At 32.9% G+C, this 72,089-nt stretch overlaps 3 protein-coding genes, 1 long non-coding RNA gene and 1 pseudogene across 12 annotated transcripts; 1 reads left to right on the plus strand and 4 right to left on the minus strand.

Moving 5' to 3' along the window:
* Positions 1-15,472: 15,472 nt before the first annotated feature.
* Positions 15,473-16,990, minus strand: LOC125583860 (annotated as a pseudogene).
* A 3,365-nt stretch (positions 16,991-20,355) lies between these two features.
* On the minus strand, positions 20,356-20,835 carry LOC125583256 (curved DNA-binding protein-like). Its single transcript, XM_048749891.1, has one exon. It carries the CDS (start codon positions 20,833-20,835, stop codon positions 20,356-20,358), a length of 480 nt encoding a protein of 159 aa, XP_048605848.1.
* Positions 20,836-22,433: 1,598 nt separating this feature from the next.
* LOC125583257 (mucin-2-like) lies at positions 22,434-23,117 on the minus strand. Its single transcript, XM_048749892.1, has 2 exons — positions 22,684-23,117; positions 22,434-22,611 (listed from the first exon to the last, which is right to left on the minus strand). Exons 1-2 carry the CDS (start codon positions 23,115-23,117, stop codon positions 22,434-22,436), a joined length of 612 nt encoding a protein of 203 aa, XP_048605849.1.
* Positions 23,118-28,187: 5,070 nt separating this feature from the next.
* LOC125583258 lies at positions 28,188-30,155 on the plus strand. The gene is made up of 9 exons (XM_048749893.1): positions 28,188-28,244; positions 28,348-28,621; positions 28,701-28,791; positions 28,876-29,000; positions 29,094-29,175; positions 29,250-29,358; positions 29,431-29,486; positions 29,682-29,799; positions 29,871-30,155. The coding sequence occupies exons 1-9, from the start codon at positions 28,188-28,190 to the stop codon at positions 30,153-30,155; spliced, it is 1,197 nt and encodes a 398-aa protein (XP_048605850.1).
* Positions 30,156-32,641: 2,486 nt separating this feature from the next.
* On the minus strand, positions 32,642-37,485 carry LOC125583861. Of its 9 annotated transcripts, none has more exons than XR_007320895.1 (7): positions 37,117-37,481; positions 36,967-37,032; positions 35,516-35,818; positions 35,293-35,380; positions 33,711-34,378; positions 33,147-33,320; positions 32,642-32,870 (listed from the first exon to the last, which is right to left on the minus strand). It is a non-coding gene; the product is annotated as an uncharacterized LOC125583861 (long non-coding RNA). The 9 variants fall into 9 exon arrangements; XR_007320902.1 differs by lacking the exons at positions 32,642-32,870; positions 33,147-33,320 and adding exons at positions 36,476-36,593; positions 36,728-36,775 and having other exon boundaries at positions 33,640-34,378; positions 36,967-37,051; positions 37,129-37,485; XR_007320901.1 differs by lacking the exons at positions 32,642-32,870; positions 33,147-33,320 and adding exons at positions 36,476-36,593; positions 36,728-36,775 and having other exon boundaries at positions 33,640-34,378; positions 37,129-37,484.
* Between the last annotated feature and the right edge of the window lie 34,604 nt (positions 37,486-72,089).

Below are 72,089 nucleotides of genomic sequence, written 5' to 3' on the forward strand. Positions count from 1 at the left end.
AGAGACACTCCTCCTCCATATCTAACTGGAGAACAAATTGAAGCGCAAATCGACTACTACGGAGCTAACGAAACAGTTCGTTGGGGTGGTAATTGGCATGTCCCTCGTAATATGCCAGATTCTTACGGTGTTCATCACAACTGGCACAAGAAGAGTATATTTTGGGAGTTGCCATATTGGAAGGATCTTCTTCTGCGCCACAACCTCGATGTGATGCATATAGAGAAGAATTTCTTTGAGAACATCATGAATACAATATTGAATGTCCCAGGGAAGACAAAAGACAACATAAAATCGAGGTTGGACTTGCCGGATATTTGCTCAAGAAGCGAGTTACATATTAAAAGCAATGGACAAGTTCCCGTTCCGATATTCAGATTATCTTCAGAAAAAAAGTCGGTGTTGTTCAACTGGGTGGCATCAGAAGTGAAGTTCCCCGATGGGTATGTTTCGAATCTCTCTAGATGTGTTGAAAAGGGTCAAAAGTTCTCCGGGATGAAGAGTCATGATTGTCATGTATTTATGCAACGACTACTGCCCTTTGCATTTGCGGAGCTACTTCCAACAAACGTACATGAAGCACTTGCAGGTACGTAGTGTATTATATCACAATAATTTACAAAATAATATATGACTAACAATGTGTTTAATTTTTTTTTGAATATAAAAGGCATTGGAGCATTTTTCAGGGATCTGAGCACACGCACTCTTAAAGAAGAAGTTGTGGAACAGCTTCAGGAGAACATTCCCATCTTATTGTGCAACTTGGAGAAGATATTTCCTCCCGGATTTTTTGACGTCATGGAGCATCTAGCTGTCCACCTCCCATATGAGGCATTGCTTCGTGGACCTGTACATTACGGATGGATGTATCAGTATGAGCGAGCCATGAAATATTTGAAGGGAAAAGCAAAGAACCTCGCCAAAGTTGAAGGTTCTATAATTGCTGGAAGTTTGACGGAAGAAGTTTCTCTCACTTCACATCGTACTACTTTGCGTCAAAAGTACGTACACGGAGAAGAGCTCCAAGAAGATATGATGATGGTGGTGTTGCGCCAACATATGCAGTTGCTGGTGTTCCAGACATCTTTAGCCAGATTGGGCGACTCGGTGGGAAGTGTAAAGAGGTTTGGTGGTCGAGTGAAGAAGACGCTCATAGTGCACACACCTATATTCTACTCAATTGCGAAGATCCATTGATGCGTTATTTTGAAAGGTAACATATATTGACACTTCGAAACACATATAAGTATAATTAATTGTATAATTGCGAGAGATTCATTCCTATAAAATGTGATTTTACAGCCTATTTGTTTCTCAAGTCGAAGAAACATTTCCTGGTATATCCACAAGTGACGTAGACAAAAGGAAAGATCAACACTTCATTAAGTGGTTGCGGAATCAGGTATTAACTAAAACTTTTTTTCATACATTATCTGTATTTCATTAACATTCTCTTTATTTTTGCAGGTTGATTATGACGACGACGATGCAGATTATCCTAAGTGGTTACACGAAGTAATTCAATCTCCACTTGTAAAGGTCACCACATCACAGATGTATTTCACACGAGGCTATACTTTTCATACATATGACTATGGTAGACAGCGGGCGACCAGTAACTATGGAATATGTGTGAAAGGGGAAACAGATTTCTACGGGATCTTGACGGAGATTATTGAAGTCGAATTTCCAGGGATACTGAAGCTGAAATGCGTCCTCTTCAAATGTGAATGGTTCGACCCCGTCGTCAACAGAGGTGTTCGGTCTAACAAATTCGGTGTAGTTGATGTCAACGGTGGACGAAGGTACAACAAATTCGAGCCTTTCATCTTAGCTTCACAAGCAGACCAAGTTAGCTTCCTTCCATACCCTCGGATGAGAGATTCAGGTATAAATTGGTTAGCAGTGATCAAAGTTACACCTCGAGGACGAATCATCAGTGGAGAAGACCACCATTGCAAGAAGAACAGATAATGAAGTCGAGGAACCTGAACAAGAAATTATGACATCCTTCTCATTGATCCGCATAATCACGAGTACGAAGATCTTACCGATGATGCCACAGAAGCTGTTGAAGACGAGTTTAATGAAAATGATGATGTTTCTAGTGATGACGAGAATGTCGATGTATCCGATTGATGTATTTGTTTTATGAATAAGATGAGGGAGTTTGTTTTATGAATAAGATAATGTGGGGTTTGTTTTATGAATAAGGTAATGCTGGAGTTTGTTTTATGAATAAGCAAATGTGGGATATTGTGGTTTGGAATGGAAATAAAGATGGAGTTTGGAATATATGAAGTAGAAAATAAGGAATATGGGGTTTCGGGTTTTGGTTTCGGGTTTCGGTTTTTGGGTTTGGTTCGGTTTGGGCTTTCGGGTTTCGGGGTTTGGGGTTCTAGGGTATATGAAGTAGAAAATTAAAGATGGGGTTTGAATATATGAAGTAGAAAATTAAAGATGGGGTTTGGGTTTCGGGTTTCGTTTTAGGGTTTCGGGTTTGGGGTTTCGGGTTTGGGGTTTGGGGGGGTTTGGGGTTTCGGGTTTCGGGTTCTGATTCTAGGGATTTAAACATAACACTCGTTAATTCCACGTAAGCACAAATCGTCGTAAAGTCCACGCAGGATGAAATCGTCGTAAAGTCCACGCAGGATGAAATCGTCGTAAAGTCCACGTAGGATGAAATCGTCGTAAAGTCCACGCAGGATTAAAATCGTCGTAAAGTCCACGTAAGACAACGAGGAAATAACGACGAAACCTAAAATTAAATATGGGGTTTGGAATATATGAAGTAGAAAATTAAAGATGGGGGTTTGGAATATATGAAGTAGAAAATAAGGAATATGGGTTTGGGGTTTCGGGTTTCGGGTTTCGGTTTCGGGTTTGGGGTTTCGGGTTTCGGTTTCTGGTTTCGGGTTTGGGGTTCTAGGGATATACGAAGTAAAAATTAAAGATGGGGGTTTGGAATATATGAAGTAGAAAATTAAAGATGGGGGTTTGGGTTTGGTTTCGGGTTTGGGGTTTCGGGTTTGGGGTTTCGGGTTTGGGGTTTCGGGTTTTGGGGTTTCGGTTGTCGGGTTTCGGGTTTGGGTTTGGGGGTTGGGGTTGGGGTTTTGGGTTCGGGTTTCGGATTTGGGTTTCGGTTTCGTTGTTCCACGTTCGGGTGTGGGGATTCGTCGTAAAGTGGGTTTCGTCGTAAAGTCCACGTAGGGAATCGTCGTGTTCGGGTTTCGGGTAAGACAACGGTTTCGGTTTGGGGTTTGGAATATATGAAGTAGAAAATTAAAGATGGGGGTTTGGAATATATGAAGTAGAAATAAGGATATGGGGTTTGGGGTTTCGGGTTTCGGGTTTAGGTTTCGGGTTTGGGGTTTCGGGTTCGGTTTCAGGTTTGGGTTTGGGGTTTAGGTATCGGTAGAAAATTAAGATGGGGTTTGGAATATATGAAGTAGAAATTAAAGTGGGGTTTGCGGGTTTCGGTTTGGGGTTTCGGGTTCGGTTTCGGGTTTTGGGTTTGGGGTTTAGGGTTTCGTATGGGGTTTGGGGTGGGGTTTCGGGTTTCGGGTTCTGATTCTAGGATTTAAACATAACACTCGTAATTCCACGTAAGCACAAATCGTCGTAAAGTCCACGCAGGATGAAATCGTCGTAAAGTCCACGCAGGATGAATCGTCGTAAAGTCCACGTTGAAATCATCGTAAAGTCCACGTAGGATTAAATCGTCGTAAAACCACGTAAGACAACGAGGAAATAACGACAAACCTAAATTAATATGGGGTTTGGAATATATGAAGTAAAAATAAAGATGGGGTTTGGAATATATGAAGTGAAAATAGGAATAGGGGTTTGGGGTTTCGGGTTTCGGGTTCGGGTTTGGTTTCAGTTTCGGGTTTGGATTTCGGGTTTCGGGTTTAGGTTTCGGGTTTGGGTTCTAATATACGAAGTAGAAATTAAAGATGGGGGTTTGGAATATATGAAGTAGAAAATTAAAGATGGGGGTTTGGGTTTGGGGTTTCGGGTTTGGGGTTTCGGGTTTGGGGTTTCGGTTTGGGGTTCGGGTTTAGGGGTTTCGGGTTGGGGTTTGGGGTTGGGGTTTGGCGGTTTCTGATTGATTTATATGTCGTCGTAAAGTCCAGGATGAAATCGTCGTAAAGTCTACGGGATGAAATTCGTAAAGACGTAGTGAAATCGGTAAGTTTAGAAAATCGTCGTAAAAATGGGGAATTGTTTCGGGGTTTGGAAATATGAAGTAGAAATTAAAGATGGGGGTTTGGAATATATGAAGTTAAGGAATATGGGGTTTCGGGTTTCGGGTTTGGGTTCGGGTTTGGGTTTCGGGTTCGGGGTTTGGTTTAGGGTTTCGGGTTTCGGGTTTCGGGTTCGGGTTTCGGGGTTGGGTTTCGGTTTGGGGTTTCGAGTTTTGGGGTTTCGGGGTTTGGGGTTTCGGGTTTCGGGTTTCGGGGTTGGGGTGTGGGTTTCGGGTTTGGGGTTTCGGGTTTCGGGTTTGGGGTTTGGAATATATGAAGTAGAAAATTAAAGATGGGGGTTTGGAATATATGAAGTAGAAAAAAAGGAATATGGGGTTTGGGTTTCAGGTTTCGGGTTTCGGTTTGGGTTTTTGGGTTTCGGTTTGGGTTATAGAAGTAGAAAATTAAGATGGGGGTTTGGAATATATGAAGTAGAAAATAAGGATATGGGTTTGGGGTTTCGGGTTTTGGGGTTTCGGGTTTCGGGTTTGGGTTTTCGTTTTGGGGTTTCGGGTTTCGGGGTTGTGGTTTCGGGTTTGGGGTTTGGGGTTGGGGTTTGGGGTTTCGGGTTTCGGGTTTGGGGTTCTAGGGATTTAAACATACCACTCGTTAATTCCACGTAGGATGAAATCGTCGTAAAGACCACGTAAAAAGATTTAAACATAAATCACGTTAATTCCACGTAAGCAAAATCGTCGTAAAGTCCACGTAAAGAAAAACACGGGCCTTTGTGATTCCTCGCCATTTCCTCGTAAAAAAAAACACGGGCCTTTGTAACTGCTCGCTATTTCGTCGTAAATTTACGACGAATTTGCGACGATATGTAATCTTATATATACACCCGACCGCTCACTCTTTCTTTCCTCTCTACTTCCTCTCTACTTCCTCTCCATTTCGTAGCAATGGTAAGCCTCTCTGATTCCTCTCTAATTTGGTTAGTTTAGGATAGATTAGGTGGTTAGTATAGGGAATTTAGATAGGTTTGCGGATTTTATGTTATTTAGTGTTGATTAGGTGGATAATGTTGGGAAATATATTGTTGATGTTAATTTTAAAAATTTCAATTTTTTTTCCAGGTTCGAAAAGGAAGACTTACTGCCCATTACAGAGAGATCTTCGGTGAGCCGGGTAGTCGTTTAGACCCGGCCTCTTCTTCCGCTCCCAGTTCTTCGGGCCAGGAGACTGTCCCCGAGACTCAGTACACTCAGAGAGTCTCTGGGTCTACTTCTTCTAGTGCACCATCGGCTCCTCATGTGCCTCCTCCGATGCCTCCTCCTGTGCCTCCTCCGATGGCACCTCCGATGGTCGCTGATATTCATCCTGATCTGATGGTGCCTCCGAGTGCTCCTTACTCGCAGTACACGGTAGAGGACATTCTCAGTCTGCCAGGCAGAGAAGGTTTACCAGTCATCGACCCAGACCGACCGGACGGAACGTTGTGGTATGTTGCATTAATTTTTTTAATTCGTTTAAATATCTTTTATAACATTAAAAAATAATTTATATTTTAAATTTGTATTTTCCAGGTGGGGGGTTGACGGATGTCTTGCATCGGACGTAACCGACACGATCAAGGGTTACTTCTCCATGGCACATCCAAACTGGAGTAAGACGCCTCACTACGTCAGAAAGACGTGGTTCAAAATTTACGCTGTAAGTTTCTATTAATTAATTATATATATTTTAATTTTTTCATGATTATATATATACTTTCTAAAAAACTAATTGTTAATTTTTTTTTCCAACAAAAAATATAATTGGGCTTTGGGATCACTGAGAGGGTGAGGAAGAAGTTTAACGCGAAAGCGAAAGTTCGCTTGTTGGACACGGTCTCCAACTGGAAGGGTGACTGGATCGTGAAGGGGTATGAGCGTGGCAAACCCGCTGAGCTCACCACGGACGTGTGGGATGGCCTCATCCGTTATTGGCGCCTTCCTGATTCGATTAGAATCGCCCAGGCTTGCTCTAACTCCCGTAACACGGTCGATGAGCACGGGAACGGGCGATGCTTCACACTACGGGCCAAAAACCCCACGCCGGTGTCCGTTTGGAAATGGTAATTAATAAATATTATTAAATAATTTTTTTAATAATTATATTAATTTATTCTAACTTTCTTAACTGTTTTTTAGGCCAAAGAGACGGGACATCTCCCGTCTCTTATGGAACTTTACGAGAGGACCCACAAGAACAAGGCGGGCGTATTTGTAGATGGCAAGTCCGAGCAAATCTACAACGACGTAGTTGCTCGGGTTGAAGACCGCCAGACTCAGCTGACCCAGCAGTCTACCGACGGATTACCCGTCACCTTATCCACACTTGAAGTGGATAAGATTTACGAGGAGGTAAATTTTCAAAAAAATTAATTTTAATTATTCATTTAATTTAACTTTAAATATTTACTTACAATATTTTTTTTTTTTTTTTTTGTCCCTAAAAAAAAGGGACGGACGTTGGGTATTGGTTCCGTCAACGATGTTCCGAGAGCGACATCGTCTTATGGTCAGCGACGGGATGATGAAGTCACGGAGCTGCGTAGAGAGTCCGCTCAGCTGCGTAACGAGTTGACCGCGACAAAATCTCGTATGGGTGGAGTCGAGGGCTTCTTGGACGTTATTGCGGCCACAAATCCGGAATGGGAGTCCATGTTGAGGAACATGCGACAACAACATCCCATTCATGGCGAGTCATCCGACGACGTACATAACGAGGCGGATGTTACGAGGAGGAGTGATGAATTCTACCGGGCGATGAACGACCCTTAGTTTTTTTTGTTGTTGTATTATATAAATTCAAAACTTATTTATTTATAAAATATTTTCATATGAATTTATTTTTATTTTGAATTTTAATTTATTATTAAATTATAATTTTTAATTATTTTTTAATTATATTTTAAAATTCTGTAAAATAATAAAAACGAAGTAAATTCGTAGCTAATGTACGACCTCTTTACGTGGAAATCTTACGAGGAAATGACGAGAAACAGTTTACGAGTATTTTACGAGGATTATTTACGAGGAAATAACGAGGAAATGTTTACGACCATTTTACGAGGAAATCATTTCGTGGTTGTTACGTGTATTTTGCGAGGAAAATCTTTCAAGGTATTTACGTGTAGATTACGAGGAACTGTTTTCGAGTTATTTACGAGGAATTGTAGCGACGTCCTTACGAGGAATTGTAGCGACGTCTTTACGACGAATCGTTCTACTTCGTCTTTACGACGAAATATATTCCTCGCTAAGTTACGACGAATTAGCGAGGAAATATGTGTTACGACGGACGTGTAACGAGCAAACGCGTTTCCTCGCTAATTCGTCGTAAAGCCTCTTTTACGACGAAAAACGAGGAAACCGCCCTCGTTAAGATTATGTTTTCTTGTAGTGTTAATCATAATGATTTTGGACATTAATATAAATATATGGTCCCATTAATATAATAAATTAATAAATGATATATATGCATCCATTTTTAATAAGAAATACTCGTGAGAACATTGTTTTAACTATATATATTTCCATTAAAAAATCATTTTTGTTGTTTTGATCATTTTGGAGATAATATATTGGCTCCTGAATTTGTATTTTTTTAATTATTTCCAGTTAAAAAAGTAGGTTTATGCAATCTGGGTCGGTCCGATGAAGTTTCCCCGGTTACACCAACACATAGGGGTGGGCACGAATCGGATATCCGGATTCTTGGGGGTATTCGTGATCCGATCCGTTTAGTCCGAATAAACAATTATCCGATTTGATTTGATTTGCAGACATCCGGATATTCGGTGTTCCAGATATCCGGAAAATTTTAGATTTTTGACTGGATATCCGATTCGATCCGTTAAAAATTAAAAAAAATTCCAAGATAATATAAAAAAAATAATATTTCATTACAAAAAAAATTATTTATTTTTAAAATTCTAACAACTTATATAATAAATTCAGTGAGTAAAAAATTCTAAGACTTATATAAATATAATAACATATATATATATATATATATAACTTTATATATTCTTTAAATATACGTATATATATGTGTATAACGGATCGGATCGGATATTCGTTCATAAAAATATTAGTATTTGTGATTTGTTTCGATTCTAACGGATATTGCATTTTAGTACTTGCTTTGATTCGTAAAGTTACGGATCTCTAGATCTTTCGGTTCGAATCGAAACAGATAACAAATCGAATCAAAATTTACGGATACTTTTTTCCGGTTACATCAACAGAATGGCAAAGTATTCTCCCCGAATAAGAAGCTTTGTTTGTGTTAATGTTTCTTTTTTTATTTTGAGCATTCCGATCTATTAAAGTCTTTCTCATTAAGCTTAAAGTGTATATGTACAATCACCACATATATAATATCTCGTATTATGTACACGTATACAAGACTATATACAGTATAACGACTACTCTAATATGCCCCCCCTCAAGCCGAAGATCCAAGCGAGGAGTGGATGTTGTGGGAGAAGAGGCTTGATATCGACATTCGGTTGGGGAGAGAGTAGAAAGGACCAGGGTGAAGCGGCTTCGTTAGAATATCAGCATGCTGATTCTTGGTAGGAACATGAAAACCTTGAGGAAGGCATACTTAACCTGATCATGTGTAGTGTGACAGTCAACCTCCGCATGCTTGGTGCGCTCATGGAAAACTGGGTTAGTCGCAATGTGGAGTGCTGATTTACTATCACAAAGAGCTTAGCAGGAGATAAGACAGTAATCCACAAGGCCGTAAGCAATTGTTGAAGCAAAAGGAGTTCATAAGTTGCTAACGCCATACCTCTATACTCTGCCTCTGTTCTGCTTCTACTCACTGTATCCTGCTTCTTATACTTCCAACTGACCAAAGATTGCCAATATAAGCACACATGCCTGTAACTGATCGTCTTGTATCCGGGCATGTCGCCCAATCAGCATCAGAAAAAGCATTCAAGCAAATTTCTTTATCAGCAGCAGCATAGAACAGTCCTTGGCCAGGGTTAGTCTTGAGTTACCTGAGGATTTTGTGAGCAGCCTATCAATGGTTCACAGAAAAGGTAACTAGTCGAGTTATGGTAAGATACAACAACCGACCAATCAAAGCAGGATAAGAAATTGGATTCTCCAGCAAAGTACCCATCGTCTGACTAAGATGAACATAAGGATCCATAGGGATATTACTTGGCTTTGAAGCCAACATTCTCGTGTCAGCTAGTATATCAAGTGTATACTTTTGTTGACAGAGAGCAATACTAGAAGAGTTTCGCGCAATCTCAATGCCAAGAAAGAACTTTGGAGTTCCAAATCTTTGACTTTAAATTCCCGACTCAAAAAACCCTTCAACTATGTAATAGCTTCATTACTGCTGCTAGCGATCAAGATGTCGTCGACGTAAACTAGAAGAGCAATGAAGCACTGACCCGTGTGTTTGATAAACAAAGTAGTATCATAAGGAGCCTGAGTAAATCCATTGCAAGGAGAACCGCAGAGAGCACTTATCCATTGTCTACTGGCTTGCTTAAAACCATAAATTGATTTCCTCAAACGGCAAACAGGATTTGGTGGTAAGACGATGCCAGGAGCTGGTGTGTAACCCAAAGGGAGACATATATATCGCCTCATCAAGTTCACTGTGGAAAAAGGCGTTAGAAACGTCCATTTGAGCAAGATTCCAACCAAAAACCGCTGCTAAAGCAAGAAGAAGCTTCACAGTTGTGAGTTTAGCAACAAGGGAAAAGGTGTTGGAGAAATCAATGCCTTCCTGCTGTGTAAATCCCTGAGAAATCAGACGTGCTTTATAGCGAGAAATAGTGCCATCAGCATTAATTATACTTAATAGTATAAATCCATTTGAAGCCTGCAACATTTTTACCAGGCGGCAAAGATTCCACAGTCCAAGTATGGTTTGCTTCCATTGCAGCCAACTCTTCATTCATAGCTAATCTCCATACAATTGATGTTATAGCTTGCTTAAAAAATTTCGGTTATGTCTCATTGGTGATGGAAAGGATATAGTTTTTGTAAGGAATATTAAGGTTGGAATAGGAAACAGAGGAGGAAATAGGATAAAGAGGACTAATAGGTTTCTTAGGGAGGGGGTTTTTTGGAATGATTTTTGGTAAAAGTGTAGAAATTTGAGCAAGGGAACAATGATAGTCAGAAAAGTAGTTCGGTTCTTTAGAATGGCATCGCGGTCTATTATTTGAAGTTGAAGCTGCTATAGGGACAGAAGAAACAGTTGTCCTAGTATCCAAAGTGGCACTAGGAATGGTCGAATAATGAGATGCAGATGCAGGAACAAGAGCAGGGGCATGTATAGATGTAGATGAAGATGATGATGTGATGCAGATGCAGAAGATGACAATGAAGGTATGGCGAATAACAGTATCTAATGCATCCGGAGTCGGAGAAGGCAAAAAAAACACCAGAGAAAACAAAAGCTAAGTATTTGTAGATTTGAATGGAAAAATTGTTTCATGAAAAAAAATATCTCGAGAAGTAGTAACCTTATATGTATCTAAATGCAACACTTTGTAACCCTTAAAACCGGATGGATAACGAAGAAAAACACAGGCATCAGCTCGTGGAGTGAATTTCTATGATCTTTCTTCAAAGTAGACACATAACACAAACAACCAAAATTGCGAAGAAAAGAGTATGAAGGAACTTTTTTGGTTAAAACCTCATAGGGAGAACGTTTCTGAAGCAGTAAAGATGGAGTTCTATTGATTAAGAAAACAACAGTTAAGATGCAATCACTCCAATAGACTAATGAGACATTAGATTGAAACATTAAAGAACGAGCAACATTCAAAATATGCTGTGTTTACGTTCAACTACCGAATTTGTTCTGGAGTGTATGCACATGAGAAATAATGAACAATGCCATGATCCTTTATAAAGCCAATTCAGGTGCATTGTCACTTCGTATTGATTTTATAAGAATGCCATATTGATTATGAACATGAGTAACAAAATCAGGAAATATACGAGTAACATCACTCTTTTTCTTTAACATGTAAACCCAAGTTACACGAGAACAATCATCTACAATGGTAAGGAAATATCTGTGACCTTCAACAGACTCAACAGAGAAGGGACCCAAAAAGTCTAAATATATAAGATCAAACGGTGAAGACGAAAAATGATTATTTGACACAAACGGTAAACGTTTTGCTTAGCTAAGGGACAAATATCACAAGGACATTCAGACTTCAACTTTGACATAGAAAGATTACCCGATAAAAGCTGTAACTTGGCAGTAGATGGATGACCAAACCGTTGATGCCATAGGACTCCATAAACTAGAAAGGATCCACATACATGAGATGATGTAGCAGCATAAGATGGTTGTAAAATGTAAAGATTGTGCATGAGATGTCCTCTACCAATCGTTAAGCCCTGAGTATGATCCTGAATGATACATGAATCATATGTAAAATGAGCAGATGATCTATCACATTTAAGCAAACTACTGACACTGAGCAAATTAAACTTGAAAGAAGGAACATGAAGCACATTATGCAATATGAGAGTATCAGATAAACGAATGATGCCAGTATGAGTGATGGGAAGACTAGTGCCATTTGGTAAGGAAATTGTAACTCCTGTAACTATAGAACCTCACTAACAAAGATAGATCAAAACACACATGTCCTGTAGCACCACCTATCTATGATCCAACTACCAGGGGAAGAATGTTATAAAGTGATGTAAGGCGTTGATGTTGAAAAGTGAGTAAATGATTATCATATGAAAGGCTAGTGGAAAGAGGAGAGACAGTACCCTGAACAGACGATTGGGCAGCCATAACACCTTGTTCTGTAATGGAAGGTTGATTAGCTGATGAAATAGGAGAAGTCTGTTCCTGAAGATTAACCTGAACAGCTAGTTGTTGCAACAGGGAGTGCACTTGATCAGTATTAAGATTGCTCAAATCCAGACTGAGAGGACGCATAGCGCCAGATGTATCAACATTCATCATCTGAGCAGCAAAAGGAGGCCTCATAGTTTTTTGCAAAGGAGCTGACTGAGAATGTGAGAAGTGAGGACCAGAGTAGACGATCCCCGTGGAGCAAATGACTGAGAAGCTTGTTGTTGTGGTCTAGAAGTTTGATTATTCGCATTGTAAAAGCGATGTCCAGGAGGATAACCATACAGCTTAAAGCATCGCTGAATTATGTGACCAGTATGACCACAATGCGTACATACAGGTCGTTGACGAGGACGATAACCTGTATGTGCTGCAACATATACTTTATTCTCAGGAAGAGCTGTGAGAGAGAAACCATCAGAAGACACATTGCTCTGAAAGACAGGTGCATCCACTTTAACATGTTTGATTGTCTTTTGTCTTTCATCTTGAACCACCATGCTAAAGACTTCTTCAATGGTTTGATCATGAGAATGTATCTTCTTGTGGACTCAAAAGCTTCATTCAATCCCATCAATAATTTCGTGACGCGGCTACATTGTTGAAGTTTCTCCCATAGTAAGGCAGCATTGCACTCACAACGGCCACAAGTACATACTGGAATCTCTACATAGTTCTTGTACTCCTCGCATAAAATGACCAGTTCTGTGTAATACGAACTAACATGGAGAGGACCTTGTTGAATACTAATTTCTGCTCTATCTCATAGATTCAAGGCGCATCATCCTGCTTGAAGTGAGAGAGTAAATTTTTCCAAATAGCCTCAGCAGTTGACATAAAAAGAAGACTCTGACCTATCGTCTTAGACACAGAGTTCATAAACCAAGTCGAGACCATATCATTGCACCTAGATCATGATCCACAATCAAGATGATTATGCAGAGGTTTAGAGATAGTACCATCAATAAACCCGAGCTTGTTACGAACATTGAGTGCAATTCAAATCGAGCGACGCCAAGTCAGCACTAGATTGTAGACAATCTGAGACCAGAACAAGCCCAGCGTGAACATAATTGTGAAGATAATACGGACTCTCATAGTGATCGGTAGAAGGACGAAGCGATTCAGTTGGATGATGAAGCGGAGGCCAAATTTGAGGAATAGAAGGCATCGCAATGGAGATGATGAAGAGAAATCACGAGGTGGATGAGAAACCGAGATGATGATGACGATGAAGATGATGTAAAAAATCTTGAAGAAATCCAACCAATAGGATTTCATTATTTCAAATTTGATATCTTTTAAAATAGGAAACAAAATATTGTCAAGTTATATTACTTTTTAAAATTAAAAAAGTAAAACAAAATAGTATTTACAGAAAAAAAAATTAATTTTTTTTTCAGCAAACACTAAACCCTAAATCCTAATCACTAAACCCTAAATCCTAATCCTAATCCCTAAACCCTAAACCCTTGGGTAAATCCTAAACCCTTGGGTAAGCCCTAAACCTTTGGATAAATCCTAAATTCTAAATAAAAAAACACTAAACACTAAACTCTAAACCTTAAATCCTAAACCTTAACCCTTTTGTGTTTTATTGTTTAGTGATATTGATTTAGAGTTTAGGATTTATTCAAGAGTTTAGGGTTTACCCAAGGGTTTAGGGTTTAGGGTTTAGTATTTAGGGTTTATGATTATGATTTAGGGTTTATGATTATGATTTAGAGTTTAGTGTTTTGCCGACGACGTTAAAATATATTTTTTGTAATTAGTATTATTTTTTTTTCTTTTTACCTTTTAATTTAAAAAACATAATATAATTTGATAATATTTTGTTTCTTTTTTAAAAGATATCGAATATGAAATAACACAATCCTATTGGTTGGTGAACCTCTAGGTTCACCCCTTGGTGAACCTCTAGGTTCACTAGGTTCACCCTAGGTTCACCCCCTAGGTTCACCCAAGAATAAGTCTATATATAGTATCCCGTATTATGTACACGTATACAAGACTATCCCCTATATATTATTTGTGAAACATTACAACTTCTTTTTGTAGTCACGTGTCATCATTAGGATGATTATTAGAATTATTAGAGAAATAGGTTGGTCCATCTAATTATATAATAAGTTTTTTATTAAACTAACCATAAATTCATTATAAATGTCATTTATTATTTCCTTAAATAAAGATTACGGAATTGCCTAATGTGGCTAAAGTATATATGACAATTAATGATTTTGAATAATAAAGATCTGATAAAAAAAATAATGTATCTTATCAAATTTGTTTAATTTTAAACTATTAAAATTAAAAAATCACAATAACCATATTATAAAAATTTAGATTTAGATTTTTCTGTATATGTTATATTTTGAATTTAAAAAAACGACTATAAATTACTAAAACTGTTAAAAGTCTCACATTCAAATTTTACGATCCATGGTTTAAAATTTTTGTTATGACAAAATACTAATGATTACAAAATTATATAAGTAAAAGTCTAATTTAATTAATCATTAAGATTTAAAATATATATGTATATATATCATTCTAAATTAAACTATAAACCATATTGAATAAATAAATATTTTAGTTTCAAAATTTACTTTGAATAATTGTTTTTGATAAAAGTTTTGAACTAACATTGATAATTTTTTTAAAATTATAAATTACTAAAATTATTAATCCCACAATGAAAATTTTGTTAACAATAATTTAAAGTTTTTGCTATTAAAGATACACATGATAAAAATAACATATGAGTAGAAAGTATCATTTAATAGACATTAATATTAAAAATATACTATGTATGTTAATATCATTTAAATTTAATTACATATCCTATCAAATTTTAAAAAAAAATTGTTTGGATTAATAAAATTGATTTATAAGTTCGCACCAATTTAACTATATATGTAATAGTTATTGACTTTTAATTATTCAATATATATTTATTATTTCATAATATGTAAGAACATAAAATACATACAATAATTTATATATATAATATTTATTCCGCGCAAGGCGCGGATCTTAATTTAGTATACAGTATAACGACTACTCTAATACGATCCATTGCCATTCGTACAATTTTTCAAAGAACACGAAGTATGCGAATGAAGTATATCGGGTTTTGATCTGATAATTTTGAAAATAGGAAAAATATGCATATTCAAAACATTACAAATAGTTTCAAACCTCAAAAAAAAAAAAAATCGATACTAAACATTTTCTGCTAAAATACTATCAAAAACATATATTAGGTCAAGGACCAAATCTTTCTAGTTCTGTTCAGATATGAAACAAAGCTTGTTGCATTTGGGAATGCACACTTCTTTGGCAGTCACCATTCCAAACTACAAAAGAAGTTTGCGAAGGAAGTCTGCTGACGAAGTTTGTTGTATTAGATTCATATATGAAAATTTTGAAGATAGGAAAATTGTGTTTGTAGCTAGAACTTTATAGATAAAATAATAACAAAAACAAAATTCACCTTTCAGTTTGAATTATATTAAACACAAAAGCACATCTAAATACACATTTTACCTTTTTGGGAGAAGACTTAAAATATGAAAAACATAAACAATATAAAATATCATAAATACATGAGAACAAATTGAAGAATTGATCTTAAGTTTGATATCTTCAAGTTGAGTCTGGAGAGTTTAACAAAAAAAAAAAAAAACAACTTTAAATTCTGTTAACTTGTTTTAAAAAGGAAATATGCAAATTTTAATTTATATAACGAGAAAAAAATCAAATTAGGTTAAAATATTCGACATCTTAGACTTCTTAAAAAAAGTCAAACAGTTAAGATTCATCATCTACAATATCCAAACAATACATTGTAGGTCTTGCCGGTTTTCTTAACTGCCCGTGGAATTTGCTCGGTTGCAATGAAAGTCTTACCACACATTGGACATAGTACGGTCTTGTTAAGATAAGAATCCCTCCAATATTCGCATCGTGTCTTACACTCACTGCACATTGTCCAAAACTGATTTGAAGGCGCATCCTTAGCCTTTGCACTTGGTGGTGGTTTCTTCTGCATCCTCCTTTCATCATAGAGGAATCTCTCAGCCCTGTCAGATAACAGAGACCAAGCATGTAAAACCAGCTTAAACGCGCCTTCCGCTCCATTAAATCTGTTCTTGTCCGGATGAAGCAAAAGGGCTAAGTTCTTGTACTGCCTCTTCACTATTTCATCATCAGCCTTATAATCAACACCAAGAACTCCGTACCAGTCAGTTTCTATTCCTCCACTAATCTTGATTTCTGCAGAGGTATAAACATCGATCATCATCAACACTTGGTTCAAGCCATCAAGATCCGGGTATAAACTCTGAGCCTTGTAAACAAATTCTTGGCTCCAACGTAATCATTCTCTGAAAGTTTCTTCTCAGCAATATCCAATGCCCTTTTCGCTTCATCCTTATCCATGTTGTTGAGAGTTTATACTTAGTTCCCTGGAAACGTTTCCGAACCAAAAAAAAATAGCATCAGGGAATGTTTACATATATTAAACAAAATCACTAGCAAATTAAACAGATTTTCTACGGACGAATTTGATTAGGGTTTTGTTTTGTGATATCTAAGAATGAATTTAAAACACCAAAGCTTTACCTTGTAACAAAGAATAGCTAGATAACAAAAATAAGAACTAAAGCAACAAACACTCTATTCTTATTTGCTTGATCTCTATCTCTTGTTCGGATGATTCAATCAATAGATGGATTGCTTCTCCTTTATATAATAAAAGCTACGCGCTCCTGATATTATAAGGTTTGTGATTTTATTCTCCTAATCCCGTCAGTCTTCGTACACTCTTTTGCCGACTTGATAAAAGGAAATATCAAGAAAAAAAAAGTAATAAGGAAATATCAAGGCATAGCTTCTTCGGTAACGTAGGACACACATTTTGGGCCAAGACTTTTAATTGAGGCCCACAAGCCACTTCATACATTTGAGTTACTCACCGCTAGACCTGCTAATTCCCGGTATTCGGATCGGTTCCGTTTCGAGTATATCAATTATAAACGATATACCCAAAAAGTACTTGGTAAATTTCCGGTTCAGATTTCGGATCAGTTCCACTTGATTTCAGATACAATATTTCATATTGTCACAGCTCGTGGTTTTGAATTTTTGTTTAGAGTAAAGAGGGTGGAGATTATTGACAAATAAATTTTCATCGACTTTAGAAAATTTAAGATTCCATTGTTATTATTTTATTGATTTTAATAATCTACTAAAATCTTTTTGTTTGAGAATTTTCAAAATCCATTAAAATTTTTATTATTGGCTTAAGAATTTTTAAAATCCAACAAAAAGATACAATAGAAATATCTTATTATTAAAAAAGCTAATGTGTGCACTGCACACCGTACTTCGAAGAGCTTATAACCACACAAACTAGAAAACATGACAAATCAAATTCAAAATTCAATATATATATATATATAGAAAAGGAATTAAAACCACATTCTCCGATGTCTGTCTCGTACATCATAAACACTTTTCACCGAGGTTTCTGATTTATAAACCCTAATTCTCTCCGCCGATCCAATCTTGCCACATTGGTTCCGTGGAGAATGGTAAGTCACTCCCCTCCTACTCCAGTGTTTGATCTGATTCTAGATCCAATTCTCGCGATCTTGATCGCTTAGACAAACGAGATTGATTCAAAAAAACAAAACTTTTTATTTACCAGACTACTTCCTAAATCACCGGGTTTTTTGGATCGACTGCGGGCAACCGTGGATTAATAAATTAATTAATTTTGTTATATAATAAAATATTAGCTATTGAAAAAAACAAATATTTATGTTTTAAAAAACATTTAGAAAATTACTTAACTTTAGTGTTCTTTATTTTTATTTTCGTTTCACATTTAAAATATCAAAAATAAAATTTAGACTATTTTAAAATATTTATAACAAGTTAAGAGTTATGACATATAGTAATAATAATAAAAATAATAATTTATCAAGACATAAAATATTTAAATTTCTAATGTAAATAATAAAATTAAACCTTAAAACCAAAATAAGCCGAAGGTAAAAAATAAAATAATAATAGATTATCAATAACAAAAATAAACTAATATTAATTCACATCAGCTTGTTTTGTTAATAAATATTTTTATTTGTGAAAAAATAAAAGCCTAACTTCTTAATTAGAATACAAAACAAATTCTAATAACGTAACTAAAATAATTTAAGAAAAAAATAAATAAGAGTTATGTATGGGTTCAGTCAGTAACTGGGTTCTGGGTTTCAACAGTTTTTTGTGTGGATTTTATCTGGTTTTTAAATAGTGGCTTTTTTCTAAACCGGATTATATACGGGTCAACAGATTTACCGGTTAGACCGAGGGTCCTAATCGGGTTTCAAAACGTTGATAGGGACACAACAATAAAGAACGACCCTCGTATCTCTTTATACAATTGATTTTCTGTTTTTTTTCTTTCTTTTACACAAAGGAATAAAAAAACTTATTTTGTTCGTGTCTTGCACCCACCAATACACATTGTCCAAAAGGTACAATATTTCCCTGTTTAGGTTTATTCAGAGGAGCCGGAGCAGGCAGGCACATGCTTATTATTTCTAGTTTCAGCACTTGGAACCACACCATCTCTAGCATTTTGATTCGAATTAGAAGAAGCTGGCTTGTGTGCATACGGTGGTTTCTGCGCCCCACTAGCAGACTTCTTACTTCCAATCCAAGCACTCAGATCCACTCTGTCTTTAGCATTTGATTCCCGTTAGAAGAATCTGGCTTGTGTTGGTATGGTGGTGGTTTCTGCATCCGGCGTTTAACTTCCTCCTTTGATCACAAGCGGTTCTACTAACCTTGTCAGATAACAGACGCCTAGCTTCTAAAACCAAATTAAATGCACCTTCCGCGCCTTTATACTTGTTCCTGTCCCGATGAACCAAAAGAGCTAACTTCCTGTACTGCTTCTTCAGAGTTTCATCATTAGCCAAAGGATCAACACCAAGAACTCGATACCAATCAGCTTCTCTTCCTCCAGTGATCATCACCGACACTTGTTTCAGTCCATCAAGATTCGGATACAAATTCTGTCAAGAAACCTAGAATAGGGTAATGGTTTTGTTGTATTGATCAAGGTCGAAAGACCAAAGTATATATACATACAACGTTTCCTAATATCCGAAGATATGCATATCTAGATTACATGAATATTGACATATTTGAATATAAACCCTAATTCTCTCCGCCGATCCAATCTTGCCACATTGGTTCCGTGGAGAATGGTAAGTCACTCCCCTCCTACTCCAGTGTTTGATCTGATTCTAGATCCAATTCTCGCGATCTTGATCGCTTAGACAAACGAGATTGATTCAAAAAAACAAAACTTTTTATTTACCAGACTACTTCCTAAATCACCGGGTTTTTGGATCGACTGCGGGCAACCGTGGATTAATAAATTAATTAATTTTGTTATATAATAAAATATTAGCTATTGAAAAAACAAATATTTTATGTTTTAAAAAACATTTAGAAAATTACTTAACTTTAGTGTTCTTTATTTTTATTTTCGTTTCACATTTAAAATATCAAAAATAAAATTTAGACTATTTTAAAATATTTATAACAAGTTAAGAGTTATGACATATAGTAATAATAATAACAATAATAATTTATCAAGACATAAAATATTTAAATTTCTAATGTAAATAATAAAATTAAACCTTAAAACCAAAATAAGCCGAAGGTAAAAAATAAAATAATAATAGATTATCAATAACAAAAATAAACTAATATTAATTCACATCAGCTTGTTTTGTTAATAAATATTTTTATTTGTGAAAAAATAAAAGCCTAACTTCTTAATTAGAATACAAAACAAATTCTAATAACGTAACTAAAATAATTTAAGAAAAAAATAAATAAGAGTTATGTATGGGTTCAGTCAGTAACTGGGTTCTGGGTTTCAACAGTTTTTTTGTGTGGATTTTATCTGGTTTTTAAATAGTGGCTTTTTTCTAAACCGGATTATATACGGGTCAACAGATTTACCGGTTAGACCGAGGGTCCTAATCGGGTTTCAAAACGTTGATAGGGACACAACAATAAAGAACGACCCTCGTATCTCTTTATACAATTGATTTTCTGTTTTTTTTCTTTCTTTTACACAAAGGAATAAAAAAACTTATTTTGTTCGTGTCTTGCACCCACCAATACACATTGTCCAAAAGGTACAATATTTCCCTGTTTAGGTTTATTCAGAGGAGCCGGAGCAGGCAGGCACATGCTTATTATTTCTAGTTTCAGCACTTGGAACCACACCATCTCTAGCATTTTGATTCGAATTAGAAGAAGCTGGCTTGTGTGCATACGGTGGTTTCTGCGCCCCACTAGCAGACTTCTTACTTCCAATCCAAGCACTCAGATCCACTCTGTCTTTAGCATTTTGATTCCCGTTAGAAGAATCTGGCTTGTGTTGGTATGGTGGTGGTTTCTGCATCCCGGCGTTTAACTTCCTCCTTTGATCACAAGCGGTTCTACTAACCTTGTCAGATAACAGACGCCTAGCTTCTAAAACCAAATTAAATGCACCTTCCGCGCCTTTATACTTGTTCCTGTCCCGATGAACCAAAAGAGCTAACTTCCTGTACTGCTTCTTCAGAGTTTCATCATTAGCCAAAGGATCAACACCAAGAACTCGATACCAATCAGCTTCTCTTCCTCCAGTGATCATCACCGACACTTGTTTCAGTCCATCAAGATTCGGATACAAATTCTGTCAAGAAACCTAGAATAGGGTAATGGTTTTGTTGTATTGATCTAGGTCGAAAGACCAAAGTATATATACATACAACGTTTCCTAATATCCGAAGATATGCATATCTAGATTACATGAATATTGACATATTTGAATATATCCCCCCCCCCCCCCCCCCCTCAAGTTGGAGAGTGAAGATCAAGAACTCCCAACTTGGGAAGAAACTCATCAAATCCTGTCCTTCCAAGTGGCTTAGTAAAGATGTCCGCAAGTTGAGAATGATTAGAAACGTGTTTGGTGGCAATAACACCTTTGACAATCTCATCTCGGATAAAGTGACAGTCGTTCTCAACGTGCTTCGTACGCTCATGAAAGACCGGGTTAGCAGTCAAGTAAATCGCCGACTTGCTATCACAATGCAGAGGAATCGGAGAAGTAAAAGTAATGCCAAATGTTCGGAGAAGATTGCGTATCCAGAGAACCTCCGGAACAGTGGACGACATAGCTCGATATTCTGCTTCACAAATCGAGCGAGACACACAGTCTTGTTTCTGTGTTTTCCAAGAGATGGGTGAGCCGCCAAGAGTGATGAACCATCCGGTAAGAGAGCGACATGTAGTTCGACAGCCTGACCAATCGGAATCACACCAAACAGATAACTTGAGATCGGTGTTAGCTCGAAGAAGAATGCCCTGGCCTGGATTTCCTTTTAAATACCTCACAACTCGTAAAGCAGCATTCCAATGAGCAAGTTTAGGCTTCTGCATGAACTGAGCAAGAAGGTGAACTGAGTAAGCAAGATCTGGACGTGTAACAGCAAGATAAATAAGACGTCCAACAAGTCTTCTATAGGCAGCGACATCTGCAAGGTCCGGGCCTTTATCGAGAGCGAGAGTCTGATTCTGTTCAACCGGAAATCCAACTGGTTTAGAAACTAGAAGACCAGTTTCTTCGATAATGCCAAGAGCATACTTTCTTTGGCAAAGATAAATTCCAAGAGGACTGCGCGCAAGTTCCAGACCGAGAAAGTATTTGGAAACACCCAGATCCTTCATATGAAAGCATTGATTCATATATGCTTTAAATGATGCCAAGAGAGACAGTGAACTCGCCGATACAACAAGGTCGTCTACGTAAATAAGGACCTGAGTATACTCTGCACCTCTTTCCATGATGAACAGAGAGTAATCTGATAGCGACTTTGTAAAACCATATAACACTAACGAAGATGAAAGTTTCTCGAACCAGCATCGAGGGGCCTGTTTTAAACCATAAAGGGACTTTTTCAAGAGACAGACCTTGTTTTTATCAGAACCTATGAACCCTGGTGGAGGACGCATATAGACTTCTTCTTTTAGATCACCGTGAAGAAACACATTATGAACATCCATTTGATGAACCTCCCAGTTACGAGATGCTGCGATTTGAAGGAAAGTTCGAACTGTCGTCATCTTTGCAACATGCACAAAAGTTTCTTCATAATCCTCGCCCTCAACCTGGCTATTTCCACAAACAACCAACCGTGATTTAGGGCGTTCCAAATTCCCATCTGCTCGAAATTTATATTTAAAGACCTATTTGCAGCTGAGAGCATGTTTATCAGGAGGTAAGTGAACAACAACCCAAGTGCCATTCTCCTCAAGAACCACATATTCATCCTTAATCGAGTTGCGCCAAATCTCGTCTAATATTGCTTGACGATAAGAGGTAGGTTCTTTCAACGATGAGATAGCCGCGAGAAAGTGACGATGGCTTTCAGAGAAACGCGAACAATCAACATAGAATTCAAGTCCCTAAGGAACCTCTGAAGAACGAGACACAAACGGTGTGATGGTTTGTAAGACGTAGTCTTGTAGCTTAGCTGGTATGCTCTTTGCTCGTAGACCACGCCCAAGCTCTTGTATCGGAGAAGTAGGAGGTGAATGTAAATCTGCCACATACGTTACTGTTGTAGGCGTAGGTAATGGCTCTGTTGCCGTAGTAGGTGTTTCAGTCAGAACTAAGGCAGGAGAATTAGTCTGATCTATATCTGCGTCAGACGGTTGCTCAGTATTAGTATTAATGTCGGGTAGAGAGGCTGACTGTTCTGTTTCGACAGTTGCAGGTGTTAAGACCTCTGCTGTATCTGAATCTGTCGATGAAGAAAGGTCAGTTTCTGTAGGCAAGTTAGAGGACGCGAGCTGTTCTGTTTCGGCAGTGTCGTAAGTAACATGCTGTTCCGTTTCAGGTTCATGCGGAGCAGAGTGTAATGGAGACATAAGATCCGGAGAAGCAGGTATGATCGAGATTGGGTCAGATGACTCGGAGAGCCTAAAAGTTGAAAATCATAAGTTAAATTTCTTTACTTATAATTTTTTGAAAGTCTTGCATTTTTAATTTAATTATTATTTTGTATATATATTTTAATGTTAAATTTTGAAAAATATTTATATATTAATTTAACTATTTATAATGTTCTAATTTTGTTAACTTAACTAATTTGATATTGGTTTATGTTCTATTTTGAAATGAACAATTTTTGAAAATATTAAAAATTTTGTAAATAATAAATGAAAACAAATGATTTGTCAAAATATATCTGGCTGTTTAAAATCTTATGTGAACACTCCCAATGGCTTATTGCCTCAACATTAATATAGCATAGATTTTCATTAGCATATAACCTAAGCTTTGAAATTCATGAGTTAAATTAATTTACTTATAATTTTTTGAAAGTCTTGTATTTTTAATTAATTATTGTTATATTGTATTTTTAATTAATTATTGTTATATTGTATTTTATTTTTATGTTAAAATTCGAAAAATAGTTTCTATACCAAGTTAATTTATTATTAATATTTTACTTTTGTTAACTTACCTTGTTTGATATTGGCTATAAATTTTGTTAATTTATTAATAACAATTAATATTACATGTTTTGAATTTTTATAGTTATGATTGTTTGAAAGCCTTGAATTTTTTTTTTTTAAAAAAAACAATTTATTATATATTCAGTTAACTTATATATAATCTTTTTACTTTTGTTAGGTTTCCTTATTTATATTGATTTCTATGTTATTTTGAAATAAACAAAATTTTGGAAATATTGACATTTTTGAAAATATTAAACTAAAATAATTATTTGTCATTTTATGATTAGTTGTTTTAAATCCTGTGCTTTAAATCATATTATTGAATATTTTCAATAGCATATAACCTAAACTTTAAAAATGACGTGTCTTAAATTTATATAGTTCTTATTGTTAAAATATCTTGCATTTTTAAGTTAAGTATTATATTTGTAAGATATTTTATGTAATTTTCAAAATATATTATATATTAAGTTAAATTATATATAATTCTTTGAATTTTGTAAGTTTACCGTAGTTAAATTGATTTTTATTTTTTTATAGAATAAACAGTTTTGGAAATTCTGACATTTAAAAATAGCAATTAAAAGATCTGATGTGTCAAAACACGACTGGAGGTTTTAAATCCTACGTGGACGCCCTCAATGGCTTACAGCCTCAATTGTCATTTTATGATTAGTTGTTTTAAATCCTATGTGTTTTAAATTATATTATTGATTATTTTCAATAGCATATACCAAATAAATTTAAAAATCACGTATTTTTAATTTTTATGGTTCTAATTGTTTAAATTTCTTGCATTTTTAAGTTAATTATTATATTTGTAAGATATTTTAAGTTGATTTTCGAAAATATATTATATATTAAGTTAACATATATATAATTCTTTGACTTTTGTAAATTTACTATATTTAAATTAATTTATATTTTATTATGAAATAAACGATTTTTGGTAACATTGACATTTTTAGAAAAAACAAACTAAAATGCTGATGTGTCAGAATAAAATTAATGGTTTTAAATCGTATGTAGACGCTCTCAATGGATTATAGTCTCAACTTTTATATAGTATAGATAGTAAATAAATGATATTTAGCATATTTTTGGTGTTTTAAAAATATTATGTGAACATTTTTAATTATTTATACCTTCAACTTATACATAATACATGTTATATGTGAATATTTTCATTAGCGTGTAGCCTAAAAGTTGAAAATCATAAGTTAAATATATTTACTTATAATTTTTTGAAAGTCTTGCATTTTTAATTTAATTATTATTTTGTATATAAATTTTAATGTTAAATTTTGAAAAATATTTATATATTAATTTAACTTATTTATAATGTTCTACTTTTGTTAACTTAACTAATTTGATATTGGTTTATGTTCTATTTTGAAATGAATAATTTTTGGAAATATTAAAATTTTTGTAAATCTATGCTATATAAAAGTTGAGGCTATAAGCCATCGAGGGCGTCCACGTAGGATTTAAAACCACCAATCGTAGTATGACAAATCATTATTTAAGTTTACTATTTTTTTAAATGTTAATATTACAAAAAAAACAATCATTTATTTCAAACTAAAATATAATTCAATATCGAATAAGATACATTTACAAAAATATAAATACTATATTAAGTTAACATAATGTTTATTATTTTTTCGAAAAATTAAAAAAATAAATAACCAAAAGAATAATTAATAAGTTTGCTATTTTCGAAAATGCCAATATTTCCTAAAATCGTTTATGACAAATCATTTTAAAAAATATGTTAATGTTTCCAAAAAAATATTTTATTAACAAAATTAAATATTATCTAATAAAGTAGGCTAATAAAATATATGATTTCCAAATTTATGATTTTTTTGTCAGCTTTTGTTTGGCCAGCTTTCCAAATTTATGTATATTGACATAAAATAGAAGTTTTAATATTTAAAGTCGAAATATAATTATTAGATTTAAAAATAAAAAATTTAAATCTATACTACATAAAAGTTGAGGCTATAAGCCATCGAGGGCGTCCACGTATGATTTAAAACCACCAATCGTAGTATGACAAATGATTATTTAAGTTTACTATTTTTTAAAATGTTAATATTACAAAAAAAATAATCATTTATTTCAAACTAAAATATAATTCAATATCGAATAAGATACATTTACAAAAATATAAATACTATATTAAGTTAACATAATGTTTATTATTTTTTCGAAAAATTAAAAAAATAAATAACCAAAAGAATAATTAATAAGTTTGCTATTTTCGAAAATGCCAATATTTCCTAAAATCGTTTATGACAAATCATTTTAAAAAATATGTTAATGTTTCCAAAAAAATATTTTATTAACAAAAATAAATATTATCTAAAAAAGTAGGCTAATAAAATATATGATTACCAAATTTATGATTTTTTTGTCAGCTTTTGTTTGGCCAGCTTTCCAAATTTATGTATATTGACATAAAATAGAAGTTTTAATATTTAAAGTCGAAATATAATTATTAGATTTAAAAATTAAAAATTTAAAAATCTATATTATATAAAAGTTGAGGCTATAAGCCATCGAGGGCGTCCACGTAGGATTTAAAACCACCAATCGTAGTATGACAAATCATTATTTAAGTTTACTATTTTTTTAAATGTTAATATTACAAAAAAAACAATCATTTATTTCAAACTAAAATATAATTCAATATCGAATAAGATACATTTACAAAAATATAAATACTATATTAAGTTAACATAATGTTTATTATTTTTTCGAAAAATTAAAAAAATAAATAACCAAAAGAATAATTAATAAGTTTGCTATTTTAGAAAATGCCAATATTTCCTAAACTCGTTTATGACAAATCATTTTAAAAAATATGTTAATGTTTCCAAAAAAATATTTTATTAACAAAAATAAATATTATCTAATAAAGTAGGCTAATAAAATATATGATTTCCAAATTTATGATTTTTTTGTCAGCTTTTGTTTGGCCAGCTTTCCAAATTTATATATATTGACATAAAATAGAATTTTTAATATTTAAAGTCGAAATATAATTATTAGATTTAAAAATAAAAAATTTAAAAAGTCAAAATATATCCTTGACAAATCATTTTTAAAAATATGTTAATGTTTCTAAAAAATATTTTATTTATACTATATAAAAGTTGAGGCTATAAGCCATCGAGGGCGTCCACGTAGGATTTAAAACCACCAATCGTAGTATGACAAATCATTATTTAAGTTTACTATTTTTTTAAATGTTAATATTACAAAAAAAACAATCATTTATTTCAAACTAAAATATAATTCAATATCGAATAAGATACATTTACAAAAATATAAATACTATATTAAGTTAACATAATGTTTATTATTTTTTCGAAAAATTTAAAAAATAAATAACCAAAAGAATAATTAATAAGTTTGCTATTTTCGAAAATGCCAATATTTCCTAAAATCGTTTATGACAAATCATTTTAAAAAATATGCTAATGTTTCCAAAAAAATATTTTCTTAACAAAAATAAATATTATCTAATAAAGTAGGCTAATAAAATATATGATTTCCAAATTTATGATTTTTTTTGTCAGCTTTTGTTTGGCCAGCTTTCCAAATTTATGTATATTGACATAAAATAGAAGTTTTAATATTTAAAGTCGAAATATAATTATTAGATTTAAAAATAAAAAATTTAAAAAGTCAAAATATATCCTTGACAAATCATTTTTAAAAATATGTTAATGTTTCCAAAAAAATATTTTATTAAAAAAATAAATATTACCTAATAAAGTAGGCTAATAAAATATATGATTTCCAAATTTATGATTTTTTTTGTCAGCTTTTGTTTGGCCAGCTTTCCAAATTTATTTATATTGACATAAAATAGAAGTTTTAATATTTAAAGTCGAAATATAATTATTAGATTTAAAAATAGAAAATTTAAAAAGTCAAAATATATCCTTAAATACTATATTACCTTTATATATTTCAAAAATGTCATGATTTCAAAATTTATGAATTTTTTTTGTCAGCTTTTTTTTGGGACAACTTTCAAATTTATGTATATTTTACATAAATAGACATTTAAATATTAAATGACGATATATAATTATTAGGTTTAAAAATCAAAATTTAAAAAGTCAAAACATATCGTTAAATAACATATTACCTTTACATATTTTAAAAATGTCATGATTTCCAAATTTATGTATTTTTTATCAGCTTTTTTTGTCAGTTTCCAAAATTATGTATATTAACATAAAATATAAGTTTTAATAAAAGGGAAGCTCACTTAATACATAAAATAAGAAAGTTTCTAATATATGAAGTATTGGGTGACTATAAATAATCATCTAAAGTTCTAAAAGTTTTCAAGATTTTACTTTGAGAAAGAGAGAGATATTGAAAAGAGAATAGAGATATGGTCGCTTCAGCTACTTCTTTGGTTTTCGATGATCTTAAAAAAAGGTTTTAATAAGAATGAAGTTCTTGCTAGAGTGGTTCACTTTTGGGAAGCGCGTAACATCAACAAGGGTGGTTTGCTTATGGGCTTCGAGTTATTTCTTATTGACCAAAAGGTATAAAAAAATTTATTTACACATTCTCAATTCAAAATTTAATAAGCACAATTTTTTTCCAGGGAACAACAATTCATGCCTTCATACCAGCTAATCGGATAGCATGCTATGAAGAGGATTTAAAGGCTGGTGTAATCTATAAGATTAAGAAGTTCTTGGTCATCGACAACAAAACAAGTTACAAAGTGACATCTCACAAGTTCTTAATTCAATTCACTCAACAGACAGTTCTTGCACCCACAGATCATGCTGGCCATGATATTGAGAGGCAAAACTTTAGGATTCGTTCTTATGCTGAGTTCAACGAAGCGGTCAACAAGAACGAAGATCTATATGGTAAATTATGTACTACCGTCTATATAAAAATATATATGATTTTATAATCAAGTTCTTATGACATAACAATTTTATATAGATGCCCTTGGAAAGCTGGTTCTCATCAACGATGAGAACTTCAACAATGGTGTGACTAATAAGAGAATAGACATTCACATGCAATTAAAAGAGTGCGCATGTTTTTCCATGAGTTCATATTCTTCTAATCTCAAATACAATGTTTACTCACCATCTTTTTTGTGTTTTCTACTCAGTGGGCATATTGTTCGTGTAACACTTTGGGGTAACGTTGCTGCCAATTTTCAAAAGAAACTGATGGAAAGTGTTGACAAACCGATGGTGCTTCTCGCTACAACAATGAACCCAAAAACATTTAGAGGTTTGTAATCTCACACATAATTATTGTTGCTTATTTGACCTTTAAAGTAATATAATTTATTAACCATATCACCTTTTAAATTGCATTGTGTAGACGTATTTTGTTTGTCCTCCACTTCTTCCACAAGGATTTTTTTCGACAGTGATATTGAACCAACTACTAACTACTTGACATGGTAAGTACGCTCACATGAATATACTTCGCCATATTTAGTTGTGTTATTTATGTTACATATGTTTTATTTCAAAGGCTGAGAGAAAATGGGAAAGACTTCGAAGTTACAACATCAGAGGTCACAAAGCCAAAAACTGTTACACTTTCTGAGCTTCATCAATTCCTCCAAAATGACACTCCACCGGTATTAAAACGATTCTTTTACTTTTAAATCAGTTACAGAAATATGCTTCTTACAGTGATATTATTGTTACAGACAGGCACCTTTTGTTGTTTTGCTACTATCGTGGACATTTTGCCTCAATATGGCTGGTACTTCATTGCATGCACTAGGTGTAAATGTAAACGAAGGCAAGCAGACACATCCTTAGTTTGCAACACATGCAATCACACAAATACAGTTGGTCTTATCAAGTACGTTATTGTTTCATACTAAAATTTTATTAGATAAAACAATAAAGCATTATAGATACCACTTAACATATATCATTAATTTTTCTAAAACAGGTATCGTGTTGAGCTAACTGTTTGTGACAAAGAAAATGTCGCCACTTTTGTAATCTTTGACAAGGACACTGCTAAACTAGCTGGTAGGAAAGCTGCAGAAATTTTGGAAGATGCACACGTACAGTCTCTGTCCAACAAATTATGAAATATATTACTTTTTTCACTTAGTAATAATTGTTTGCTTGACAGGATGGTGAGAATGGTGTTATTGACATTCATAATTCAATACCAGGATGTTTGGAAGAAATTGTAGGCCATACTTACAAATTTGAAGTCAAATTTACACCATTTAATTTTACTACTCCTACCCGTCAGACATTTACTGTTACACAAATCCTGGAAGAAGAAAACAATGAAGTGGATAACGAAACAGATCCTCTAGATGATGTCGAAGGATGCAAAGAAGACCATGACGAAGACGACAGTGAAGCTCTTGACATCCAACATAAAGACAAACGTCTTCGCCATGAATGAGTTGGATACACATAAGAGGATTCATCAAATTATCATATTTATAATTTTCGTTTTAGCAATACATTATTAGTTATAATTCTGTTATTTTAGTTTCCAAGATTCTTGCTTCTGAGATTTTATATAATTATTATTATTTAGCTTTCTATAATTTAATAATAATAATAGAATTTTAAGTTTCTTAGTGATCGTTTCTTTTTTTTGGTAAACCTCAATGTTCAAATAATTACTCTGTTTCTAGATAGTAATTGTATTCGTACGGAAGAAAAGTTGAGCCTCAAAGTTAACACATGGATGTGAAACTATATAAACATTGATAATGGTTATTACTATGTTTTATATAAAATTCCACAAAGCCAATTAGATCAGTCTATATTTTTGGCTTCTCTTCGCATAACTGGTATATTTTATCAAATAAAGTGACATAAAAAGAATATTAACACGTTATTTCGTTGTTGGGTATTTCGTTTACAAAAAAACAACGATGAAGATCGATAAAGTGAAGAAATAAGCTGATCATCTAATAAATAAGCTATATTTTAAATCAGAGGAAGAAGTGTCGAAGTAAGTCGAAGTGTATATAATAGGGGACTCCTGAAGCGTGGCATACTTGCATCAAATTAATTAATTTTATGTATTTCTCAATAAAAAAACTCAATTTTATTTATAAATAAAATTCTAAGTTGGCTGTATTTTCTTGAAACTGACAATACATGATTCTCTTGGACACATACAAAACAAATAAATTATATGTTTAGCTATATTCCAGAAAATGCGTATGACAGAATTATGATTAGTTTATTTAAGGGAAATGTCAATATTAAAAATCAAATGTGAATTTAACATAATTTAACTAACAAAAAGGTGTTGACAAAAAAACTAATAAAAAGGTAAATACTAAAAAATTATATCTTAAGATATGTTACATTTTTGATATGGAATCAAATGTGAATTTAACATAATTTAACTAACAAAAAGGTTTAGAAAATAAAAGAAACTAACAAAAAGGTAAATACTTAAAAAAATATATCTTAAGATAAGTTACGTTTTGATATGGTAGGGTAAAGGCACTTTTTCCTTAATGAAATTTCCTTTTTAAAAAAAAAATTAACGTAAAACATTAATATCAAAATAGTAAACATCCAAAAATGGTATAATCCTTTAAAAGGAAAATAGCCAACATTGTCACATAAAAATTTTTAATATAAGGCGATTCAAGCTATTCCCAATTTCTCATTACAACTAAAATAATAAAAAAGTTGTCAAGTCTTTCATTGACAAAACTTAAGAAAACCTAGAAAACTTGAAATAACTCAATACCATAATCTGTGCGATGGTTTCTCAACGTGGAAAGAAGAAAAACATTACTGGTGTTGTTTGGGACAAAATCATCTATTACAATTGTAAGTTTTCAACACCATAATTTTATGCTAAAATTGTCTTTCACTATTACAAACTGCATACACTAAATAGCTCTTCTCATTCCATGTGACATAGGTGGATGTGGTATTTGTTTCAAACATGGTAAAAAATCATAATACTAAATTGTCAACTCAATTTTAGACACTATATGTTAAATTTAATTTTTTTAATACACAGTTGAACAGAAAAAAGCACGTGGAATGCGCAGAGCCATTATATTATCTAAAAGAGAATCTGCAAAAAACATTGGTATGTTCGTACAAATTCATATTCAGTGATTACTTCACAAATAATTTAAAAAACAAAAGTCTCATGTACTAATTTATCTTCTAAACAGGAAATCAACATGCATCGGTGCCAACGTCACACCCTAAAAGAACAAGAAGAAGTAAGAAAATTAACAAAGACTTACTTATGTTTAAACCTTATTTTCAGTCAGTACATAATTCTGATAGGATCTGACACTTTTATATGCAAAACAATTTCGATGGAATCGCAGAGCCCGAGGATATTCTCCACTGTCCTTACTGCGATGCTTTAGTCTGGCACTCGGAAAATTGCGGTAGAGATCCACAAACTGGGAATCCATTGTACACAATCTGCTGTCAACAGGGCCGTGTAAAATTACCGCCAGTAAGACAACCACCACCAGTTCTAGAGAAACTTCAAGATGAGAGCTCTTTTCGGAATAACATACGAGTATACAACTCTATTTTGGCATTCACGTCAATTGGAGCAAAAATAGATCACACTGTCACATCCGGATCGGGGCCTCCTACTTTTAGGATACAAGGTCAAAATTATCATCGCATTGGTTCTCTCATTCCTACTTCAGGCAATCCACCAAAAATTCTTCAATTATACATTGTCGACACATCAAATGAAGTCTCAAACCGTATCCAGTCTTTACAGCGAACTCCGTCATCAGGGCCTCTTCAAGAAGGCATTGTCAAGCAGTTGATTGATATGTTAGATTCAAGTAACCATATTTGCCAAATATTTCGTAAAGCTCGAGATCAATACGAGACAGCTGGTGCCAAAGAGTTTACTATAAGACTGGTAGCAAATCAAGGGAAAGGTAGACAATATGATATGCCTAACACCAATGAGGTTGCTGGTTTGATAGTCGGTGATTTGTCAACTACTACTGGTTACAAAGATGTCATATTACAATATCAGTCAAACCATTTGCAAGAAATACGAGATGATTATCCATATTGTATATGTCTTTACAGTATCCACTGCTATTTCCTTACGGCGAATATGGATTCCACACTGAAATACCTTATGTGGTAGCTGAAGGTAGACAAAGAAAAAAATCATTCATAAGCATAAGAGAGTATTATGCTTATCAGATACAAACTCGGCTGAAAGAAGGGAAGACAATTATAAAATCAGGACGTTTATTACATCAATATGTAGTTGATGCATACACAGCTATCGAAGCGGAAAGACTAAGGTGGAACAAAAACAATCAAGAGCAGCTAAGAGCGGATTTGTACAACAATGTGTGTGATGCAGTTTGTAAAGGTGATACTGAAGCAAGAGTACATGGGAAAAGAGTGATTCTACCTTCAAGTTTTACTGGAAGCCCTAGATACATGATCGAAAAGTATCATGACGCAATGGCAATATGTCGAACATACGGAAATCCAGATTTGTTCATTACTATGACAGCCAATCCAAATTGGAAAGAGATAAATGACCATCTGGAGGCATGTGGTGGTGGATCCGGAAATGATAGACCTGATATTGAGTGTCGAGTTTTCAAAATGAAACTAGAACAAATGCTTGAAGATTTTAAGAAGGGAACATTCTTCAAGCCATATATAGCAGGTATGAAAAAAATTATTAAATATAATATTTATTAGTGCTAAGAAAAATATTAGGTTTAGGATATGTGAATTTAATATCGCCAAAATATAAACACGTAGACATGACAATCATAATAGCATATACACGTTAGTTGCATTACACCGTCATTACATGCAATATTTGCATGGTGTTTTGGGTGTAACGGGTAAAGAAAACTAAATGATATAATTGAGCAGAAAAACTAACCCAATGAGTTAAGTCTATATATTATGATCACGAAAGTTGCTTATACATTATTTTAATTATAATTGAACTCCTTACATGTTTTTTTTTACAGTGCTGCACACCATCGAATTTCAAAAACGAGGATTGCCACATGCACATATGCTCATTTGGTTGGATGGTGCATCAAGAATTCCAACAACAAATGAAGTTGACGCAATAATCTCTGCCGAACTACCGCATAAAGAGAATGACCAACAAGGGTTTGAGCTTGTGGAGAAACACATGATGCACGGCCCATGTGGATTGAATCGACCAAAATCTCCTTGCATGAGAAATAAAGAATGTTCAAAAAGATACGTACCCAAGGCAATATACTGATCAAACCTCAATCGACAAATCTGGCTATATAATTTACCGGCGACGGCAAGATGAAGGTAACTTTGTGATCAAAGGAAAAACAAAGTTGGATAATCGCTATGTTGTTCCACACAATTTAGCTATTTTAAAAAAATATCAAGCTCATATAAACATGGAGTGGTGCAACAGAACAAATGCTGTCAAGTATCTTTTCAAATACATTACAAAAGGAGTCGACAAAGCTACCATTGTGATAGAAAAAGGTCCCGAGGCTTCAAAACACACACAAGATAGTGTATCAACGAAAAGACCAAGAGATGAGATACAAGAGTACCTTGAATGCCGATATGTATCTGCTTGTGAAGCCACGTGGAGGACTTTTTCCTTCCACATTCATCAACGTAAGCCTGCAGTTCAAAAACTTATAATCCATCTTCCTGGACAACACCACATAAGATACAGAGCTAAAGATGATCTCAGAAAAGTTCTATCAAAAGAAGATATTGAGAGAACAATGTTTACAGCATGGATGGAGAAAAATATAGAATCTGAAGAGGCTCGCCAACTAACTTATTTGGAATTTCCAACAAAATTTACATGGAACAGCGAGAGTAAAATCTGGAGTGAGAGACAACAAGGAGGAATGATAGGAAGAATAATCAACATTCATCCATCTTCAGGACAATTATATTATTTAAGGATACTCATCAACAAATTAAGAGGACCACGAAGTTTTGAGGAAATCCTAACATTTGAGGGAAAAATATATCCAGATTACAAATCAGCATGCTATGCTAGAGGTCTATTAGATTCTGACATTGAATGGCATGATGCTATGGATGAAGCTATTCGATGGGGTACACCTTATCAGCTACGGCAACTATTTGTTTTACTGCTGATATATTGTGAAGTAGGCAGTCCTCTTAGTTTATGGAATCGATGTTGGAAATCACTAGGTGAAGACATGCTTAACAGAAAACGCAAAACTTTTGGCTTTCCAAAACTACAGCTAAATGAATATGAGATCAAGCAATATACTTTGATGGAGATAGAGAAGGTGATGCACCAGCATGAAAGGTCACTAGATGAGTTCAAAGATATGCCAAAACCTGATCAAACAGTTCTGAAAGAACTAGGTAACACGCTGCTAACCCAAGAGTTACAATACAATGTACATCAGGAAAAAGAGGAACATAGCAAGCGATTCAGCAGTCTAAATGTGCAGCAAAGAAAAGTTTATGATGCAGTTATGGAGTCAGTTGAAAATGGTTTGGGTAAACTATTTTTCCTATACGGTCCTGGTGGAACAGGGAAGACATACCTTTACAACACCATTATTTCTAAGTTGCGATCAGAAAAAAAAATTGTGCTCCCAGTTGCTTCCTCTGGCATCGCAGCATTGCTTTTACCTGCAGGAAGGACAGCACATTCCCGCTTTAAGATACCCATGAATCTCAATGAAGATTCAGTATGTCATATATTTCCAGGAACAATGCTTTCTGAACTAATTGAAAAGACTGATCTAATTATATGGGAGGAGGCACCTATGACAAATCGGCATGCATTTGAAGCCCTTGACAGAACACTGCGAGATTTGATGTCCATTAAAGATCCAAAAGTTAAAGACCAACCTTTTGGAGGCAAAACTGTACTATTAGGTGGAGACTTCAGGCAAACGCTACCGATAATTCCACAAGGTTCTAGAGCTGATGCAGTTTTAGCATCAATAAAACAGTCACACTTGTGGGACTTCTGCAACGTCTTCGATCTCAAACAGAACATGAGAGTTGATGAATCACAAGAAAGCTTTGCGGAATGGCTGCTAAGTGTAGGAGATGGAGCTGCACCTACAAACGAAGAAAGAGCATCCAACGAAGACGATGGTCAAATGGTCGAGGTTAATCCCAAATTCTTAATGCAATCATCTGGAAATCATTTGCAGGATATATTCGAAGCCACCAGCAGAGAAAATATTCTATCAGCAAGTACAAAAGCAAGTATTACCGAGAGAGCTATTCTAACTCCACGAAATGAGACGGTTGATGAGATTAACGCATACATGTTGGAAAAAAAGCAAGGAATATTAAAAGAATATTTGAGCTCAGACAGCATAGGCAAGGCTGACACAATACCTACAAATCACGAGTCTCTATATACGGTTGAATACTTAAACTCTTTGGAGTTTTCAGGACTACAAAAACATATATTGTCTTTGAAAGTAGGAGTTCCAATAATGCTGCTTCGCAACATTAATCAAAAGGAAGGTCTGTGCAATGGTACAAGATTTATTATAACTCGACTGGGAAATAGATTGATAGAGGCCGAAATAGTAACAGGCACACATGCTGGGAAAAAAGTTATTCTACCAAGGATAATTTTATCACCACTTGATTCAAAGCATCCTTTCACACTAAGAAGACGTCAATTTCCAATAAGAGTATGCTATGCAATGACAATCAATAAAAGCCAGGGACAGAGTTTAAAATCGGTGATGCTCTATCTACCTCAACCAGTTTTTAGCCACGGTCAACTGTATGTAGCGCTTTCACGTGTAACATCTCCGGAAGGTCTTTCTATACTAAAACCCGACAACGATGCAGACATGACAGTCAAAAATATTGTCTACAAGGAAATATACAATGGATTACCGACATAGTAAGGTCATATCTTAATCTAGACCAAATATATATATATATATATATATATATATATATATATATATACAGAGAAAATATCCAGAAATCTAATATGCTTACTTGATTTTCCTTGCAGACAATTGATAATTTCAAAAGCAAACAGAGTTACTGCATCACAGAAGAAACAAACAGGATAGAAGACTACATGTATTTAGCTCATTGTAAGCCTATACTTTTCAAAACCAACTGTTTATGAATCACTTTAAGAATACGCACAGAATAAACAAACAAACAATATTTACTTTATCGTAAATCAATTATTGAGCTCATGTTCTTAAACGCAAGGAAAAAAACAATACCTTATATTAGCAGTGTTCAAGGATTGATCAATCATACCAAACCGAAACATCAAAGACAAGCTTTCCCTGTAGAACAATTACAAAACTATGATTTGATTAAGCAATAGAGATAACAAGCAAATTAAAAATCAACGGGCTGAATTGTAGAACCTAGAAAATTACTCAGGCCTAGACAATCAGAAGCAATGCAAGGTGACAAAGAGTGGAAAGATCGTCGCAAGACTTCCGCTATGCAACATTAACTCAATCCGATGTAGTTGTCTGTTGGATAGGTTTATTTTCGGTTTCCCCATAAAAATCGTTTGTCCTCTCAAGCCAGATAGATAGAAACAGAAATCTCAGATGAAACCCGATCTCGAAATCATCAGGACTCGAATCTAATAACCCAACCACGGTCGAGAGGATCAAAGTGGATCTGTTATGAAAAGAACGATAAAATGAGAGGATTAGGTTTCCTATTTTCTGTGATTTTCTCACCTTACGTTTGAAGTGATTAGGTTTATCTTTAGATTATGTTTCTGTCGTAAACAAAATAAGTTTCTAAACCAAAACTATACCATTCCACAAACCAAGAGTAAACCACATATGAGAAATTCAGGTTTAAAATAGTTTTGATACGAGTCAAAAAATTAATATTTTTGATAAATCAGGTATAACAATTTATATAGTTGAAATATTTAAATTAGTAAATTTCATACAGCAAACATCAAACTTATCGAAAAATATTTTATACAATATATATAATTATATCCATTAAACCAATTTAGAAACTTTCATATCTTTTTTGCATCACTTTTGATATCTACTTATAAGATTTATATTCTTTAAATTAACTATTAGAAAACACACAATCATAATCGAAATATATATTATATAAAATAAATAATTATAAATTAAAAAAATATTTACTGCTCTGATTATTAATAATACTGAGAAAAAAAATCCGTATAACCTAACCACACTCAATCTGAAAGCAATATCAAATCTGAATCGAATCTATTAAAATATGAACGAGACCAAAACTTTTATATGTAGAGAATCAAAATTAAGCCTGACACGGACAAAAATATTTCAAATATGCGAAATATCCAAATTAGATTTATTTGTATATATATTAGTTATCTGTAGATTTAATATCAACAAATCTAAATATATAATATATTTTGAAATTTTCCAAAACACATGAAAATATGTACAAATAATCACAAGTATATAGCAAAAGTAGGTAAACAACACTCAAAATTCCAAAATATTTGAAATATCTTAATTTTCCATCCAATAATCAACTCAACCCAATTTTATGTTAATTTTATGTTAAGTTTAAGTATTTTAGCATACATTATTCAAATTTATATGTTATATATTGTTTTCGTTTTTGGATTTTGATAAATTAAATGTACATATATGAATTTAAATTATTTTTAATATAATTTAAACGGGTTGTAATCTGAATTAAACAACAAAAATTCGAACCAAATTCAAACTAAAATTTACAAATACTCGAATAAAGCTTAAATATTTAATCTCAAAACTGTAAAACAGAATAGACATGTGAACCGAATTAGAACATCAACCCCTAATTTTAACGAAAGAACTTAGAATTAAAAATTATTTTTAAAATAATAGTATAAATGGTAAAGAATATGCTTATATATACAGAAATAAAAATAAACGGGGAAATTACCACAAATACCACATTCATAATATCACTTTTCATATTTACAATAATCATATATACACTTTTAATGAAGGGTAAAAGACGTTTATATCCCTATGATCAATTATCTAGACTTAGAGTTTATAGTTGAGGGATGCAATATGGTTTTTAGAATAAAAAAATTAGGATTCTAATAAATATATCAATAAATACTTAAAAATATAAAACAAAATTGAAAAAATAGTTTCAAACATAATTTCAAATTTTCAAAAAGAAATTTTGGGGAAAAAATTAAAAAAATAAAAAATAAAATTTTTCAAAACATAAAAAAATGTTTTTTGAAAATGTTTATTTAGTTGTGGTGAAGATGAATAATGGTACCATGAAAGTGGTAAACATTAAATTCTTTCAAATGAAAACAACAAATTCTTTTGATATATTTTCATAAAGATAAAAAATTTGTAAATCAACTGTATTTTGATATTTAAAAAGGAATAAAGATGTTATTAATACAAACTCGCGCGTAGCGCGAATGAAAAATCTAGTCTATACTAATAAAAGAGACCTTTTGAGGCTCCACGGAGCGTCCGCATCAGCGAAAAAAACTTATCTCCAAAGATGACACGTGGCATTATTAACAAAAAATAAATAATAAATAATAAGTAAATATACACATAAATAAAAATAATTAGAAATATGAGAAATAGAAATATTAATAGATTTTATACAATATGAAAAATAGAAATATTATGTTAAAAATTTATCGCAATATTACAATTTTGATATAAAATCAAAAAAATTAGAATAAATAATTATACAACATAAGAAAAATAAATAAATAATAAATAAATATACAATATAAGAAATAGAAAAATTACATTAAACATCTATCTGAAAAATGTATAGGTTTACATTTTTATCATTCCAAATATTTCTATATGTAAATATACAAAATAAGAAAAACACGCATACAATATAAAAAATAGAAATATTACATTAAACATATATCATAATATTATTATCTGATATAAAAGAAGGAAAATATAATATGTAAATATACAATATAAGAAAAAATAAACAATAAGTAAATATAAAATTAAGAAATGAAAAAATAAATTAAACATCTCTCTGAAAAATATATAGTAAGATAAATAATAAGTAAACATACAATATATGAAATATAAATTTATATTAAACATTTATCATAAAATTAGAATAAATAAATAAAAATATAAAAAACTAAACATTAAATAAACATATAATATAAGAAATATGAATATTATACTAAAAATCTAATGTAATATTATTATTTGATATAAAAGCAAAAAAAAATAGAATAAGTAAATATATAATATAAGCAAAAATAATCAATAGTAAATATACAATATCAGAAAGGGGGAAACTAAATTAGACATCGATCTGAAAAATGTATACTAAAATAAATAATGAATAAATATAATGTATAAGAAATATAAATATTATATTAAACATCTATCATAATATTAGAATAAAAATAAATAATAAGTAAATATACAATATAAGTAATAAAAAACCTACATTAAACATCCATCTGAAAAAAGTATGATAAAATAATAATAAATAAATATACAATATAAGAAATAGATATATTACATTAAACATATATCATAATATTATCGTTTGATATAAAATCATAAATATTAGAATAAATAAATATACAATTAAGAATTGAAAAAACTAAATTAGACATCTATTTGAAAATTGTATAGTAAAATAAATAATAACTAAATACACAATATAAGAAATATAAATATTATATTTAACATTTATCGTAATATTAGATTAAGCAAATATAAAATATAGAAAAAAATAAATAATAAGTAAATATAATATATAAGAAATAAAAATATTATATTAAATATATATATCGTAGTATTATCATTGATATAAATGCAAGAAATTTAGAATAAGTAAATATAAAAATAAGAAAAGATAAACAGTAAGTAAATATACAATATAAAAAATAAAAAAAATAAATTGAACATCTATCTGAAAAATGTATAGTTAAATGGAAAAATGTATAGTTAAATAAATAATATGCAAATATACAATATAAAAAATAAAAATATTACCAAAAAATAAAAAACTAACTTCTCTCTAAAGATGATACGTGGCATTATTACCAAAAAATAAAAAGTAACTAATAAGTAAATATACATATAAATAAAAAATAAATATTAAGTAAATACACATTATAAGAAATAGAAAATTTACATTAAACATTTATGTGAAAAAGTATAATAAAATAAATAAATAAGTGAAACAGAAAATATTTCGGTTATTAAAAAATAAATAAATAAGTAAATATACAATATAAAAAAAATAATAATAAATAAATATACAATATAAGAAATAGAAACATTACATTAAAAAATAATATGTAAATATACAATATATAAAAATAAATATTAAGTAAATATACATTATAAGAAATATAAATATTACATTAAACATCTATCATAATATTGTTATTTGATATAAAAAGAAGAAAATTAGAATAAGTAAATATACAATTAAGAATTGAAAAAACTAAATTAAACATCTACAAAATAATAACTAAATACAAAATATAAGAAATATAAATATTATACTAAATATTATCTTACTATTAGAATAAGTAAATATAAAATATAAGAAAAATAAATAATAAGTAAATATAGTATATAAGAAATAAAAAATATTACATTAAGTATATATCGTAATATTATCATTCATATAAAAACAAAAAAAATAGAATAAATAAATATAAAAATAAGAAAAGATAAACAGTAAGTAAATACACAATATAAAAAATAGAAAAACTAAATTAAACATATATCTGAAAAATGTATAGTTAAATAAATAAATAAAAGTAAATTTACATTATAAAAATATTACACTAAACATCAATTATAATATTAGAGTAAGTAGATTTAAAATATAAGAAAAATAAATTATAAGTAAATATACAATATAAAAAATACAAAAAATACATTAAACCTCTATCTGAAAATATATAATAATGTAAATAATAAGTATAATATAATATAAGAAATAGAAATATTACGTTAAACATCTATCGTAATATTATAATTTGATATAAAACAAAACAATTAGATAAATAAATATACAATATAAGAAATAAAAAAGCTACATTAAACGTCTATCTGAATATGTATAGTTTAACATTTTATTATTTTCAAATATTTTTGTAAGTAAATATACAATATAAGAAAAATAAGCATACAATATAAGATAATATTTTTTATCACATTAAACATCTATCATAATATTATCATTTGATATAAAAACAAGAAAATTAGAATAAGTAAATCTATAGTATAAGTAAAAAAAAAGTAAAATACAATTAAGAAATGAAAAGACTAAATTAAACATATCGCTGAAAAAATGTATAGTAAAATAAATAATAAGTAGATATACAATATAAGAAATACAAGTATTATATTAAACATCTACCGTAATATTAGAATAAGTAAATATACAGTATAAGAAAAAATACACAATAAATAAATATACAATATCATAACTGGAAAAACTAAATTAAACATCTATCTAAAAAATGTATAGTAAAATAAATGATTAGTAAATATAGACTAGAAGACATAAAAATATAGATCATCTTTTTTGGAGAGTTAATCCAAAAATGGAGGATCACCAATTTGCATGGATATTATGGTATATTTGGAAAAGTCGAAACAACAAAGTTTTTATCAATTTGGATGTTGATCCAAGATATACGCTTAAACTAGCGGAATTAGAATCAACACTTTGGGCGGAGGCACATGTAACAAATAATTTGAGGGTTGCAAATCAATTACATGAAATAATTGTACCACCAATACCAGGAAGATGGTGTTTCATAGATTGTTCATGAAAAGATAAGGAACAGTTCTCAGGACAAGGTTGGTACATCACTTTAGCGGGTTTTGATGGATTTCTAGGGGCACGAAATGTCTGGGCAAGTCTTTCACCTCTCCGTTCGGAGGTAGAAGCGCTAATACGGGCAATGGAATACATGAGGAATTTACTGTAATTTCATGTCACATTTGCGACAGATTGTTCTCAACTGGTAAAGATGGTTTCGGAACCAGAAGAATGGCCAGCGTTTGACAATTATCAGGAAGACATTAAGCTGCTGAAAAGAAACTTTCTAAACTCAGAGATCGTTCATGTACCTCAGACGGAAAATCAAAAGGCGGATAGTTTAGCACGCAGTGCTAGGAAACAACCGTCTTTCGTCGTTCACATTGACAGAGTTATCGGTTTGGTTTACAGAATCAGCATGAGTCTGTAGATGATTGATGTAAAAAAAAAGACATAAAAATATTAGTATAAAAATAAATAATCAGTAATACTATTATGATATTTTATTTTTATTCTAATATTATAATGCATTTATAATTTAATATTATGTAATATTTTAAAATCATTGTTAGTAATATTAATCATATAAAAATGATATATATTATAATAAGTAAATATAAAATATAAGAAAAAAATAAATAATAAGTAAATATAGTATATAAGAAATAAAATATTATATTAAATATATATCATAATATTATGATTGATATAAAAGCAAGAAATTTAGAATAAATAAATATATAAAATAAAAGAAGATAAATAGTAAGTAAATATACAATATAAAAAATAGAAAAACTAAATTAAACATTTGTCTGAATTAAACATTTATTAAAGAGTAAAATTATATCTATGCTATAATGTTAAATAAACTAGACTTAGGGTTTAGAGTTATGGGGTGGAATTTTGTGGATATGATTTCAAATTTTGAAAAATAAAAAAGAAATGTTAAAATTTTCAAAATAAAATGGGTTACTTTTTTCATTTCCTTATTGATGACTATTTTGTGAGAAAAAAGTTAAAAACGATTATTTGAAAGAAATGCCCTACAATTTAAGAAAAATTAAATAATAAATAAATATATAATATAAAAATGGAAAACTATATGAAACATCTATATGAAAAATATATAGTTTTCTGTTTTTTTCTAAAGAAATAAGTATTTACACAAACATACAATTTAGAATTTTGTTGTTGTTCAGAATACAACGTCTAAACGAATAGCTATATAGTTAACGTTTAAAAATCAAAATAGCACCGCGCGTAGCGCGGCTTAACTCCTAGTAATAAATGAAAACAAATGATTTGTCAAAATATATCTGGCTGTTTAAAATCCTATGTAAACACTCCCAATGGCTTATTGCCTCAACATTAATACAGCATAGATTTTCATTAGCATATAGCCTAAGCTTTGAAATTCATGAGTTAAATTAATTTGCTTATAATTTTTGAAAGTCTTGTATTTTTAATTAATTATTATTATATTGTATTTTATTTTTATGTTAAAATTTGAAAAATATTTTCTATACTAAGTTAATTTATTATTAATATTTTACTTTTGTTAACTTGCCTTGTTTGATATTGGTTATAAATTTTCTTAATTTATTAATAACAATTAATATTATCGGTTTTGAATTTTTATAGTTATGATTGTTTGAAAGCCTTGCATTTTTTAAAAAAAAATTCGAAAATTTATTATATATTCAGTTAACTTATATATAATTTTTTATTTTTGTTAGGTTTCCTTATTTATATTGATTTTTATGTTATTTTGAAATAAACAAATTTTTGAAAATATTGACATTTTTGAAAATATTAAACTAAAATAATGATTTGTCATTTTATGATTAGTTGTTTTAAATCCTGTGTTTTAAATCATATTATTGAATATTTTCAATAGCATATAAAGTAAACTTTAAAAATGACGTGTCTTAAATTTATATAGTTCTTATTGTTAAAATATCTTGCATTTTTAAGTTAATTATTATATTCGTAAGATATTTTATGTAACTTTCAAAATATATTATATATTAAGTTAAATTATATATAATTCTTTGAATTTTGTAAGTTTACCGTGGTTAAATTGATTTTTATTCTTCTATAGAATAAATAGTTTTGGAAATTCTGACATTTTATAATAGCAATTTAAAGATCTGATGTGTCAAAACACGAGTGGAGGTTTTAAATCTTACGTGGACGCCCTGAATGGCTTATAGCTTCAATTGTAATTTTATGATTAGTTGTTTTAAATCCTATGTGTTTTAAATCATATTATTGATTATTTTCAATAGCATATAACAAATAAATTTAAAAATCACGTGTTTTTAATTTTTATGGTTCTAATTGTTTAAATTTCTTTCATTTTTAAGTTAATTATTATATTTGTAAGATATTTTAAGTTGATTTTCGAAAATATATTATATATTAAGTTAACATATATATAATTCTTTGACTTTTGTAAATTTACTATATTTAAATTAATTTATATTTTATTATGAAATAAACGATTTTTGGTAACATTGAAATTTTTAGAAAAAACAAACTAAAATGCTGATGTGTCAGAATACAATTGATGGTTTTAAATCGTACGTAGACGCTCTCAATGGCTTATAGCCTCAACTTTTATATAGTATAGATAGTAAATAAATGATATTTAGCATATTTTTGGTGTTTTAAAAATATTATGTGAACATTTTTAAATAATTATACATTCAACTTATACATAATACATGTTATATGTGAATATTTTCATTAGTGTGTAGCCTAAAAGTTAAAAATCATAAGTTAAATTTATTTACTTATAATTTTTTGAAAGTCTTGCATTTTTAATTTAATTATTATTTTGTATATATATATTTTAATGTTAATTTTGAATAATATTTATGTATTAATTTAACTTATTTATAATATTCTACTTTTGTTAACTTAACTAATTTGATATTGGTTTTTGTTCTATTTTGAAATGAACAATTTTTGGAAATATTAACATTTTTGTAAATAATAAATGAAAACAAATGATTTGTCAAAATATATCTGGCTGTTTAAAATCTTATGTGAACACTCCCAAAGGCTTATTGCTTCGACATTTATATAGCATATATTTTTATTAGCATACAGCCTAAGCTTTGAAATTTATGAGTTAAATTAATTTACTTATAATGTTTTGAAAATCTTGCATTTTTAATTAATTATTATTATATTGTATTTTATTTTTACGTTAAAATTCGAAAAATATTTTCTATACTAAGTTAATTTATTATTAATACTTTACTTTTGTTAACTTACCTTGATATTGGTTATAAATTTTGTTAATTTATTAATAACAATTAATATTATCTGTTTTGAATTTTTATAGTTATGATTGTTTGAAAGCCTTGCATTTTTTTAAAACAAATTCGAAAATTTATTATATATTCAGTTAACTTATATATAATCTTTTTACTTTTGTTAGGTTTCCTTATTTATATTGATTTTTATGTTATTTTGAAATAAACAAATTTTTGGAAATATTGACATTTTTGAAAATATTAAACTAAAATAATGATTTGTCATTTTATGATTAGTTGTTTTAAATCATGTGTTTTAAATCATATTACTGAATATTTTCAATAGCATATAACCTAAACTTTAAAAATGACATGCCTTAAATTTATATAGTTCTTTTTTTTTTTTTTTTTTTTTTGTCAGCAGCAAAACAGATTCATATAGACTCTGCGAACCATCCCGGTAACTCTGCATCCATATGAACGACAAACGACGGTTGTTTATAAACGTTGTTGAAACCTTTTATAAAACGGTTGAGTTGGAGAAACGGGAGATGCTCTCGACCTGGTTGTTGAACCAATAGATGAACCGGCATGACCCCCGGATCCTGTTGAGCAGCAGCGTGAGGGGCAGCGTGAGGGGCAGCGTGAGGGGCAGAGGGAGCTGGAGCGGGAATATATGCGGGAACCGAGTCATGAGACGATACCGATGCACGGGAACCGCTCACCGAACTACGTCGAAGACGGGCTGCGGGGCGGGCTTCATCCTCGGCCCTAAAAAAAAAAAATTAACCCATCAAACATATTTTCATTTATATATTTACAAAAGGTTTTATAAACGTTTTAAAAAAAACTATTAAACCTTTTATATATATATATATATATATATGTATACAAAATTATAAAAAATTTATAAATATAGAAAAATGTTGTTAAAAATTTATAAATGAAGAAAAATGTTGTTAAATATTTATATTTTTTTAAAAAAATGTTGTTAAATATTTATTAGTGGAAACTTAAAAAAAAATATAAAAAATTTTAAAATTTTAAAATTTTTACTATACATGATTTACATATATATATATGTATACAAAATTATAAAAAATTTATAAATATAGAAAAATGTTGTTAAAATTTATAAATGAAGAAAAATGGTGTTAAATATTTATATTTTTTCAAAAAATCGTTTTTAAAAATCAAAAAACGTTTTTAAAAATCAAAAAACGTTTTTAAAAATCAAAAAACGTTTTTAAAAATCAAAAAACGTTTTTAAAATAAAAAAAACGTTTTAAAAAATCAAAAAACGTTTTTAAAATCAAAAAATGTTCCAAAAAAAACTAAAACAACAATCCTAACTTATATATCCTAAACTATCCATTCAATCCTAAAATGTTCAATCAAACAACCTAAAATCCGAGATCAACTTCCAAAACCCTAAACAATTGAAAAAAAAAAAGTTTGGGATGATTCTTACATGATTTGGGGTTTGGGGAAGAGATAGGAGGGTGAGGAGAGGATTCGCCGGTGAAGAGAGGCCGGAATCGCCGGAGAGTCGCCGAAATCGCCGAAATCGCCGGAGAGTTTTGAGAGAGAGAGAGGCCGCGGAGATAACGAAGAAGAAAGGAGAAGGGTTTTTATTTCCGTGGATTCCGACGGACACGGGTTCGTCGGTATTCCGTCGGTATATTTAAAATATACCAAATGCCGATTCGCGAAAATTTTCAAGCGGTTTGGTTCTCCCGGGCTAATTGAAATTCCGACGGAACGTGTCCGTCAGTATTTTCCGACGGACACATTCCGTCGGTATATTCCGACGGAATTCCGACGACTTAGTGTTTAGGGTGTTCTTTTCAAGTTTCTAAATGCAAAATCCAAACCTTTGATAATATATATAGTATTTGCATAAAGATTTAACAATAAAAATGTTTTATAACACGATTTTACACAACAATATTTTTTGTAGTGTAAGCTTATATAAATATGATTGTATAAGTACATAATGTTAAGATGAGATGTTATGAAAACAATGATATGCATACATAAATATTTTAATGAGTTGTTATATTTGAACGGTTGCGATCTAATACTATACTAAACACTTATTATGTGTTATTTTCATAGTTTTGGCATCTAAATTTATAGATTTTTATGATTGAAACTTTATAGAAAAACATGTCGTCGGTATTTCGTCGGAAAATACCGACGACATTCCGACGAACTCGACAAGTTCGTCGGAATGTCGTCGGTATTTTCCGACGAAATACCGACGACCTTTCCAATTTTCAATGAAACCCGTTGTCGTCGCTATGTCGTCGGTATATTGCGAGGGATTTCCGACGGACCATTAAAAAAAAAAAAAAAAAAAAACTAATCAGAATCTTCTGAATCTTCATCAAACTCCCCAACCTCGGCTTCCGGCTCTGAATGTACGACAGCATCATGTCCAAACACAGTCAAATTCTCAACGAGTTGAACATTTTCCAAATCTTCAACTGCCTGGGCGTTGCTGGTAGACTCTGGTTGCAATGGTTCATCATCATCAGAAGTTCCATCCACTCGTCCTCTTGGGTTGATTTGCGTTACAGTAACCCATGGATCGTCTCTGTACGTCACCCGAGGGTAACTGATGTAGCACACCTATACATATCAATTATACAAAGTATTAGTTCAATATATAACATTAATTAATTATATTGGTAAAAAATTATGAATATATTGACATACCTGATCAGCTTGCGAACCAAGAATGAAGGGATCATAATATTGAAGTTTCCGCCGCGAATGAACTGATGTAACACCAAACGCATCAATCTTCACTCCTCTATCTGGGGTGGTGTCATACCAATCACAATAGAATACTACACAACGCAATCCAACCATTCCAGGAAATTGGATTTCCAATATTTCTTTTATGTTGCCGTAGTAGACATCGTCACCAGAAGAAGATGAAACACCAGCATCATATGTTGTCTTAGAATGACCTTTCCTTGTGAATGCATATCCTCGCGTACAAAATTTAGGATATGATTTGACCACATAGTTTGGTCCCTGCACAAATTCGCGTATCCAATCATCGAACACAAGACCTCTGGCCAAACCATCATTCACCTATAAAAAAAAACATATATGATTGCAAAATTAATTAGTTTATATATATTAAATTTAAACTAATCATTTGCATAGGGTAATAGGATATATGACTCACATAACTACGAAGCCACGCAGCAAATCCGTTATCTCTAAGTTGTCGAAGCTCATCTTCTGTTGCATGCCTGTGAGTCATACGCAACTCCGCCATATATACACTATATACAAAAATATTATCAATATGAAATAAATTTATTGAATATTAATCTAACAATAAATGAATAAATATTTTTACCTCTCATATTGTAGAACATCTTCACAGTTGGTGAGCAAATATGTTTGCAAATGAGCGTTCTCAGTGTCCGTAAGTCTCCGCTTCGTGAATTTTCCACTAAGTCGTCCTATTTCCTTGAACATGCTTGGGACAGTAACATGATATGTTGCTCTCTCCCCTCTATCATCATGCCGAGCAGGTCTTCGGTGTTTTGTTTGCACTTCTGGTGGAAAATAATTTTCAGCAAAGATTGCAGTTTCTTCATTGATCACCTGTGCCACTATAGATCCTTCCACCCTGCTTTGATTTTTGACCATCTTCTTCAGATGATGCATATAACGCTCAAAAATATACATCCATCTGTACTGCACAGGACCACCAAGTTCCAATTCTCTTGCGAGATGAATAGCAAGATGTTCCATTACATCAAAGAATGATGGAGGAAATATCTTCTCAAGGTTGCACATGCTGACTGGTGCGTTTGTCTTCAAATTATTAATACCCTCTTCAGTCAATACTCTGCTGCATAAGTCACGGAAAAAAACACTAATCCCTGCAATTGCTTCATGAACATTACGTGGCAATAATGCTGAAAAGGCAAACGGAAGGAGGCGCTGCATAATTACATGACAATCATGACTCTTCAAGCCAGTAAACTTTCCTTCGCTTCTATCAACGCAGTTCCCCAAATTTGATGCATATCCGTCAGGAAATTTCACTTTCTCTGTAATCCAATCAAAGAACTCTTCTTTTCTAGCACCATCTAGCCGATAAATGGGAAAAGGGGCCGTACCGTTCTCATCAACGTGAAGTTCAGAACGATCACAAATATCGACTAAATCCAACCTTGACTTCAAATTATCCTTCGTTTTACCTTGGATGTTAAGGACTGTGTTCATCAGATTATCGAAGAAGTTCTTCTCAATATGCATGACATCTAAATTATGCCGCAATAGATGACTCTCCCAATATGGTAGATCCCAGAAAATACTCTTTTTGTGCCAGTTATGTAGCTCTCCAACCGCATTGACTCGAATGTTTTCATGTCCACCTACATCTGGCGTCCTTTCTGCATCAAAATACCTAAACTGCTTCAACAAATCTTTCCCACTAACTTCCTCAGGTGGACCATCAAACACCTGCTTGTTCTTCGTAAACGAAGTCTTACTCCTGCGGTATGGATGATCAGGTGGTAGAAATCGTCTGTGACAGTCAAACCAACACGTTTTCCTTCCGTTCTTTAGTTGGAAAGCATCTGTGTCATCTTGACAATATGGACATGATAGCTTCCCATGTGTTGTCCATCCAGATAACATACCATATGCTGGAAAGTCACTTATTGTCCACATAAGTACTGCCCGCATCTGAAAGTTTTCTTTGCGCGAAACATCGTATGTCTCAAAACCATGCGCCCATAGTTGTTGCAACTCATATATTAGTGGTTGAAGAAACACATCTAGTGATCTTTTAGGATGATCTGGCCCGGGGACTAGAATTGAGAGAAACAAAAACTCTCGTCGCATGCACAAGCTCGGCCGTAAGTTGTACGGTGTCACAATAACTGGCCATAGAGAATACTGCCTTCCATGCTTTCCAAATGGGCTGAAACCATCAGTAGATAATCCAAGATAAACATTTCTTCTCTCTTCCGCAAATTCTGGATATGTTGACTGGAAATGTTTCCAAGCCTTTGCATCTGAAGGATGTCTAATCTCACCATTTGTGGAATGCTCTGCATGCCATCTCATTGCTTTTGCTGTGCGCTCACACTGATACAACCTCTTCAATCTTTCCGTCAAAGGCAAATACCACATTCTTTTGAATGGGATCGGAACTCTTCCCCTCGTCTCCTGATAACGAGGTTTCCCACAAAATTTGCATACATTCCGTGTCTCATCCGCTCTCCAGTAGATCATGCAGTTGTCAATACATACATCTATCACTTCATACGGTAGTTGAAGACCTGCAACAAGTTTCTGAACCTCGTAGTATGAACCCGGTGCAAGGTTATCCTCAGGTAGAATACCTTTGACAAAATCAGTAATCGCATCCATACATTCTTCAGCCAAATTATAGTCTGTCTTAATACCCATTAATCTAGTTGCAGATGATAAGACTGAATGACCATCTCTACAATTTTGATACAAAGGTTGTTTTCCTGCATCCAACATGTCAAAAAATCTCCTAGACTCGGGGTTTGGTTCTTCCCCTCTATAATGATCATGTACCATCTGCTCAGTACCTACACCATAATCTATATCCGTTCTAGATTCTTCTAACCTAATATCAGGCTGAGGTTCACTAACAGGCTGAGGTTCGCTAGTACTACCATATTCATAACCAGTTTCCCCATGAAGGTACCAAACTTTATAATTACGTGAAAACCCTTTCATATACAAATGAGTCCAAACATCAAATTCTTTTATAACCTTATTATTATTGCAAGAAGAGCAGGGACATCTTAACATACCACTTTTTGCATCCGGTTGCTGTTGAACAAGCCTCATGAATTCTCCAATCCCTTGAACGTATTCTTCCGTAAGCAAATTGGTGTTCGGATCCAAATGAGGTTTATCCATCCACGAACGATAATAAACTTCTGAAGACATGATTTTCACGGAATTGTTATGACTAAAGAGAATGAAGAGAGAATGAAGTGTGAATGAGTTGAATGAGGAGGGGTTGTATTTATAGGAAATTGCTTACGGACCTCCGACGACTTTCCGACGAAATTCCGACGGATATAAAGAAGTCCGTCGGAATTCCGTCGGAATTGTCCAATCCCAAACGGCTATACAACGGTCATATGTATTTGTCGGCAACGGTCACATGGTTCGTCGGAATTCCGTCGGAAAATACCGATGGAATTCCGACGACTTTGCTGTTAATCGGAATGTCGTCGGAATTCCGTCGGAATATACCGACGAACTTCCGACGACTACAACGGTTACATTTTTTATCGGAATGTCGTCGAAAAGTCGTCGGAATTCCGTCGGAATATACCGACGAACTTCCGACGACTACAACGGTTACATTTTTTATCGGAATGTCGTCGAAAAGTCGTCGGAAAATTCCGACGACCTCGTCGGAATTCCGTCGGAAATGGCCGACGGAATTCCGACGACTTCATTTTTTTGGATTTGGTCGGAAATTTGTCAGTATTCCGTCGCAAATGTCCGACGACCTTGGTGTCCGTCGGAACCTCCGTCGGAATTCGGTGTGTTTTCTTGTAGTGCTAAATATAAAATCTAAACCCAAATATCAAAATATAAAAAGTACTTTATATTATGTAATATTAAACTATATTATGTAATATTAAAATATACAATATAGATCATAGTGAGATTTTTACATGTTCAAAACCATGTAACAAGAACTTTAAAAAATTAAAAACTATATTTCTAAACAAAATAAAGCATTTTTAGTAACAATCATATGAAATGGAACATAATAAAATAGCATAGTAGCAGAATATATACAGTTCATCTTCTCCGATCAACTTTTGTGCAGACACTACACGAGTCTTTGAAACTCTATTATCCACTACAACTCTTCACCATCAACATAGACAATACTATTTCATCAATAATCCCACAAATCTGAGAAGGAAAAGAGGCTCGGATTGCTCATTCTTCACTTCAAGTGTAACACGTCGTCTCGCAAGCGTTTTATAAGATGTGAAGACAATTAAGCCATAACTAGACCTTGATCCGCGCAACCGCGCGGGTATATATATACATATTTTTAGCTTTTAGTTTAAAATAAATGATGAATTTTCAATAGTTAGTCGTATAACATTGAGTAATTTTAGTGTGTGTGTTTACAGTCTGTTGTATTACCGATATTTAGTATCAAATAAATAAATTAAAAAATATAAATAAAGAGAGTTATGTATTTACATAAGATATATAGAAAACAAACTTTTGAAATTAAAATATGAAGAAAGAGAGAAGTACGAGTTAGTTTGGTTTACGAAATTGATATATGATTCACCAATAATTTTTTTGAAGAATATTTTATTTATGCAACTTCTATTGTAAGATATAAAAATGTGGATTAAGATTTGTTTAAAAAAAATGAAAGTATCAATTATATTTAAATAGTTTCTAATTAGATATGGTCTTAATTTTAAGAAAAAATATAATCAATATAAATAATCAATATATATATATTAGTTATTTCAACAATATATAAAAATTGGTTAGCATAATTATTTTTCGAAATCTATGAGTCAATTATGGTTAGATTTCGGTATATTAACTAATCGATATAAATGATGATTGACCCCCAAGTTAAAGGACCAAAAATATTATGCTGGCCAATTGTATATATTGTTGAAATAACTAATATAAATATTGTTACCAAAAATAATAAGTAATATTGCTGGATTTTAAGGATTTGGTTTACGTATATTTTGGATTCCAAATCTGTTGGTTACCTGATATGTATTGATGTGGAAAAAAAATGAGGATTTAAAACAGCCTTTTAAAATAGTAATTGTTTATTTTGAAAGATATTTTTTATTATATTTGGAAATCTATATTATTAAAAGATGAGGATCTGAAAAAACTGTATATTGATAATCATTAAATCATACTAATATTGATTGCAAGTAGCTACCGTGTGGGGATGAGGGTCTAAGAAGATGTATATTTTTAAGGATTGTATAAATTATAATTTCAAATATTTGTTGATTGACCGCAAGGTATGACATTGGATGATTAGTGAAAATCATTGTTATCATGATAATTAAGGTGTATACAGATAGTCAAAGTATGAAGGAAGTATTTTATATAGCAATTGTTAAGTTGTTTATCTTAAATGTGAGAAATGGATATATCTGGTTGGTACGGAGTTAACGAAAACCTAATATATAAGTATGAACATTGATTTTTTGAATTTTGTTATATACCGTGAATTTTTTTTGTATGGAAATGACAGAGATAACTGATTGTTAAGCAATGGAATAACTATAAAAGAGAAAGTATATATAAGGGTGATGTCGATTGTTTTTGTTTGGCAAGTATAAATTTAATTTCGGATAAATCAATTAATAATCCATTAAAGACAAAGAATCCATAAATATAGCTTTAATTAATACATCAGTAGAATGAAAGTGTAAATATATTGAAAAATTAAGGGGTAATCTAACTTTGTACTCATGTTTTAATAAATTAGATTTACTTTTACACATAATAATTATTAATTTTTTTTTTCTGCAGGTTACGCCTGTTGCAAGAAAGGACAATACTGTATTATTATATATATACGACGGTGTGTATAGAAAAGTTAGGAAAATTGGTTATTTGGTGAATTATGCTAGTCCAATTTCCCATTTAACAATTGCATTGGCCCATTGTTTTGATGGTTGGTTTGATAATTAATTCATTTTAATCTCATAAGTGTTATCCACAAATGCAAATTTAAGGTTTTAATTCTTCTTTTTAGTAAAAGAAAAATTTAAGGTTTAAATTTTGTATTTTTGGGTCGAATTTTAAGGTTTAAATAGAACAAAGAAAATAAAAAGGAAAGTAACCGGCCATGTGGTAACAGTCACACACATATACGATATTTTTTTTTGGTAAAAATATATCATATATTTTATGTGCATAGAGGTATACGCCCACTTTTAAAGTCCACTTTGATTTAGTCTGATGTAATACAATATGAATGTCCTTGACAAAAAAAAGAAAGATAATATGAATGTAAGTAGTTTTTTCTTTAACAAAAAAAAATTGACGTAGTTTCTTTTGTTCTTCATAAATGTGTCAGTAATTCGTTAGTGAGTGATTTTATAGTCGAATTAATCCATTGTGTATACATGGATACAAAGTGTGCAATAAAGATAGCAAAATATACATTTTATACGAAAATTTCAAAACGTCATAAACCTGCTTCCCACACCAGGCCTAGGCATTTAAGAACAGTGAATAGATTTCATTGTTGATTTTCTTTTAAATCTCAACTGTGATATTATATAAAAGAAATTCAGCATATTTTCACTCTTATAAGTTTTTGTTACTATAATATATGGTGCTCATGTATAGTTTAAGAGATTAGTATCCACATAATATTTTGAAATAATAACTGATATTTTCAGACGAAGAAGTATATAAAGTAAATCTCTTATATATTAATTGAGAAACATTACGGCATGTTTTTTTAGCCACGTGTCACCATGAAAATGAAATTCAGAATTCTTAGAAAATAGGTCGGTCATCTTAACATATATTATACTTTTTATTAAAGTAACTATCAAATTGATAAATAATGTACAAAAGAATATTCTCACACTTTCCTTAAATAAAAGCTACAGAATTACCTAATATGATTAACGTACATATGACAATTAATGATTATGAATAATAAACATTTGATAACAATTTTTGTATCTAACCTTTTTTATTTAAGTTCATATTATTAAAAGACATGAAACAATCAAATTAATCATATAATAAAAAAATAGATTTTTTCTTATATGTTATATTTTTAATTCTTAAAACGACTATAAATTACTAAAAATGTTAAATATCACACACAATAATTTTGTGATCAATGGTTTAAAGTTTTTTGTAATAACAATATACAAATGATCATAAAATCGTATAAAATATGAAGTCTCATTTAATAAACATTCATATTATTATTACTAGGGGGTTCCACTACAAGAAAACAGCGGTATTCTGACGGACATTCCGACGGAAAATGAAATCCTCGGAATATCCCGGAGAATTTCCGAGGAAATTCCGAAGAAACACAAAATTTGGTTTCCTCGGAATTTCCTCGGAATATACCGACGGAATTCCGAGGAAATATCAATCCGTCAGAATATTCTGAGGAAATTCCGAGGAAAAATGTGTTCCTCGGAAATAACCGATGAATTCCAAGGAAATATTATAGCCGTTGGAGAGCCGTTGGGGGATTTTACAAAATTCCGACGGAATTCCGAGGAACACTTGATATTCTCGATCGATCGATGGGATAATCTAATCGATCGATCACATTGTTACGCTTTGGTCCATCTTAGTGATCGATCGATGCGTTTTCGGACATATATCCATCGATCGATCCGTTTATAAAAAAACTTACAAGATTTTCCGAGGACATTCCGAGGAACGCTTGAGATTCTCGATCGATCGATGGGATAATCTAATCGATCGATCACATTGTTACGCTTTGGTCCATCTTAGTGATCGATCGATGCGTTTTCGGACATATATCCATCGATCGATCCGTTAATAAAAAAACTTACAAGATTTCCGAGGACATTCCGAGGAACGCTTGAGATTCTCGATCGATCGATGGGATAATCTAATCGATCGATCACATTGTTACGCTTTGGTCCATCTTAGTGATCGATCGATGCGTTTTTGGATATATATACATCGATCGATCCGTTTATAAAAAAACGTACGAGATTTTGTTCTCGATCGATCACATTGTTACCCCAAACCCTGTTTCCCCGGAAAAGCCTCGGAATATTCCGAGGAAATTCCGAGGAACACCTGATATACTCTATCGATCGATGGGCTTTTGTACATATATCCATCGATCGATCCGTTTAAAAAAAAATTGACGTATTGAAACCCCAAACATTAGTTCCTCGGAATTTCCTCGGAATATTCCGACGAAATTCCGAGGAAGAAAAGGGTTTCCTCGGAATTCCCTCGGAATAATCCGAGGAAATTCCGAGGAAATAGGGTTTTTAAACAGAAAATAACGTTTTGGGGTTTGAATAACACCTATATAACCCTTATTAAGTGTCTAACGTTCATTATGAAGTCAAAAATTTGTTCCTTACTGGATAATTAACACTTTTCCGATTGTATGAACGAAATCCCACAACATAAGAGAAACACTTATACCTTTTAATGAACGGTAAAGGGAATACTTTCAATTAGTTTTGAAATTTGTTATTTCATGGTTTATGCTCATCTATACAAAGAATCCTCAATGGTATGCATTACAATTGTATAAGAAATGAAATACGGCAAAAAAAATTGATGTTTTGAAACCCCAAATACTAGTTCCTCGGTATTTCCTCGGAATATTCCGAGGAAATTCCAACGGATATTTTACTATCCGTCGGAATTTCCTCGGAATATTTTCATTTTACCGGACAAATATTTTGCGAAAATTGAAATTAGAATTCCGACGGATAATATCCGTCGGACCCTAGGTTTTACAACCACGAGCCCCTTCTTCTTCCCCATTTCTCTCTTCTTCCACTGCGCGACTCCTCTCTTCTCTCCGGTGATTTTCCCCTGAAATCCGACGATATATCCGGCGATCTCCCCCTTCTCTTACACAAATCATGTAAGGACCCTATCCCACACTCTTAGGTTCTATTTGTTAGGTTTTTGTGTAGTTTTGATAGATTCTTGTTAGGGTGATTGGTTAGGATTGTGATTTGGTTGTATAATAGGTTTAGAATTGTGATTTGGTTGAATAATTTGTTTTGTTGAATTGATTTAGAATTTTTTTATAATTTTTTTTATTTTTTTTTGTATTTATAAAATTGATTTTTGTATATAAAATCGATTTTTGTATTTAACAAAACGATTTTTCTATATAAATTCGATTTTTTGGATTTTACAAAATCTTTTTTGTATATAAATTCGATTTTTTGGATTTTATAAAACATTTTTAATATCTATAAAACTTTTTTTGTGATTAAAAACTATTATTTGGGATTTAAAAATATTTTTAATATATATATATTATTAAAACTATTTTTTTGTAATTATTAAACTATTTTTTATTTATTAAAACTATTTTTTGTTTATTAGAACTATTTTTATATATTTATTATATATTTTTAATATCTATAAATCTTTTTTTGTGATTAAAAACTATTATTTGGGATTTAAAAAAAAAATTAATTAATTTATATATTTCTGTATTTATTAAATATATTTTTTTAATTTACAGGTCTCATGATGATCAGACCCGGCCTCGACAGCGTCGTGGTCGTGGTGGTACGGGGAGCCAGTCTCGGGATTCCAGCCATTTTCAGGATTCCCCTTCGCCCCACAGCTCCAACCATACATCTCCCTCTGCTGCACCCGCTCCTGCTCCTCTCGCTCCCGCTGCTGCATCCGCTCCTGCTCCTCCGGGTCCTCCGGGAGTGATGAGTGTTGCGGAGTTGGTTCAACAGCCCGGTCGTGACCATCTTCCGTATCTCACTCCGTATCCACATGGACGGGGTCAAACATGGTAATTAAACATTTTTTTTTCTTTAAATGTGGATTCATTATTAACCGTTTGTTCTTTTTATTAAGGTCAACCGATCCGGGAACGGGATCAGCGCATGGATCAACCGTATGATGTACTCGGCCCTCGACAGGGGACATCCGACTTTCGCTCACTTCCCTACCGACAAGCAGGTTCTGTGGTTTCGTCAGTTTGCGGTAAGTATTCTAATTTTTTACTTATATTTTTAATCTTTAATATAAATTTTCTACTAATTGTGTTTTTTTTTCAGCAAGAGTTCAACTGGAATTCCGATGAGACGCTCTTTATCTATCACCACTTCGTCCATAAAGTTATGGACAACTATGGGAAACAGATCCACGAGTGGAAGAAGAAGTGGGAAATCAATAAGGTTCGATTTAATTTATTAAACAAATTTTTAATTTATTAAACTATTTTTTTATTTATTAAACTATTTTCTTTTCTTTTTTTATTAAAAGGTCCCAAAGTCGATGAACAACACGGTCTGGAAGGAGTTGTGTGCGCATTGGGATAAGGAAGAGACGAAAGAAACTTCTTCCACCAACTCCACCAACCGCAGGAGCGACCGTAAAGGGAAGGGCATCTACAAGCATAACTTGGGTGCTCAATCTATTGCCACTCTGGGAGATCGCATGGTAAGTTCAACCGCTTTTTCTTCAATTATTTGAGTTTCAGAATTTTAATTTATGGTGCATTTCTTCTAATTTCTAATGTTTTTTTAATTTATGTTTTTTTTCAAGGCGGAAGAAAATGATGGCGAGCCGGTTGATGATCTCGCCCTAATGAGGAGGGTGTATACCAACAAGAAGACCGGTCAGATTGATGACGGTCTTGTGAGGGACGTGGTCGACCTGGTCCAAACTCAGGTGGTAGACGAAGTGTCTCAGCTTCAAACCGAGGATGACGCTTCGACGGCTTCGACCAACTTGTCCCGGTTTCGAATCAACGAAATCGTTGAATCCGTAAGTTTTTTTTTTTTAAGTTCAATTCATTTATTTCTTGGTTTAAATTTGTAAATTTGGCTATTTTCTATTCAGTCGGTTCCAAATAAGAAGGGACGTTTGGTCGGTTTGGTTCGTCGCACCCGGTCGGTTCCTCCTTCTTCTGCACCACCGCCCTTTGTTGATCCTTTTTACTTACGGCTCAGTTGAAGGACAAGGATGATCGCATATCTTTGTTTGAGACCCAGATGGCGGCTCAACAGGCGGGCTATGAGGCACAAAGGAGGCTGAACCAACGAGGTGTTCCCGGACGTGCCAGACCCGTAGTTTTTCTTTTTCCAAAAACTCGGAATGTTTTATTTTTATTTGTGAAACTTTGAATATTAATTAATATGATTTCAATTTTAATTTTATATTTTCGAATTTAAATTTCAAAATTTTTATTTTTTTTAAAAAATTAATATTTTTTACATTCCGAGGAAATTAATTATATTTTTTACTCAATCGATCGATGCGTTTTTGGACATATATCCATCGATCGATCTGTTTATAAAAAAACGTTCGGAATATACCGAGGGACATCTTCCTCGGAATATTCCGAGGAACATGTCCCTCGGTATATTTCGAGGAACATGTCCCTCGGTATATTCCGAGGAAAGTTGTCCCTCGGTATATTCCGAGGAAGATGTCGCTCGGTATATTCCGAACGTTTTTTTATAAACGGATCGATCGATGGATATATGTCCAAAAACGCATCGATCGATGAACTTCCGAGGAAATATCCCGACGAAGTTCTCCCTCGGTATATTCCGAGGAGATTTCCGACAAACTAGTGATCCTCGGAATTTCCTCGGAAATTTGTTTCCTTGGAATTCCGTCAGAAAATTCCGAGGGATTTCCGAGGAAAGAAGAAATTCCGAGGAATTATTTCCGAGGACTTTTTTCGTCGGTATGTCGTCGGAATAACGTTATTCCGACGAAATTCCGACGATTTTTTCCCTCAGTATCCTTGTTGTTTTCTTGTAGTGTTCAGTCTGGATATCGGTACGGTTTCGGTTTGGTTTTTTCGGTTTTTTGTTTTTTCAGTTTTTTAAAAATAGCTACCATATTCAAACCACATTTACATTGGTTCGGTTCGGTTTATATACTGTCGGTTTTCTGTTTATTTGGTTTTATGCCAAAAAACCACATATATATATATTTATTTTTAAGGGAGATTTGCCAAAAATGACTCAAAACTTGATTTTAAATACAAAAGTGTACCCCAAATTCAATCAAATGCAAAAGTAACCCAAAAGCCTAGTGAAATTACAACAGCCCCCTTATGAACAAACAAAAAACATGTATTCAATTTTACCATTATAACCCTCCGTTAGAGAAGACTTCTTTGTAAGTCTTTTCTATGATGACTTCTTTGTAAGTCTTCTCGTTCAGTAGATCTTAAAAATAATTTTATAATTTTATAAAAAAATATTTTGATGGGTACAAAATTGAAATCATGTAATAATAAACATTTCTCAATGATGTAAATTTAGTTCATCTGAAATTGAATTATTTTCAACATAGATGAGTGAATGTATATTGGCTTATAAGTCATTGGTTTAGGGTTTGGTAACATATGTTATAGTATTGTATGTATCTTTAGGGTTATATTCTGAAATCTTAACTTCATTTTTTTTTCTTTTTCAAATTGACCCATATATGTTTAGTAACTATTTAATAACTTGATTTATACACTTTCTAAGTTTTTTTTTTAAGCTTAAGAAAATGCTTTTTGCATAGTTAATTGATTTTAACGTCTGGAAGACTCACAGAAGACTTAAAAAGAAGTCTTCAGACACATCCCGCCTAAATTTTAGTAGAATTTATAGTTCCCGCCTGAATTTTGGAATAATTTAGGTTTCCAGCCTAAATTAAAGTCTTCCATTAGTCTTCCATGAGTCTTACATAAATCTTCCATGAGTCTTCCATAAGTCTTCCAGAAGTCTTCTGGGTCGAAAATATTTAACCTAATTGGAATTTTTGTCTCCATATATACAGAAAATTTACACATTCTCTTTCTTCTTCTCAAATGACTGCAACAAAAATGTAATGTTTCTCACTCTAAAACTCTCCAACCTCTCTCTAATCTCTTTGAACATCAAAACACAAAACTTTATATCCATTTCTCATTTTTTCTTATGTCTTCTTACTAATGTATCTTCTTTTTGCAGGTTTTTCATTACATGATTCTCATCTTTCACTCTTTCAAAGGTAGATCTCTAAATTTTGGCTATGAATTTATGTGTGTGTTTATATGTTAGATTCTAAAAAGCTATAGATTCAACATAGTGTGACTGTTTTGTTTATTTTGTAAGCATAAAATTTTCATATTTGAAGATTTTCTTTGTTTTGAACTCATTTGAATGTTTTTGAATTTGTAGGTTTTTCCAGATCAGAGAGACTTTGAAAGACTTCTCAGAAGACTTCTCAGAAGACTTCTCAGAAGACTTCTCAGAAAGTCTTCTAATGCATTTATGCTAGAAGACTTTCCACGAAGTCTTCCGAAGTCTTCTGCCTAAAGTGGTATAATTTTGGATATGTATTTTGTGTGTTTTATTTATTAGATTCTAAAAAATTATAGATCCAACCTAATGTGACTGTTTTGTTTATTATCTAAAAATTTATTTTTGAAGTCTTCCCTATTTTGAAGTCATTTGAATACTTTTGAATATGCAGATTTTTCAGATCTGAGACAGATTTTGGAAGACTTCTAGGATAATTCTTGGAAAACTCTCGAAAGACTCTCGGAAGACGTCTTGAGAAATCTTCTAATGTATTTTATGCTAGAAGACTTCCCACGAAGTCTTCAGAAAGTCTTTCAAAGTCTTCTGCCCAAAGTGGTACAAAGAGATGATGTGAAGTGGAGGAATAATATCTAGCTGTGTAATAATTTTGTTTTTGGTCTTTTTATGATTTGTATGTGTAATATTTTAGTTGTGAATTATTTTGTAAACTTTAAGAGATGTTAATCAAAAGAATGATAAATATGTTCATGTTTTACCAAAAGTACTTGCTTCATTAAAGTTATTGATGCAACATACCAAAAAATATTTTAATCATTCTACCCACACATAACAAAACACAGCAACACAAAAACTTAGTAAAATTTGCTAAAACTAAGAGAGAAAACTTCTCAAGAAACCTTAGTAAAATTCACAGAAGATCAAAATTAAATTTTAAGTGAAAGTTAAAATTTTAAATCTCATGTAAGTTAAAAATTATATCTTATGAGGAAGACAACACAAACGCAGAACATCAAATTAATAAAACAAAATCATCGGAGAAGACTTCTTATGAAGTCTTCTACAAGTCTTCTATGAGGAAGACTTACAGAAGACTTCTCCGTTTAGCTAGAAACATTATTAAACATCAATGTTTATAACTTTATAATTATCACCATTTAAGTTATAAATCCGACTCAGTAGTCCCAACATTGACTAATAAACATTAATTAGTAAGAAGATATTAAAAATTCATTTTAATTTTAGATAAATTTGAAGTTTAATAAATATTTACGTAGAAGGCTTCTTTTGAAGTCATCCACGGAAGACTTCAAAAGAAGTCTACTCTGTGTAGACTTCAAAAGAAGTCTTCTATTTAGGTCATTTTTGTAATTGAAAATTTACGAAGAAAGACTTCTTAAGAAGTCTACTCTACAGAAGACATCTTCGGAAGTCTTCCTTTGTAAATGTTGGCTTACTTTTGAAATTGAATTTTTTTCGAAATTCTCAGAAGTCTTCTCGGATAAACATGTTACTTTTGAATTTGACCGAAGTTAGTCAGAATTTTGACTTTTTGTAGAACACTTGTAGGGAAGTCTACCTGGAGAATATTTCAAAAGAAGTCTTCTCTAAGTCTTCCGGAAGTCTTCTCAATGTCGCAAGAAGTCTGCTAGGTTACTTTTGCAATTGATTATATTTGACTTTTCGAGAGAAGACTTCTTCCGTCGGATGACTTCTCTAGAAGTATTCTCTCGCGGGCAAAGGTTTGACCAAAACCTTGAATTAAACTTGAGAAGACTAGAAGTCTTCTCATTGATATTAAATGTTTTACTATTATTTTTCAAATGTAAAAGTGACCCACACAGATATCTTCCGGCATTGAGAAGACTTAGGGAAGACTTTCATAAGACTTCTGTAGAAGTTTTCTCTAGGAAGACTTCCTTAGAAGTTTTCTATAAAAAGTCAAATTTCTGACCAACTTCGGTTATACTTAAAAGTAACCTGTTTATCCGGGAAGACTTCTAAAGAAGTCTTCTCTGAGAATTTCGAAAATTTTTTGTTTACAAAGGAAAGTTAGAAGACTTCTAGAGAAATCTTCTATTAAAAACACACAAAAGGTCAATTGCAAAACTAACCTATGCATTGACCAGAGACTTCTAAAGAAGTTTTCTCTGTCGAACAGATCTGAAAAATAAAATGTAGTTCGCGATTTCACACCTTGAACTCGTGAGATGACTTGCGTGGTTTCTCCAATCACCCAGAACTTTACCACAACAGCTACCTACTCGTTAATCACCAAGAATCGTGATCTTATGAACCTGCCATAATTTGTAATCAAAATCTTCAGTTTTTTTGATGAATTTTGAGAGAAAGTGTAAGATATGTGGTTTGTGTGGATAGAAAATGAGAAAGGATGAGAAAAAATCGAAACTTTATGGCATTAACACTCTCAATTTGGTAGTTCATGGTGGTTGAGGTATTGATGTCAATGGCAAAGTTGTAAATATTTGGTGAAGATGAGGATGGTAAGGTAAAAGCCTTATTTTCGAAAAAAAGTAACGGTAATTTCGTGAATAACTAGAACTTCTAGGGTGAATAGGACAAAACAAAGTTTCAAAAAAACATAGGTTATTTTTGTGTTTGACTTGAAATTTTGAGTCATTTTTGAAAGAACCCCTATTTTTAAATATATATTTTATGAATTTTACTTTATATAATTAGATATTGGTTTTAACATAAATATTTCAGTTTTAAATAGACTATTTTTTACTATTTGAAATAATTACTAACATATTAAGTTAATAATAATAGTGTTATAGAATAAAAAAGAGGAAAATTAGTAATCCATAATATTAGAAATAACGAAAATATTATAAATAACTAAATATTATGTTTTGTTCAATTTGATAAAATGAAAAATAATTTTTAACTTAAAGTAATATGAAATTACTAAAATCAACATTTTTAAGTATGAAGATCATACCAATAAGATAATTTATGTATATATTATGAATTATATTATATAATTTACATATAGTTATACTACTATATTTTGAATAATCAGTTTATTCGGTTTGATCGGTTTATATACCAAACCATATGCATATACCACAGTTGTTTTTTAAAATAACATCCATTCGGTATATTCGGTGTTACCAAATCCAAACCACTTTCTCTATTTCGGTTCGGTTCGGTTTTAATTGGTTCGGTTTTACCGGATTGAATACCCCTAAATTATTATATATTAATATAGTTTAAAATTAAACTATATAACATATAAAATACATAAATATGTTATTTTCTAAATTTGTATTGAAAAACTATTAAAACCTTAATATTTTAATTTTGAAATGTGCATTGGAAAAAACGCACATTAGAAATTTTGTGTTTATCATATGAGTACGAATTCTCAATAATAAATATTTATATTAAAATACACTATACATCTATGTCCATGTCATTGAAATTTAGTTATATACTATATAAAATAAATAAAATGATTGTTTTGATTTATTTACCAAAACAATATTGTAAATAAACGAGAGGTATTGCTTTGATTTATGTGCTTACTCTAATTTAATTATATACATGATATGAAATGAGCACAAATAAATAATAATATATAAAAATTAATTATATATATAATATTCATTGCAATTGTGCGCATCTTAACCTAGTATAAAGTATAGTCATCAATCCTCATCAACAACACATTATTATCAAAAAGTATACACATAGTCTTCCTGAAAAGCACATGATCAGCAGTTTAGCACGACCCATCATTCGAATTCTGAACCATTAATCATGTTAATTAAATATCATTACTTTAAGAGAAGTCCTACAGAAATCAGTGATCCTCCTAATTTATTTATTTTTCTTATATTTTCTTTAATAAATAACGTTCCAAGGAACATAAATCATTACTATTTTTTGTTTGTGGACAATTGATTATTTTAAAATTAAAAGATCCTATGGACTTACACGAACTACACTCAGAGCCATGCTTAATGGTAAGAAGATAACAACCGGAGGTACACTCGACAGTGAGATGAACACCAAAAACAAAACAATAATACGAAGGATAGAAATGTTAAACGGAGAGGCTTGCTCTAAGAAAAGAAAACCATAGATAGACTTCACTTGTGTCCTTGCGACGTTTGCTCGAACGAGCATGAGATAGTCATAATTGACGTTGATATATCCAAACAATAAGGTCTGGAAAAGGGCAGAAATACCGGTCACAAAGCTAGATTTGGCTAAGCGAACAAGGTCAGCTCCAACACAGACGATATTGACCCGGGAGACTATGTGAATCTCATACAATCCGGAGAACAAATTGTTCAGTGAGCTAGATAGTGAAATGATTGATATTTTTTTCATCTCCAATTCCATCAGTGTATTTGCCATCAGTGTATTTGATGCTAAAATGTACGATATAGATGAAACTGCCGGAGAGAGTTGTTGGAGGGAGTCGTGGTAGTCGATGGAGGTGGCATTCCCAGTTGGCAAATCCGGCAGAGAAGAAGGGTTCACCTTCATATAGATGCTTAGCATCAAAGATTTTGGTGACGGATCATACGATGTAATCAAGTCAAAACCTCGGTTATCAACATTATCGTATCGAGACAAACTAGTTGTAACTGGACGGGACCTGAACAAACTGTCATCAAACTCAAACAAGTTGAGAGCGTGTGATCGAGCATTGGGAGAGGACTGGGAATTTTTTGGATAATCGCGCCTTAGGGTTGGTGGGAAGTGTAACATCCGCGATCCAAGATAAGGATTGTCGGGACGGCCATGGTTCGAGGAAACAAACCAGCCAGTCTTAGGACATAAGACAAGCGTTCCATGGCCAAGATAGAAGGTTAAGGAGATAAGAAAACTTAGACTTAATGATACGTCCTAGATTCGAACAAGGATCACTCAACAGGATTTTGGATATGAACTCGCCAAAGTAGGGAGATCTGATGGTTTGATAGGCGACACACAAGGTTCCGGAAGGGCCTTATGATACTACCGGCTTCGATTGTGGTTTGGAATGTGACGTCAAGACCAACAAGGGAAGATCTGTTTACTTGGAGAATCACTCGACAAGAAACAAGAACTATTCTAAACAAAGAACAAAGAGATAAACTCATAAACTTTAAGGGAAAAATCGATTGATTGATAATGAAGAAGAGTTTACATATTTATAGTACTTGTGGTAAATGAAAGACATTAGTAAAAACACTTAGGAAATAACAAAATTGACTGAGAAGGTGGAAGGTCAGTCAAGAAAACTCTTCAGCTTCATATCTGGTCGATGTGACTATTCGGCTGATGTCTAGATTCATTCGTCCAAGTTTAAGTCGCCGCGGTAAGGAGCTGGACGAACGCGGGACGGTCTGGACAGTCCGTGGCCTGATCAAGCAGTGTACTGATGCGGCCTAAGTCTTCAGATAGTTGGATGATTCGTGCCTTAGAGAAATCTGAATGATAGAAGTCAAAGAGAGAGTCGGACATGAGGGTTAGTCCATCGGCTCGATCTTTGGAACACTCGGTTCGCGTCAAACGGACCAAGAGAGAGAAGTCTCGATCATTTTGGGAAACCTCACGATCCAAGTCAAGTCTGGCACGATCCAAGTCAAGTCTGGCTTGGCTATCCAAGTCAAGTCTGGCACGATCCAAGTCAAGTCTGGCTCGGCTGTTGGCTTTGGCTTGTCGAGATGGTTGGGAAGGACGCGTACTGGCTCGGTCAGATCGGTCTTCAAGACGCGGACTTGGGCGAAGCTCCATCCCGGATGTAAGTCGGTCGAGGCGGTACACGGCTCGATCGTTCTGGGTGGTACGGCTAGGAAGGCGAACCTCGGCTGAGCTGTTCTGAACGGCCTGATCTCCATTCTGGTATGGTCCTATGTACTGATCCATGGACTGAGGCGCATCATTCCCTCTCTCTTCAAAAGGATTTTTCCACAAATCTGGATCATCTGCAAAGAAAGGAGATAGATCAGAAACATTGAAACTTGGAGAAATATCATACTTACCTTTCAGATCCAATTGATACGCATTGTCACTGATTTTCTTAAGGATCTGGAATGGTCCATTAACCCTAGGCAAGAGTTTGGACTTCCTTTCCTCCGGAAAGCGTTCCTTTCTCAAATGAATCCAAACAAGATCGCCCTCCTCAAAAACGACCTTTCTTCTTTTCTTATTTGCCTTTCTCTCATAGATTTTTGTCTTGGCCGTGATGTTGGCACGGACTTGCTCATGCAACTTCCGAATGGACTCGGCTTTCTTCTTCCCATCTGTACTAACTCTTTCACTCAAAGGAAAAGGCAAAAGATCAAGTGGAGACATAGTGTTGAAACCATAAACAATTTCAAATGGAGAGAACTTAGTCGCAGAATGCACATAATGATTGTATGCAAACTCAACATGTGGCAAACATTCTTCCCAAAGCCTAAGATTCTTATTAACCAAAGACCTAAGCAGTGCAGACAAAGTTCAGTTCACAACCTCAGTTTGGCCATCGGTCTGAGGATGACAAGTAGTCGAGAACAACAGTCTAGTTCCTAACTTAGACCACAAAGTCTTCAAGAAATAGCTAAGGAACTTAGCATCTCGATCAGACACAATTGTTCTAGGCATGCCATGCAATCGGACAACATCTCTAAAGAATAGTTCAGCAACATGCACATTATCATCAGTTTTATGACAAGGTATGAAATGAGCCATTTTTGAAAACCTGTCAACTACCACAAAGATAGAATCTCGTCCGGCCTTAGTCTTAGGTAAGCCAAGCACGAAATCCATAGAGATATCTACCCAAGGATGAGATGGAATGGGTAAAGCTGAATACAAACCTTGGTTTTTCACTTTGGACTTGGCCTTCTTGCACACCACATCTTTCATCAGACTCAGCCAATAGAAGTGATCATAAACCACTTTGTAGGTTTTCTTGATTCCGAAATGTCCCATCAAGCCTCCTCCATGAGATTCCCTGACAAACAACTCTCTCAAAGAACATTGGGGAACACAAAGTTGGTTATCAAAGAATAAGAATTCAGAGATTTGATAATACTTCCCATAGGCAATCTTGGAACATTTTCTGAAAATTTCCTTGAAGTCTGGATCAGTTGCATATAAGTCTTTGATAAACTCAAACCCAAGCAACTTGGTCTCAAGAGTGGACAGAAGAACATACCTTCTGGACAAGGCATCAGCCACCACGTTTTCCTTGCCTTGCTTGTACTTGATCACATAAGGAAAGGTTTCAATGAACTCGACCCAATGGGCGTGCCTTTTGTTCAACTTCTGCTGGCCCTTAAGATGTTTCAGAGACTGGTGATCCGTATGAATGACGAACTCCTTAGGCAAAAGGTAGTGTTGCCACGTCTGAAGGGCTCGGACCAAAGCATACAGTTCTTGGTCATAGGTGGGATAGTTTAGCGTAGCTCCTCCAAGCTTCTCACTGAAATACGCAATAGGTTTCCTATCCTGCATCAAGACAGCACCAATACCTACACCTGAGGCATAACATTCGATTTCGAAAGTTTTAGAGAAATCAGGAAGAACAAGTAATGGGGCTTGAGTTAACTTCCCTTTGAGGATCTGGAACGGCTCTTCCTGGGCTTGTTCCCACTTGAACCCAACGTTCTTCTTGATCACTTCGGTGAGAGGGGCGGCTATAGAGCTGAAGTTCTGGACGAACCTTCGAAAGAACCCGGCCAGGCCGTGAAAGCTTCTCACCTCGCCCACGGTCGTTGGACTAGGCCAGTCTCGAATGGCCTTGATCTTTTCCTCGTCCACTCTGAGTCCATCTGCACATACAATAAAGCCTAAGAAGACCATGTGATCTGTTCCAAAAGAACACTTACCAAGATTAGCAAACAAACGTTCTCTTCTAAGAACTTCAAGAACAAATTTCAAATGCAATTTATGATCATCAAGATTCTTGCTGTAAATGAGAATGTCATCAAAGTAGACAACAACAAAATGACCAATAAAGGACCGCAAGATATGATTCATCAAACACATGAATGTACTAGGTGCATTGGTAAGACCAAATGGCATGACAAGCCATTCATACAATCCTAGTTTAGTTTTGAATGCAGTTTTCCATTCATCACCTTCCTTCATGCGAATTTGGTGATAACCACTTTTCAAATCAATTTAGAAAACATAGAGGAACCATGCAACTCATCAAGCATGTCATCAAGCCTAGGGATTGGATGCCTATACTTTACCGTTATGTTGTTGATGGCTCGGCAGTCCACGCACATGCGCCAAGAACCGTCCTTTTTGGGCACAAGGAGAATAGGAACGACACAAGGGCTGAGGCTCTCCCTGATGTATCCCTTCTCAAGAAGCTCTCCAATCTGTCTTTGAAATTCCTTCGTCACCACTGGATTGGTTCGGTAAGCTGGCCGGTTTGGAAGAGACGCACCTGGAACAAAATCAATCTGATGTTCAATGCCTCGGACTGGTGGCAATCCCTTAGGATTCTCATCTGGAAATACATCAGAGTATTCCTGCAACACATCTGTAAGATCACTCGGAATTTCCGGTGCAATGTTAGAGGAGGAAGTCATTAGAGTTTCTTTATAAACGAGCAAAAGAAGCATAAGGATTTATTTACCTGGCTTCCCTTGATAAAGAAGTTAGAGTTCCTAGGAGATACCTCAGGTTCGGATGGCTTTGGCTCTTTGTCTCGGCTCTTCTTCAGCTGGAGCTGATCTTGGTGGACTTCGGTCGGTGAGAGGGGAACCAAGGTGATCTTCTTTCCCTTATGATCAAAGGAGTGGCGGTTGGTGTATCCGTCATGTATAGTCTTTTTATCAAACTGCCATGGTCGTCCTAACAGAATATGGCATGCGTCCATGGGCAGAACGTTGCAAAGGACCTCGTCCTCATATCATCCAATAGTGAGAGGGACCGCGACCTGTTCCCGGACGTACTGTTCTCCAGTGTCGTTCAACCATTCCAATCTGAAAGGTCGAGGAAGTGGTTTGGTCACGAGTCCTAGTTTCATGGCAAGGGACTCACTAGCAACATTAGTGCAACTACCACCATCAATAATCAAAGAACAAACTTTTTCTGAAACTAAACATCGAGAATGAAAAAGATTCTCTCTTTGTTCTCGTTCATTGGTTTTGGGTTGAACGCTCAATGTTCTTCTGGTAACAAGAAGTGGACCATAAGCTGGGTAGTCGAGATGTCCATCCTCCTTATCATAGATCGGCTCAAGTGTCTCATCAAAGTCTGGTTCTAGATCAATCTCGGAATGTTCTTCAAAGATCGGAACAAGTCTTTCTTCTGTGGCTCTCCTGGCAACTAGAAGTGGCCCTTGGTGTGGGTAGTCGAAGGACTCTTCTTCCTCATCAAAGATAGGACCGTGGTCGCCTTTGTCCTCTAGATCGTCCTGATCATCCTCGGACTCAACCTCGCCATTGTCCATGAGGATCATCACTTTCTGGTTCGGACACTTGCTGGCATAGTGGCCAAGGCCTTGACATCTATAACATCGAATGTTTCTTGCCCTGTTGTTAGTCTCATCTGCTTTGCCTTTGTCAACACGAGCCGGGGCATTAGTCTTAAAAGTATTATTTATTGTGATCGGAGACTTACCTTTTTCTTGATAGCTAGGCTTGAGAGCAAAGGCCGGTTTAGAGTAGCCCTTTCTCTTGGCTTGTTTCTCGATCAAAATAGCCTTGTGTAGCATTTTCTCCATACTGGTATACTCCTGAAGCTCCATTCGATCTTGAATGTCTCAGTTGAGACCGGATAGGAATCTGGCCATAGTGGCGTCTAGGGGCTCGTCCACATCCGCCTTTAGCATCAAGACCTCCATCTCTTGGTGATACTCCTCCACGGATTTGGTTCCTTGAAGCAGCCGTCTGAGTTTTTGATGGAGTTCCCGGTGATAATGTTCAGGAACAAAACGTCTCCTCATCATGGTCGAGAGCTCATCCCAAGTAGAGATTGGTGGTCTGCCATTCCTTCTTCTGTGAGTCACAACTTGATCATACCAGTTAATAGCATAGCCAACAAACTCAGCGGCGGCCAATCTAACCTTTTTCATTTCAGTGAAGTTTTGACAATCAAAAACAAGTTCAATTTTTCTTTCCCATTCCAGGAAAGCATCTGGATCATTTTTACCATCAAAAGTAGGGATCTTAAGTTTTACTCCTCCTAAACCCTCATCAGTTCGATCAGTTCTAGCAAAAGGATTAACATCACCTGGGTCACGGTTTTGGGCTCCTCTCCTAGGGCGGTTGATGGAACGATCGTCTTGGTTCTCATCATCTCTGACTTCTTCATTTGGCCGGCTGTTCCTCCGTGGGAGATCTCGCCTGGTTCTAGATCTGGCCGGTTGACTACCTTGGATCTCATCAACTCTGAGATGGATCTGTTCTAAACCTACATTCATAAGGTTAGTCATAGAATCATTGAGAGCTCTCATCTGCAAGTTAGATAAGCCAGCATAAGAATTCCCAGTTTGGTTCATATCTTCTTCACTCTCCA

This window comes from Brassica napus, chromosome C3 (assembly GCF_020379485.1).
Source record: "Brassica napus cultivar Da-Ae chromosome C3, Da-Ae, whole genome shotgun sequence".
NCBI lineage: Eukaryota > Viridiplantae > Streptophyta > Magnoliopsida > Brassicales > Brassicaceae > Brassica > Brassica napus.

Excerpts from the sequence above, each read along its gene's own strand:
- LOC125583257 (XM_048749892.1), bottom strand. The coding sequence starts at position 23,117 with ATGTCTCCATTACACTCTGCTCCGCATGAACCTGAAACGGAACAGCAT. Across the intron at positions 22,612-22,683 it reads GTCTTACAAACCATCACACC|CCATCGTCACTTTCTCGCGG; the intron begins GTTTGTGTCTCG and ends TTTCTCTGAAAG.
- LOC125583256 (XM_048749891.1), bottom strand. The coding sequence starts at position 20,835 with ATGATCACTGGAGGAAGAGAAGCTGATTGGTATCGAGTTCTTGGTGTT.
- LOC125583258 (XM_048749893.1), top strand. The coding sequence starts at position 28,188 with ATGAAGTTCTTGCTAGAGTGGTTCACTTTTGGGAAGCGCGTAACATCA. Across the intron at positions 28,245-28,347 it reads GCGTAACATCAACAAGGGTG|GGAACAACAATTCATGCCTT; the intron begins GTTTGCTTATGG and ends ATTTTTTTCCAG. Across the intron at positions 28,792-28,875 it reads ATTCACATGCAATTAAAAGA|TGGGCATATTGTTCGTGTAA; the intron begins GTGCGCATGTTT and ends TTTTCTACTCAG.